This window comes from Danio rerio, chromosome 5 (assembly GCF_049306965.1).
Source record: "Danio rerio strain Tuebingen ecotype United States chromosome 5, GRCz12tu, whole genome shotgun sequence".
Taxonomy (NCBI): Eukaryota; Metazoa; Chordata; class Actinopteri; order Cypriniformes; family Danionidae; genus Danio; species Danio rerio.
In genome coordinates, this window is record NC_133180.1 from 16,634,808 (window position 1) to 16,706,896 (window position 72,089).

At 34.6% G+C, this 72,089-nt stretch overlaps 1 protein-coding gene and 1 long non-coding RNA gene across 2 annotated transcripts; one reads left to right on the top strand and one right to left on the bottom strand.

The window, feature by feature from the left end:
- The first annotated feature begins 4,079 nt into the window (after nucleotides 1–4,079).
- On the top strand, nucleotides 4,080–42,633 carry LOC141385780 (uncharacterized). The gene is made up of 3 exons (XR_012406757.1): nucleotides 4,080–4,382; nucleotides 4,533–4,623; nucleotides 41,285–42,633. It is a non-coding gene; the product is annotated as an uncharacterized lncRNA (long non-coding RNA).
- A 4,390-nt stretch (nucleotides 42,634–47,023) lies between these two features.
- Nucleotides 47,024–51,468, bottom strand: xbp1 (X-box binding protein 1). The gene is given in 5 exon segments (NM_131874.1): nucleotides 47,024–47,969; nucleotides 48,768–48,934; nucleotides 49,041–49,157; nucleotides 49,304–49,400; nucleotides 51,133–51,468. Coding segments are annotated over 5 exon segments (792 nt in total). The 5' UTR covers nucleotides 51,357–51,468; the 3' UTR covers nucleotides 47,024–47,782.
- Between the last annotated feature and the right edge of the window lie 20,621 nt (nucleotides 51,469–72,089).

Consider the following 72,089-nt stretch of genomic DNA (forward strand, 5'->3'; position numbering starts at 1 on the left):
CACTGGAATAACCTAATGTTAACCGCTTTGCTCAAGGGCACGACTGTGTTCTAGTACTTAAACTGCCTGTTCCAGAGTTTGAAGCTGCGATCTTAAAATGACTAGCCCAGAGCAGTTCCTACTAGGCCACCAGTGGTTTTAGAGGACTTTTGTGTGTCAGGACATTCCCCATGAACATCATAAACAGCTTTACATCATAACTATACATCATCGCAGAATCGGTTTTTATAAATCTTACAGCAATTCTTAACTTTTTAGATTTAGCGGTAATTTTGTATGAATTTGCATGATCTCATACTAGTATGATTTGCTCATCTACTAATGTTGATTTTAAGGGTGGGGTTTGAGAGCACGCCTTCTTTTAAAAAAATGCTTTTTTGTATGGATTAAATTGTATGAATAGGAATACATTGTCCATTTTTTAAGACAATAGTTGGCTTGTGAGATCAGCCTGTTTTTATTGGTTTAGTCATTTTTATGTTGCTTTTGAGAAAACATTGCTCATAAAGTGTCATAAAGTCTTTTTTATGATACTAGAGAGCATTTGATGGTCATGATTTTATGAGAAACTGAATTATGAGGTGTTTGAATAAAACCGTTGATCCATTTAGGCAGAAGTGACAAACATTACGTGTTTATATCTGTTTTTTTTTCTTTTTTTTTCTAAACACCAATTTTGTCACTGTTTTAGGGCAAATTAGCTTATAGATATCCTAAAAATAACAATACTGATACCAACATCTAAAATACTTTGTTTTAATCATTTGTTTAAGGAAACTAAATCAAAAACCAAGACCATTTCTGCCATGGTAAAATAATTACCAAAAAATGTAACTGCTTTTTTTCTGCTTTATTCTCTCAACTCTGAGATTAAAAAAAAAAAAAAAAACTCTGAATTTCAAGATGTAAACTCACATTTATGAGTATACATTTCATAATTTGACTTTTGTCTCAGAATTCGGTGCTTAGCTGTAGTTCTCATTCATTCATTTTTTTTCTGCTTAGTCCCTTTATAAATCAGGGGTCGCCACAGCGAATGAACCACCAACTTATCCAGCATATGTTTTAAGCAGCGGATGCCCTTCCAGCTACAACCCATCACTGGGAAACACCCATAAATTCTCATTCACACACATACACTATGGCCAATTTAGCATGTCTAACTACACCTACCTTGTGAAGGAATTCGGAGCACCCGGTGGAAACTCAGGTGAACATGGGGAGAACATGCAAACTCCCAGTCGAGGCTCGAACCAGCGACCATTTTGCTGTGAGGTGATCGTGCTACCCACTGCGCCACACTGATGCCCAAAATGTAGCTCTTACTTTTGTTATTTAATTATATTATATTTAATTATAATCTTTATGTATTTGTGCATTTATTTGCTTGTTGGTTTGTTTTTTATTTTTTATTTTTTGTTTTATGATTGTGTCTTAAAATTCTTTTCACTATTTTATTTATTCACTAATAAATTGTGAATTTACCCAGCAGGCACACAACATTATAACACGTCATTATTAGGTTAGATTTAGGTTGTGATGTCAAATAAATAAATTCAATCTATGTTATTTTGATGTCTAATAACAGTTGATATTTGATGTTGGCTCGACGTTAGATCTTGGTCACTTAAGTTAAAGTCATATTGATGTAAAATACTGAAATTTATATGTCAGGTATGGCAACCACAATCCATATTAGACACCATAGTATTAACACCCACACAACGTCAAGCAGTAACATCATTAAATGTCGATATTTGGTTGTTTTTAGGTTGTATTGGAAATTGGTCAAAATGCTAATGCTATCTATGTGAAGTTGGACTCTGAAGTTGGGTTAAGTTGGGTTCCGACGTCAACCCGATTTGCATTTCCATCCAAAATACAACGTCCCACAATGTTGGGGTACGTCAATCTGATGTCATGTTGACGTTCTGTGCCTGTTGGGTATAACTTCGAGGGAAGAAAATCAGAATTGCTAGTTGTAAATTAAGAGCGGCAAATTAAGAAATGTGAGATTGAAAAGTCACAATTGACCCTTTTGAAATTAATACATTTATTCAGCCTCAATACTCAATAATTGTTCAAAAATGACTACAAAGACTTAAAATGTTACAAAACAATCATATTTTAGAAAAACTAACATAAAAAAAAATCGTATCGACCCCAAAACATTGGAAGTGTTGTGGCATTCATACAGAATAGTGCAATTGCAGTAATACGATTTTGAAAACTATTATTCCACTTTTTTTTGTGTGTTTCGCTCATTAGCTTTGTGTGCCTGAACACTTTTCATGTATTTCAGCAAGCATAAACCTCTTTCTGCTCTGCATGCTGGTTCAGTTTAATTGATTTCGTGTGCATGTAGTGATTGCGAGCCCGTCTGTTCATGCATAAAATTGAGTTTAATACTAGAGAATTGTAACATGAAGGTGCATCGTTGTTAAAGTGATGCTGAAGCTGAAGGTTTAGCCAGCAGGTCTCTGTAGTGTGTGTGTGTGTGTGTGTGTGTGTGTGTGTGTGTGTGTGTGTGTGTGTGTGTGTGTGTGTGTGTGTGTGTGTGTGTGTGTGTGTGTGTGTGTGTGTGTGTGTGTGTGTGTGTGTGGAGACTGTGTGGACTGACCCACACTAATACAGGGAAGCAGACTGTGTGCCCTGAAGTCCTGACCTGATTTGATTTTTACCGTTTTCTTTTGTACCTTCATATTTAAAATTTTAGTTGATATTTGAGGACACAAGCACTTGACCTAGCCTGATATTTTATTCATGCTGGAAAAATGGTTCAGGGCAAGACTGTAGCCATGTGTTTTACAATGTGGTATAAAGTAGACCCAGGCTCATTCATATTTCGTAACACTGTGTACATTTCTGGAGTACGTCCGGAAGAACGTCCCTGGGGCTACATTTTTTAGCAGTTTTTGTTTTCGCGAATCCACTAGTTGCTGCTGTGTATGCTTTTTCAGATCTCAAATTTCTCCTGCCAGTGCCATTCGTGCCTGCTGTTCTCATGTAAATCCACCAGAGGCCGCTGTTGACTCACTGCTTTACTGACTGACCAATCGACAGATCTCCCCACCCACCCTTTCCTAAGCCCAACCAATAGTTATTTAAAAAGCACTGATTGACCTGCTCACCCCCTTCCCTAAACCTAACCAAAGTTCTAAAAAGAAATCCAGTAAAAGAAAAGCCCTTGCCTGATTTTTACCACATTTTCAGATTTTACCACATTTTCACCCTGTTATTTACTTTTTTATTGTTAAGATTCTGTTTTTGTCTTACCCACTTTCTGGAACCGTTCTTTGCCAGACTCGAATCCCGTTGTCGTGGTCAACTTCGCTCTGCATCTCTAGTTCACCTACGTACATGCCAAGCTAACTGGAAAAACTGGTAACAGCAGGTAAGCCGTCCGAGGTAAGCGGTCAGCTGGTAAGTGCAATAAGAAATGACGTCAAACCACCCCATATCTTTCGTTTTAAAGACATAATGCACCCATAAGTACTTGGCGTTCTGGCTACATAATTTCTCCAGAAGCATAGGGCTACGCTTTCAGAATGAGCTTATGTTGAATGCATTTGCTATTTAAACTGCCTGACATAAAATGTGAAAATACAACATAGGCTTATAGGTAAATTATGTAGGCAGAGCTACGTATAGTTGCATTTCGTTTTAAAACGAACAAGGTGGTGTGACGTTGTTCTTTTTCTCATAGCTCCTGGGAAGTATTTTGCTCTCCAGAAATGTAAATAAGGCTACATAATCAGAATGAGCTTGGGTTGTGAAAATGTTACCTGAGCCAGTCTGAAAATAGCAAAAAAAAAAAACTTGGGTTGCACCTGTCACCTGTTAGGGTTAAAAGTTTGTTCACAATCGCTCAGCTCAGCTATGATCTGTATTATCAGAGATATTGGCCTTAGCAATCACAACTAACGCAATCTTACAGGAACTGGAACAACAAACTGAAACAAGCATCAGCGTTAATTGACAAATGATGAAACTGTCGAATTTAGCTGGTGTTAAATAGAGAGATACAGAGGAGAGAGATCGAGGCCGAGCAGAGAACAACATTTAATCCTTCATCTCCCGGAGCTACAGGTTGGTTTCTGTGATGGACGGAGCGAGGGAACCCAAGACAAATGGAAAAAGAGGGAGAGAGATTGTAAGAAGCGTCTCCCAGAAGAGCCTGGAGGGGCTTCTACCATCCCAGAATCCAATTTCCAATAAAGTGAAGCTTTATGGGAAAACGGTACAGCACGGCAGAGAGCAGATATTACAAAAAAATAATGAAACTTTATCAGCCGCCGTTAAGACCTAAGCCAAGAGGAGAGGGAGTTGAGATGTGTGCGCTTGTTTTGCGCCGTCCTTCTATTTCATTCCTTCCTCTCAAGGTGACATGTGGTTTTGATAATATTCTGGGTTTGGCGAGTACATTATGGAGAGATCACGCGAATAATTAATATGTCAAGAAGTTCTGTATGTCGCTTTATCTGTCTCTGTCCTTCGCTCTCTCTTTCTCTCTCTCTCTCTGTATCTTTTAGGGATTCTGGAAGGAGCAGAAGCACGATAAAGGGGCTGAATAAGGAAAAGGCAACAGAGGCCAAATGGGAGCAGTTTATCGCCCTGCTAAAGGTTTGCTCTTCCAAAACGTCTTTTCACACTGGAATGTGTGTGTTGCTCTATGCTGGGTTGTGTTCTTTTCCAAGCGCACCAGTGGGGTTAAGATAAGTGTGCAAAATTAGATGTTTTCTGGAAAACATGGTAAAGCAAAGGGCTAATTAAACCATCTAAAGGAAACAGATATTTGAGTGAGTACGTTTACGTGGACACCAATAATCCGTGGACGCCAACCATGTAAACAGTGATTTTTGATTAATTTATTCTGATTAAGGTCATGATCGAACTAAACAGAAATCGGATTAAAACATGAAGAGAATTTCGATTTTAGTCACATTTTTGAAGTGCAGCACAGACATGTAAACACCTCAATCAAACTATTACCGTCATGTAGGATTTTGCCGCATTTCGCAACAATATAGTCTATACACACGGCTGTTTAACACTATTCTCTGAACCTACCGAGTCAGTGAAGGACCGGAGTGTTTGTCACGGAGGGCATGCGTTAAATGTTCCTGAATGAAAGTGAAAGTGCCAAACTGCGGTTAAAGTCGACAAATTAAAAGGAAAACACCCAAAATTATATGCAATTCCAACACAATCTTACAACCTTTTTGATATAGTGGCTAATTTGTATGGATTTATACAATCTAATTTTTACAATTTAGTACAATTTGTTCATCACCCAATGACGGCTGGGTTTAGGGGCGAGGTTGGGTGCCACACCTCCTTTTTTTTTTTAAATGGTAGGAATTAGCCACTAAACTGGCAAAATGTATAATACTTATGCTTCTTGTGAGCTCAAGCTAGAAACTCCAGAGGAAAGGTTGACAGCGTGGTGATACAATGACGTTAATCGAATAATGTGCTCTACTATGTAAAACAGGATCATAAAAGTAAGATTCAGAAAGCAACTCATGTAAACACCTTAATCATATTATTGCCGTACTCAAATTAAGGCAAATATTTTGATTACTGATCTCCATGTAAACGGAGTCAATGTCTGTCTACACGTCAAGTCAATTCAAGCTTAATTGTCATTTTTCTGCATGTGTGGACATACAGTGGAACGAATTGTCATACCTTGCTGGACCATGGTGCTACATAAATAAACATAATCATATGAACACATCACTGGACGTAAGAGCTATTTAAACCTATACATAACTGAAATACCGGAGCGGTAATCTAAATGACCTGACTACTAGATATATATAAATACTTGCACGTTGCACGGTTATTTGCCTCCACTGTTATACAATGATTTGTCTAATTACCCCAACTTGCCTAATTAACCTAACCTAGTTAAGCCTTTAAATTGCACTTTAAGCTGAATACTAGTATCTCGAAAAATATCTAGTAAAATATTAATTTCTATCATCATGGAAGAGACCAAAGAAGTCAGTTATTAGAAATGAGTTATTAAAGGTGCCATATTGGTTTAAAAAGTTAAATTGTTATCTGATTTCTACATAGTAGGTTTATGGCTTCGGTACGTTCAAAAAATCGACAGAAATGGTTTTAGAAGCTCATTTATTACTCTATAAAATACTTCTAGACTCAGAAGGTCCATGATTGAACATATATGGTACGTGCCGTGAATATTATTGAGTGGTGCTCTGACGTGCTGCTCTTACAGACCAAAGAGCTTAGATTCAGCAGTCTACACGTTTGTTATAACATACGCATCAAATTTCACAATGAACACTATAAATTAACAAAAGATGTAACTAAACTTACCTTATTCCTCTTCAGAGTGTAGATGAATAAATGTGTAATCTGTAAATCTTGCATTTTGCGTCCTAAGGCAAGTTTGAACCATGTCTTGAGTTGCTGTTGCTCAGTAACACAGAGTAAACAATTTGGCGCTCAAGTTTTTAAAACTACATATGTTTTTTTTTAAATATACTTCAAATAACTAAAGGAGGAAAATTATTACTATTGTATCACTAAAAAAAATGTAGCTTACTAAATGCAGCCTGAGGCGTGAATAGTAATGATCTCAGAGCTTTTTTTATGATCTCAGAGCAGCTGCATATGAGTCATGTTTTCTTGATGACGTCAGCTGCTTGTCAGGTCTGCATAAATGACCTAAAGTATGTAGGCGTATATGCAAATGCGGAGGGCATGGCCCATGAATCTCATCACAGTTTGTTTTGTCTTCTGATTGGCCCATCGTCCACCAGGGTTTTACACTTGTGGAATAAACATGAGAACGAGGACACAATGGTGTCCGAGGCTCACTGTGTGCCCATCTCCATATACTGATCTTTTATTATTCAACAATGCATTGGTACATCCAAGATTTTCATTATAGGTGCCTAAGGTAAACTATTATGTTTAGAAATGTGTAAAAAGTGTCTCCGTTAGAATAAATTAGGGGAAAAATATAATTTAGGAGGGCTAATAATTCTGATTTCACCTGTATATGAATTGGATTTAGAAACAGATTTGCTCCATTCTGATTGGTTGTTTCCTTATGTCCATTGCACTAAATGTTCTTCAAGTCTTCTCCTCTCACTGTGGTTTTCTCCTCATCTGTGAACAGCCTGTTGACTTTGGCAGCAAACCTGTGCTGAGCCTGTTTATAGCAAAACCATCAACATTCATTCAGATCCTCCATCAGCAGAATGTAGGTCAGAACGGTCAACATTTAACTGCAGTCACGAGTGTCTGATTTGCACAAGCACTTCCTACATTTTGTCATGTTTAAGCCATTTTTAAGTCCTCCATTACCCTGCGCTCTGTAGTTAAGATGACAGAAAAAGACCATTCCTGTAGTGCTCATTAGTGTTAAAATGATTAAGTTTGCCAATCAAATTCAGGTAGGTCCAAAGCGTCAGTTCAAGGTTTAGAGAGCAGGTTGAAGTGAAGTAGGGAATATATTTAACTGTTTTACAATAGTAATATAAAATTAACAATTGTCGCATCCAGCAAAGCTTGACGGCAAAATTCGTCCTGTAAAACTGTAATTCTTTTTCAAATATTTTCCAAGTGCTGTTTAACGAAGAGATATTTTAACACATACGTTTTAATAACTTATTTGTAATAAGTCATTTCTTTTGTTTTTACCACAATTTTCACGGTTGGTTGCAAGAAAGTGGACCCAGTTGCAGCAATGAGCTATACAAAGGGGGTTTATCGACAGAATAAGGCACAAGTAGACAGACAAGGTCCAAACGGCAGGGGCAACAACACAGGGAAGTCAGTAGTAGAGACAAGATGGCCCTAAAATGAACAGCCAGCCAGGAGTAGTAACAACAGTGGTCAAAACCAGAGCTAGATCCTGGAGTAAGCCAAGTAAACTCCAGACTGGCAGGCCAGGGAGGTCAGCTGGAAAATAAGACACAAGACAGGAGAGCAATAATATACAATAAACTAAATCTGAAATATAAAAATGGTGAGGCAGTGGCGCAGTAGGTAGTGCTGTCGCCTCACAGCAAGAAGGTCGCTGGCTCGCTGGTTCGAACTTTGGCTCAGTTGGCGTTTCTGTGTGGAGTTTGCATGTTTTGCATGTTTCCTCCGGGTGCTTTGGTTTCCCCCACAGTCCAAAGACATGCGGTACAGGTGAATTGGGTAGGCTAAATTATCTGTAGTGTATGAGTGTGGGTGTGTGAATGTGTGTGTGGATGTTTCCCAGAAATGGGTTGCGGCTGTAAGGGCATCCATTTCTAAGCCAACAAGAAAATGAATGAATGAAATATCAAAATCCAATATAAACACTAGGATAACTAGACTGACTTGGGCAATCTGATAAAACAGAACCGAAATAAAAAGACTTCTAGAATCTTAAAAGAGAGTAATTAAACAAACAACTAATAATCAACTACTATTGAGACTGCGACTGACAGAAAAGTGGTTCAATGGATAAAAGCAGGACAAAAACAAAATATTACAATAGCTCAGTAAAGATACAAGGCTAGGATACAAGACAAGCTCACATGGAACAAACCAGCAAAGAAATGAGAACACACAGCACAATATATAGAAAAAGCATACGAGAGACAGGTGAAAACAATCAGGATTACGATAACAAGGTCTAAATAGGGCAAGGTAACTGAAAACAAGGAAAAAGACAAGAGGAGCACATGGCCAACACAGCTTAAGGTACAGCAATGTATATAGGGATAAACAAGCAAACATTAAACACTGACAGAACAGACAAGACTGTCAGGTAAGGACCATAACAATAATGACAGTACATAATATGTAATATCGAAAAAAAAATGACCTTAAATTATGTTAAAGAATAAAATAAAACTCATTTTATTCCAACCAAACAAAAAGAAATAACACCTTTTTCTTGTTGAAGAAACAAATATAGGAAGTACTGTGAAAATGTCCATGCTCTACTACACATCACTTGGGGGGTTTGGGGGATCATGATTCATACGAATAATGATTCATAGTTTCCACAAAGATATTAAGCAGCTGTTTCCAGCAATGATCTTAATAAAAATAGTTCTTGGTAATCAAAATAAATCTGCATATTACGAAGATTTCTGAAGGATTATGTGACACTAAAGACTATTAATGAAAGTAATGAAGTAATAATAAAAAATTGCCACTATTACAATTTTAATATATGTTTAGTCAAATAAATAGCTTATTGAGCATAACAGACTTCTAAATAAACCTCAAAATTATGCTTATTTACAGCTTACCTCATAGGTCACCAAAACACCAACACATGCACACATTTTTGCTTATTTCTTTTATAAACTGAAGGACGATTGTAGATTATATCCTGTGTGGGTTTACGGCCCGGCACAGCTGCTGTGATATTGATCCAGATGAACACACTCATTGCTGCACAGACCGAGTGACTTTCGGCAGTGTCTGGTTCTGGATGGGTGGAGCACAAAACGAGTGTTATCTGTTGCCCATCTCACTGCCAACTCAACTGTCACTTTCCTTGCGCGCACAGTTACATGTAGCACATTGTCATGGCAACAGTGCATGCCATCATCATCCTCATCCTGCACTTCAGCGCAGAAAGACAGAAAAAGAAAATCCATCAGGTTTGGATTTTGGGGTTGATAAAAACATTTTGTAAAATATTATTTTGGAAAAGGTTTGCTAGTGAAAAGCTTTCTCTCATCCGATTGGTCGAGCTACCTAATTGACGTTAAATAAGTTTGGAAAGTTTTGTTTATGCATATAACATGCGTATTACATTCATTCATTAATTTTTCTTCGGCTTAGTCTTTTTATTAATCAGGGGTCTTATCCAGCATATGTTTTACGAAGCAGATGCCCTTTCAGCTGCAACCCAGTACTGGAAAACATCTATACACACTTGTTTAAACACACACTACGGCTAGTTTAGTTCATTCAATTCACCTATAGCCAAGTAGGTATCGCTGCAGACCGAAGATCTCCAAGTGGGAGGGACTTAAACCAAAAGTAGGTTGGGTTTAGGTAGTGTAGGTGAAGCAGATATTAATAAAACACATCAGGTTACTCTAAATTTGGGTTTAGGGTTGGGGTAGGTGTAGGTGCAGACATTCATAAAGCACAATATTGGAATACATGTAATGTACAAGATGTTAAATAAATAAAAACTCCAGGTTTGTACAGTCCACTTGGAGCTCAAAGGCCAACCCACTTGGAGCTGGCCCGACCTCCGTTTATACCCTTCTCCTTATATCGCTTGTCTTTGGACTGTGGGAGAAAACGGAGCACCCGGAGGAAACCCACATGAATATGGGGAGAACATGCAAACTTCTCACAGAAATGCCAACTGACCCAGAAGGAACTCAAACTAGCGACCTTCTTGCTGTGAGGCAACAGTGCTAACCACTGAGCCACATGCTGCCGCATGCATATTACATAGTTGAAAATCTAAAGATGAGACCCCCACTCTGAGTCTCTGGGCATCATCGTTGAAAACCCGATCAACCTACCTACCATTTCACTGTTTATCCTCTTACTCTCCTTCCCCTTCATCCCACTGTCCCATTGTTACTATTCCTTTAATCCCTACATGTCTACAATAAAGTCATGCTCAAAGTGTGGCGTGCTCCATGCTGGTGAAAAATGAAATTAGATGTAATGTTATAAAATGGGGAAGGGAAGTTATTTTACTTCAAGGTTGAAGGCACTTAAAATATTAATGATGTGCACATATAAAGCATAAAACACAATGTCATAACAATCAAGTTCGCACCACATTATATTAGATGTTTTAATCACAAAGAATATCAAAAAATAGATTAAAAATACAAAAGACATCCTGGCACTCCCTTGTGGCCCACTAGGGGGCCCCAGACCCCAGTTTAATAACGCCTGGATTAAGTGGTAGGTGTAAGTCAACTATATTTATTACAGATGTATTTACATGTAGTTTTTAATATATATAATGTCATGCATAAAACTACACAATAGATAAAATATATCAAATGTTTAATTTAAATATCTTTATATAGTAGCTGATGACACTTAAAGGGATAGTACACCCAAAAATGTAAATTTTACTAATAAATTGCTCCCACTCTATTTGTTTTAGACCTGTTTAAGGTTCTTTCTTCCATATAAGAAGATATACTAAAGAAATGTTGGGGAAAATCAATCATTCTCCAACAGCATTTTTGTTCTAACTGTGGATGTCAATTTGTTTTGTTTGTTGGTTTGTTTTAGCATTTTTCAGACTACCTTGATGTGGAAAGACATATACTACTTGAGTAATTTTAATTTTTGGTTGAACTGTCCCTAATATAAAGTGGGTTTAAACTTTGAACTGGTCATTTTGATTACATGATTACTTTAAAAATCGAATTAAAGGGCTCCTATGATGAAAATCAACTTTCGTAAGCTGTTTGGACAGATCCGTGTGTGTTTATAGTGTGTCCACTGTCATATTGGAGTGATAGAAACACAATAAGTTTTGTTTTTTTTCCTGACGTTAAAATAGGACCCAAATCCCTGTAGTTTTGAGGCCCACCGCAACGTGACGTAGGAGTGGTTTTCCCCACCCACCGAATTGATTGACATGCACCATGTTTCATGTATACACACGTCCACAGAACTCTCTGTGATTTTTATAAGTTTTATAAGTTTAAAACATTTTTAAAATAGAGCATGTCTGTATTAAAGAGTAAAATCCGTATGTAATTCTTGGTGTCAGTAGACACTAATGTGTGTATAGGTGCGTCCCAAATCCCATACTTATGCTCTACTCTATGCCATTTTGTAGCATAAATATTTGAGTGCGTTCACACTGAAAACTCTAAAAAGAATAAGTGCACATTAATTACCCAGATGATGCACTAATTCAACTAAAATGAATTGTGAGATGTTGGACACTTCACGTTTCCCAGAGATGGGTTGCAGCTGGAAGGGCATCTGCTGTGTAAAACATATGCTGGATAAGTTGGCGGTTCATTCTGCTGTGGCGACCCCAGATTAATAAAAGAAAATGAATGAATAAATGGACACTTCACTCACTCAACAGCCACTGCACTGCTCACGTAGAGGAAAGGGCAGAGCTATTGGGCGCATGTTAGATTACTTTATTTATTTTGGATTGTGAGAGCAAAATTCTCCTACGTGAGGGATTATATCGCCTCCCAATGGTGTATGCGGTTATTCTCACGGCAGGTATTTTTTGGTAGTTTAGTAATTTATTTCACACACACACAAAAAAATAAAAAATAAATAAAAAAACGGAAGCGGTTTGAATTTCTGCTTAGTAAAATAACCTTAGTGTTCCTTTTGGGATGACACTACTTACATGGACTATGCTAACAGTGTATAAGTACATAGTGCATAAGTGCATCATAGTGTGCCATTTAGGGTCCAGCTTATGTGTGTACTGCAAACGTGTGACACTCATCATTTCAGAAAGGTTTGAATAAACTCCACCACAAATACATCAAATAAACTTACTTGGTATTTTTGAATAATGAGCTGTGTTTCTGTCTCTATCACTGACTGCTGTTTATCTGACGTAACGCATGACGAGAATCACACGCACATGGAAATGGTGGGCGGGGAGAAGCAGCTCATTTGCATTTAAAGCCACAGGCTACAAAAACAGCTACAATGTACTCAGACACCAAAATGGGCAGTTTCTGGAGGCTATAATAATTTATCTGCTGGAAATTTTGAGCTGAAACTTTGCAAACACATTCTGGAGACTCTTAAGGCTTATCTTACATCTTGTAAAAGTGGTAAAGTAGGTGCCATTTAAGCTGTTTATGAAATGCACATCTTTGATACAAATTTTTATTTTAAAAAAATTACCAAAAAAAAAAAAAAAATATGTCGTCACATTAGCTTTATGTTTCAAATAAATGCTTTTCTGAAAATGCAGAATATTAGACAGCACAACTAAGTTCAACATTGATGATAATAATAAGAAATTTTCCAGAATCTGTTTAACGTTAAATTATTTCCGAACGATCGTGTGACACCAACGACTTCGTAATGATGCTAAAATCATTTTTTTGTTATGCTGTTTCCAGTAATTATCCATTATTGTTTATTTTTAACATTAATGTATCTGCGCTTCAGACCCTATCTGCTCCTGTGTTTCTGGACTCATCCTGGGCCTAATGCACCCTACAGGTGTCCTGCATTATAGCCTGAAGATAATTAGCTAAAATTCTCCCAGACCCCACGGAGTAGATCAAAGAGAGGTATTGATTCCCGATGCAAGCTCGGGAGCTCGGCGATACTGCCTTTGTTTTCGCACAGTCATTACTGTTTACTTCATTCCATGTAAAAGGAATCAAAAGGCCTAATAAAGCCTCTTTCGGTCGTGCCAATTAATCGAGCGAGACTTAATCCAAAAGATTTGAGGGTAAAATCCTAGAGCTGGACTGTGAAGATATGCCTCTTTACTGGAGTTTTATTGTCAGCGGTTTAATTGGTTTTTGGATATAGAAAAAACCCTGCTGTATGAAAATGTATTTGCGAATAATCGTTGATGGGAAGAATCGGCGCGAACGCTCATTATTTATTATGTAAGCATACACAGACATGATTAATCTCCCAATTTAATAAGTCTATATATTATTAATAGATAATAAATCCGGATGACTGAAAATGACATCGTTATAGTTTGTATTTATGAGGCATGAAAGCAGCCAATTTATTCAAGAGTTATGTCTCTCTCCCAACAGCATCCCTGGTTTACTTGATGTAATGAAAACTTCATTTTTACTCAAGATTTATGTGTTTTGTCTCGGTTAATGAAGTGTTGTATTTGAGGTGGATGATATATTTATGGTGATAAATGTGTCTGAGTGGTTATTAGATGAATATGAGATCGAATGGTAATTTCTGTCATCTTGTGTTTACATACTAACGACGCGGGCGAAAGTTTAGTGTGTGGATTGTCCAGCAGGGGGCGCGCTAGGATCATTTACAAATTTTGGAAGGAAATCGCCTGTTTATGTATTTAAAACTCTTATGACTGCTGGAATATTGTTATGACTCTCATATTTGTGTTATAAATTGGGATTTATATGTGTTTCAGATCTACAGAGGGTTCTTGAAGAAGCTTAGCTCGGGTTTTGTTAAACCCCTCAGCTCTGCACCAGACAGGTGAATAGCATTAGCACAGGGAAAGTGGGTAAAACTTTATTTCACTGTGTATCTGTTAATAACCAGTATTGGGCGTAAAAACAATATATTACGATCCAAAGACACTTTCTTAAAGTAGCCCAACTAAATGTGTTAGGCTACATATAGCCTACTTTTTAAGCAATGTGATAGCATTTGAAACACATTTTTTAGGATAGACTTAAACATGTAGCCTACCCTTTTTTTACACAAAACTGATAAGAACTAATATTAGTAATCAGTGTTGGGGGTAACACATTACAATATTTCTTTCCAAAGTAACGCATTACTTTAAAAAAATCAAGTAACAATATTTGAGTTACTTTTTTAAAAATCTTACTCAAGTTACTTTTCAGATTAATTAATACACTTTTAAAATGTTATTTGCTAAATTAAAAATAGCGTAATCACGCTGAATCACACGCAGGGAAAGAATGAGCTTCCCGTGGGAAAAAACAGAAACCCAAGATGGCAGAGCCTTGCATTTCTGGAAGTATTCTCATTATTTTGAACACATGGAAGAAAAGAGGATTGTCTTAATGGACTTATTGGACTTGTTATTTTACTGAAATAATTAGACAAAAATACACAAACTTGTAAAACACACTGCTTTCAACTTTTTAATTAATCCATATACAGCATAGCGTCAGGAAGTTCTCAAAAGGCAACATTGTTCTAATATTTTCATAAATAAGTGTTTTTTTTAAGGTAAATGAAGGTGTAGGTTATACAGTGTGTTGTTAAGTCCAGAGCTCCTTTATTTAAAAAAAAAAAAAAAAAAACCCCTGCAATTTCTGAAAGAGATCAAGCCTCAGGTAGGTATAAAAAAAGTAACTCAAAAGTAATGTAAAGCATTTCTTTACATAAAAAGTAACTAAGTAACGCAGTTACTTTTTTAGGAAAATAACTCAATATTGTAATGCATTACTTTAAAAAGTAACTTTCCCCAACACTGTTAGTAATATGCAGCTATCCATGTATCATGTGTAATTATTACTCAGAATAAGAGAATTTGGTACGTGGGATTATTTTAATTGTTTAACCATTGTTTTACTACAGATGCCATTGTTAAAGTATTTAGCATGGGACAATAACCGTTTTCAAGGGATACCGCGGTTTAGAAAAGTCACGGCAAAATTTTCTGCAATGCTGTTCCAAAGGTATGAGTAAAAAAAATTTTTTTTTTCGTTTTTTTTTTTTGGACAATAGTATCTCCTGCAGAAAAGATATCCAAAGATGCCAATTTAAATTGTAAAAAAAAAAAATTATCTGTTTTTGAAACAAATGAAGACAGCAGAAGTCAATTATTAATTTAGCCTGACATGTTTACGGCTCAAAAATATTTTAGATGTTTCTCAAAATAAAATATATTGTGTTTAAACACACATTATTATTTGTGTGTTTTTTTACCCAGATATTTAAAATTAATATATATTTAGAGCAGTGATCACAATACCGCGAAACTGAAGTTTTTATCCAAGGTTATCATACCGTCAGAATCTTACACCGGCCCATTCTTAGTTTAGTGTATCAAAATCATTGTCGTTAATTTGTGGTAACCATTGTTTAACTACATACATTTATACTAAAACATTTACTAATTAAAAATACGTTTGAGTCTGGAAGCTCAGAAATCTATTAATCAAATGTGATACAGCAGGCTTAATATGATTAATTGCCCAATATGCATGCATAGTTATTGTGCAGGGTGATATTCCCAATATCTTTTTCCCAAACAAAATTTACCCATTCCAAAACTAATAAGGGTGGCTCAGTGGATAGCACTGTTGCCTCACAGCAAGAAGTTTGCTGGTTCTAGTCCCAGCTGGGTCAGTTGGCATTTCTGTGGAGTTTGCATGTTCTCCTTGTGTTCATGTGGGTTTCCTGTGGGTGCTCCGATTTCCCCCACAGTCCAAAGAGATGCGCTATAGGTGAATTGAACAAGCTAAATTTATTCTGTAGTTTGTGAGTGTGTGTGTGTGTGTGTGTGTGAATGAGTGTGTATGGATGTTTACCAGTACTGGGTTGCAGCTGGAAGGGCATTCGCTGTGTTAAACATATTCTAAGTAAGATGGCAGTTCATTACACTGTGGCGACCCCTGATAATAAAAAGAGACCAAACCAAAGGAAAATTAAATTAAATATTAATAACTACTATTCATTTAATATATAAACATTATTAAGTTATAAGAGAATTCCATACAGTAAGTTCAGATGAGCATAATTATTAAGCAGCTTTTCTTTTACTTTTACTGGTTAAATGACAATATTTAACTCTTGCTGAACATTCATATATATATATATATCTTTGTTCTATAACCACTTTACATTATTATTTGTTCAGTAGACATAATAATTGTGTTTAAATAGTTTACTTGTGAACTTTATTTTATTTCTTAATTAATGACCACAGTTCATTTGCTTAGTTTATTTGTATATGATCAGTTATCATCATTTTTGACCAGCATGTGAGAATGTGATGACCTCTGGTTGCTGTGATGTGTTTATCATGTGATGAATTGTCTCCTCTGTGATAAAGCCTGAAGTCAGTCAAAGTTCAGCCTGAAAGCGAGCAAAACACAGCCAGAGAGAATACAGAGACTCAGTGAGGCAAGAGGTGTGTTTGCTCTTCCCAGAATTCACGTTATTAATATCTAGGAACTACGAGCACATTTTGACCTTTCAAAAACATTGTTTTTTGATTTGTTTGTTTTTAAAAAGCAGGGAAACACGCAGGAAATTTCTCAAAAAAATTATTTACATTACATTTTTCAGTTTTTTTGTTTTAAATCATTTTTTTTGTTTTGACCACAGTTTTACTATGGATGCTAAACAAGATTGTAGTTGTTAAACAGTGGTTAGTGTAGCAAAATCATGGTTAATTTCTGGTTACCATTGTTTTCTCTAAAGACATTTTTTGCAATGAAACAATGGTTAATTTTCATATTAATTTCATATTATTATTATTATTATGGTCCGTTCACACTAGATATTATAACTAGGAAAACCGTTTAAATAATCATACTAATTCTGTATAGTGTACACAGTATAGTGAACACTGTTCCGAATGTGTTTTGTTTTGTATTTGCTTTGCTTGCAAAAAAACTGTATTTGTCAATTTGTGAAAAAATAATTATATTATATCAGGGATCACCAACCTTTTTGAAACTGCTACTTCTTGGGTATTGATTAATGTGAAGTGCTGCCAGTTTGATACACACTTCTCAAATTTGCTCAATTTACTTTAAATTATATGTTATTATTAACAATTAATGAAATTCATCCATGTGAAGACACTGATCATGTTAATAAATTCTTACAATAGTTGTCAACAATAATTTAACAAGGTAGGAAACAGATACGTATTAATATGCAAGACTTTATTTCTTTAAATCTCTGCAAATATTTACATTTTAAAATGACTTCTACACTATTTTCACTAGCCACTAACAATTTTTAACAAATCATGCACTACAGTGTACCATGTTTGTCAATAAACTGTGTAACATAAATCAACTTTCAGATTTGACTGAAATTATTAGCAAACCTTCTAATCATTGTTGGACGGGTTGGACATGGAAGAGAGTGGAGATTATATTCGTTCTAGTCTTTAAGAACAGTTCTTGTCTAAAAGTGCCTTTTTAGACAATTAAAAATTGTCTAAATTTTTCTAATCAAAAAATGCACAGCTCTAAATGAGGCTTCGGTTGCTTTTTGGTGGGGGTTCACCAGTCTCGTGGAAAAAGACTGTTTTCACAAACCATCCTTTAATTCTGGGAACTGGTCATGCCAAGTGTCTTCCATTTAAGGATTATGGAGACCAGTCTCTTTTTTTTATTTTTTTTCCAAACAGTGTTTTCAAGTGCCGCTCATGTAAGGGGATCATTATTACAGTATAATATTTGTATAATATTTTTTATAGGTATCTCTTATTTCACTAGTTCTCATGTTGGGCAAACCTTTGCATTTTCTAATCTCATCCACAATGACACCATGCTGGATGGGATGAATTTCTTTTTTGAAGAAAATGCAAGGGTTAACTCGTCGTTTATCGGATTCTCTGGACTTCTGCACCCAAGTGAGTTTGAGTTGTTTATTGATGTGTAGCCGAGTCAAGTCACCTTTTTATATATCACTTTATATTATGTTTAAAACAGATTCACCACAATAAGAGTTAAACTTTAACTTTATGTACAGTTAAAGTAAGAATTATTAGCCCTCCTTTGATTTTTTTTTCTCTTTTTTTAAATATTTCCCAAATGATGTTTAACAGAGAAAATAAATTTTCACAGTATGTCTAATAATATTTTTTCTTCTGGAAAAAGTCTTATTTGTTTTATTTCGGCTAGAACAAAAGCAGTTTTAAATTTTTTAAACCCCATTTTAAGGACTAAATTATTAGCCCCTTTAGGCAATTTTTTTTCCATAGTCTACAGAACAAACCATCATTAAACAATAACTTGCCTAATTACCCTAACCTGCCTAGTTAACCTAATTAACCTAGTTAAGCCTTTAAATGTCACTTTAAGCTGTATAGAAGTGTCTTGAAAAATATCTAGTCAAATATTTACTGTCACCATGGCACAGATAAAATAAGTCAGTTATTAGAAATGAGTTATTAAAACTGTTTAGAAATGTGTTGAAAAAAATCTTCTCTTCGTCAACCAGAAAGCGGGGAAAAAATAAACAGGGGCTATAAATTAAAGGGGGCTAATAAATCTGACTTGAACTTTCTCCAATTAACGATAAAACACACTTTTTCCAACTATTCAACTATAAAATGTAATGTAAGTACACAAAGTTAAATAATAAAGTCATGCATGTTACATAAAACATTTCTTTTTTAATTAAATTACATGTTTGCTGAAATAATTCTGTGCATTTTTGCTTGGTCGCCATAAAAACAGATCTCATTTACATTTATTTGAAACAGACAAAGCTCAATCATAAAAGTTGTACATATTACACATTTTTTTAAAGCAATACAATTGATTGTGTCACAATTCAGGGACTGTGGCAGTTATACGACTGTTTGTTTGTGTGTGTGTGTGTTCAGTGAACATTTAATAGTCTGCGTCATTTCCAGTCCTCTTGACAACACAGACGCGAAACCACTTTATGTCTTGTGTGTGTGTATGTGTGTGTGTGTGTGTGTGTGTGTGTGTGTGTGTGTGTGTGTGTGTGTGTGTGTGTGTGTGTGTGTGCATTCAGCAGTGCTGTTTACCATAACATTACACTATCAGTCTTTGTGTGTGTGTGCGTGTGTGTACTTGTTTATGGGGAAAAATGTGTATGGGTCATTATCCCTATAAAGTGCCTTTGAGACATCTGAATTTTCAAAAAAGAAAGTTTGAGATTTTTGATTTAACCACAGTTGTTGTATTAATTAGACCTTAGGCTTTAAGAAATTAATTTTAGTCAAGCTCCTGCACTTTTTATAAACAAACTGCAAGCAGAGAAACAGTAAACAAACCTTAAATTTTATCAACCCTGTCATGGACAAATTCAAAGTATAAGTATATTTTCATTACAATGTAATTATAAAATGTATATTTTCAGAAAGGTAATTTGTCCCTTTACCAACCCAACTTTTTAGATTATGGAAAAAGTCTATTTATATTAATGAAATAATAGACAAAACATTTATTTCCCAATAAAATATGCAATCCTTGCACATTCTTTTCAAAATAAAACCCAAGATCTAAAATACTCTGTCAAACTTTCAAGCATCATTTAATGCTCCTTATTGGTTAATTCAGAAAGTTTATAAATAATTAATTTTTTTATAATAGTATTCATGTATTTAATTTCAAACAATCAATGAGCTCCATTATAGGGACTTTTAAAGGATATCCGACCAATCACAGAGCTTGCGATACGCGCCGCTGCAACATATAGTTACATTTTTTGAGAGGTTCAACGATATGCAACCATGCTTATACGCTGCGCCAAAGCATATGTGTGCTTGATGCAGAAGTATAAATCAGCCTTAAATACTGCTGTCGATCAGCGCCACCTCCTGGACTGATTATTTAAAATATGTGACCTTATTGGATGGATAACAACTACTGCTGCTAGGCATTTTCCCCTCGTTGTCAGACGGCATCTTTTGCTGTTTAAATGGAGCCTCGTCATCGCTAAAGTCAGCATTTTCTTTCTTTCAATTATATAACCAGCACAAACAAATGTAATACACCAAAATGTTTGACATACACACGTAGCCTATTGTACTGTCCCACTGACACATCATTAAAAGAGTGGCACAAAATGAACACACGCATGGTAAATACTACACAATACAAACTAAATAATGAAACTGCTCCCGATTATAATTAACATGCAAATCAGCCAGCAGCGTATCAGTCACGTATTTTTATTGGTAATTTTTGGAAATTGTATGGGTTGCATACCAGATAGTTTCATGCCAGTAATATGGTGTGCTCTTTATAATGCAATGAGTTAGTGTGCGTGTGTTTGTGCTTTGAAGAGCTAAAGAGCTAGATAAATTTATAGCAGCTGACAGGTCAGCCTGATCTCACGAGGAAACGTAAGTATTTGGCTAAGTGGCTAATTCGCAGGAATTACGAGTTCAGTCATCCAAAAATGTACGATTTTAAAAAAGAGGTGTGGCACCTAACCCCACCCCTAACCCCAACCGTCATTGGGTGATGACCATATCTTACTAAATTGTATGAATTAGATAATACGAATTAGCCACTAAATCAAAAAGTTACGCCGTGAGATTGCGTTGGACAGGTCGGTAACATTGACGCTATGAGAACTTTTTTTCTCTCTTGCTTGAACTGCATCTGACAGAAGTACAACGGCTTTAACACACGTCTTTCTTTCAAAAAAAAAATTTTTTCTTTCAAGTAAAGTTTTCCGTAAGCCATTGAAAACAGTATTGACAACCGATGCTCTTTCTGATGACAATTCTTAACGGAAGTTCTAAGCACCCTACCGGAAGGCGCTGGTCACTGGCACCCTCCATGCAGCAACAAAGAAAAAGGTCTATATCAGGCAGTTAAATCACATTCGATCTCCTTTATGGTGAAACAAATAATAAGCTATCCGCAGTTCACTTGATGGCCACCGGTGTGACTAATAACAAGAGTTTCTGATTTATTTATTGGCCAGTTTTATTTCATCTCCTTTCAAAAAGTGCTTTTATTATTACAGTTTTAGATTTCAGGTGTCTTTGCTTCCCTAACTATTCATCTCCTTTAATTGTAGCTGCCAAAATGTTGGTGACCCTTTCAGATCCAGTCCAGACAGGATGCAGCTAACAACCAGCCATTAGCAGTGTATAATGACAGATTATCCAGTGTGTAATAAGCTATTGTCAGGAACTGGGAGGTTAGAGCTCTGGCGGCTGGTAATTATGGGAAGTGCTCTTTTATCTTGTGTGTGTGTGTGTGTGTGTGTGTGTGTGTGTGTGTGTGTGTGTGTGTGTGTGTGTGTGTGTGTGTGTGTGTGTGTGTGTGTGTGTGTGTGTGTGTGTGTGTGTGTGTGTTTCTCTTTCTCCTTCTCATTTGCAGTTAGTGAAACAGAATGTGGTCAAGATGCCTAAAGAGTCAAGTCATTGACCTTCAGGAGCGACACACATAACCTGTGATCCAGTGTGAAGCCTATTAGAAAATGTATATATTTACTATTTATTTCAAAGTTATGCTTTTGTGTTTTGTTCGTAACAATAGAAGAAACATGTTTTGGAAAATATCTTCCAATCAAGTCTTATATTGTAGTCAACTGATTGTATTGTAGTTAATTTATTTGTAGTTTCTACCCCATTTCCTGTGAGCTTTTTGTGTGGTGGATTTTTAATGCATAGTAAAATAAACCATATTATGTTATGAATTATATTTTTTATTTAATACATGTATTAATTAATTTATTTGTAATTGTCTCATCCACTTGTAGTCACTACTGTATTGGTCAAAATATTATATTATATTATATTATATTATATTATATTATATTATATTATATTATATTATATTATACACTGTAAAAAATTTCCAGGTTTTCACAACAAGTTACTGTAATTTTTCACAGTAAATTACATTAGTATCCCTTCACAGTATTTAACCGAAAAATTCACAGTAATATGTTGTATTCATAATTTTATTGTGAAATTACGGCAGGTAGCATGATTACAGCAAATTACTGTGAAAAGGGCTATATCTTTTGCACGTTAGTTATAGAAATTCAAACCTTTTTTAAACTCAACGTAGAAATTAATACAAATGAACTTTTAACAGATAATAACAGAATGTTATAGCCCCCAAAACGATTTGGTTACCAACATCTTTTTGATTGTACTGCACCTTTATTTAATTTTATACAGTTAACATAGAATAGGAAATAATATTTAATGAACATAACTGTGTGCTTAGCCAAAACATAATAAACTGGAATAAAAAGTAATTAATTAATGAAACCAAAGACTGTTAAACAGCCAACAATTATTTCAATGTCAGGGTAAATGTCTGCTTTAGACGGTTTCATGAGTATTGGGCACCTGTCATCGCCTGGAGGTCACTAATCTCAGAATTAAATATATATATATATATATAAATTATTATTTTTTTATCTATATAAATAAACCACAGATTAGAGTTTTAAACAACTACATTCTAGCATGAAAAACAGTTAAAACTTCATTTTCGGACGCATATAGAGCCATCGAAGACGGGGCAATTGTCCCAATGTCTAGCCTGAAGACAGGCGCCTCTCGGCGGATACATGAGTAAAGAGCGCCGTTACCGCCTGGAGGTCATATCTCCGCTAACGGCAAAACACACTTAAAATTACACACAATCTTTACTAACAGTCCACAGATTTTGGTTTTGAAGAACTACATTCTCGCATGAAAAAGTGTTAAAACTTTATTTCATTACATATTACAAGCAATATTTATAATATTATGTGCCTTCTCATCCACCATTACAGCTTGATGCAGCTTGGTGCGAAATGAATCCTGGGAGGAAAAAATAATAATTCTCAATACACTCCAAACGAACTTTATTCTTATTGTTAAAGTCAGAGATATGTAATATTTTGAATGGCTAAGAAAATAATTAACTTTTCAATCAATCATTTCAATCAATATATTACTCTTGCACTGCTTCGGTTCAGGACTCGTGTGACATTGAATCAGATTCAGATATTTTATCAGACGTGTTCATGAGCTCATCGTCATCAACAAGCAATTCGTGTACAAGCAGTACACGAACCAAGCAATATGATGAAATATTAATGAATTATATGTTTGCGTCTTACAATATTATACAAAACGGAATCGTTTTCAGGCGAATTCGACTCTTTACTGTTCACTTAAAGGAGCCGATTCATTGAACAGAACTGACTCGACTCGACCGCAAACAAGCGCCATCACCACAGACAACGCCGTCGTCTCTTCACCCAACGGATTCATCCTCGGTAAGTGTTAAAATATGACTTTTGTCCGTTAAATGATTGTTGTATGTGTATTTCTGTATAGTGCATGTCATTTAACAGGAATTTACCGAGTACTTTAGTTGTACTCGCACATACAGGGTTTAAGCGCGCCTTTTTTTAAAGCAAGAAATTAACGACGCCAGATGGTGATTGTAGTGTTTTCTGAGGTATTAGCATAACGTTAACGTTAGTTCCTGAAAAAAGAAAGGGAATTTTCTTTAATTAACTTCTTGTTAACTGCATTTTCTGTTTCAGTACAAGACTGAAGTAAAGGTGAAATGACTGTAACGTTAAGGTAAGCTCTGACCTTCACTTAAGTTAACGTTACGGTTAGTGACCATCATGTATGTTAATTTTGTTCACTGTAACGTTAACGTTAAGTTAGTTAAATAAACTAAACTCATTATGAAACAAGTCTTAACTGTTTTATTAAATGAGGCTTATAATACAATTCAGTTGTATTCTTTTAAACTAACACTAACACAGTACATATTGTATATTTCTCACTGGTGTTAATGCAGTGCTAACATTTACTAATGAGAACTAATTGTATATTGTCACTAACTGTAGATTTTATTTTTTGGTGTTCAGGTGTACCTGATAATAGCTAAAGTGTGAGGTGAGTAAATTCTGAGCACACAAATATAGCCTAAATTCATTATCACAATCTAAACCTATATATATATATATATATATATATATATATATATATATATATATATAGAGTGTGTGCGTGTGTTAGGTTGAGTCTTATTCTACTCTTAGTATATTCAAATTTTTTTACAGCCATTGATGTTGAAACACTGATGCTACCAATCAACCCTCGCTTGATTATTAAAGGTAATGTTGATGCCTTCCTCATTTTATTAGATTTTTAAATGTCAGGTTTTTCACAGATTTGTTGTGAGCAGTTTCTTGTACAAACTCTTTTTCTTCTTCCAGAAGTTCCACCAGTACCTCCAGTAGTAGTAAATATTACACAAAGATTTTTTTAAACTATAGTTTTTATTTTTATTAGCAATTTTACTGGGCATGTGTGTTTGTTTGCTTGGTTTTTAATAGGCAGAGCATGGAATGTCAACTTTGTTTCTACAAACAAATGTAATTATTCACAAACACCTCTAATTTAGTCCTTCTTTCCCCCTTTTAGTCTTATTCCTTGGAGGGTCGAGTGGTCATGGGACCTCACCTGGATTTCACAACTGACTTTGAATCTGGTCTGAAACTGAAGTATGCTGAAGATGCCTTTTGCACTCTGGAATTTAAGGTAATGTCTACAATAAATATTGTTACTGAGGGCTTGTTTTGGGGGGGGGGTTAAACAGGGAATGTATAGGAGCACAAGTCATGACTCCCCTTGTCCCCTTGTTATAAAGGGCCGTGTTGCAGACACAATTTGTTTGTCTGTGCTGGAGACCAGAGGGGAAGCTGTCTATAAAAGGATGGGGCTCTTATACCATATGTGAAGTTACCTATTCAGGTGAGTGGATTACATACAAGTCATTGCAAATGCATAAATAGTGGGAAATTTTTACTGGGCAGCACAAATTAAGTGAAACTCAAAAAACGTTGAAAAATATTTGGAATATTTGCAAAAAGCTTGATTGAAATGAATATAACACAAGTGCTGTATCACTTCAATCAAGTTTTTTTTTTTTGCAAAATTTTCCTAATATTTAAATAATAAAAAATTAGCTTAATGCAAGAAACATCCTGCTAGTATTCAAGAGCAAGTGCTGTGATGCATGTGTTCACTTTGCAATAAGTGTGAACCCAGCATTAGATTATAGTCTGTAAACAGAAGGTGTAAATCAAATCAACTGTTTTAAAATGCTCTGCCTAGGTCATTAAACCACTATTTGTTGTTGGACTGTTCTTGATTGTGTGTTTGTGATGGAAATGCTTTTCAGATGTTTTTGTTTAAATAATTGCAGTTTGACTGAGCTACAGTATTGTCAGCATGTTCAAACTGAGCTAACAGTAATTTTGCTCTGTAGTGCACCAGTAGTGTTCCAGTAGTGTTGTATGAAGCTAACTGTTTGTCTGCCCTTTTGCTTATAGGTGCTTTTTGGGCACCAGTTTGGAGATGGAAGACAGACGAAGTCAAAGAAGCAGAGAAGACGCATCAACCAGCAAGTGTGTAAAATTATCAGGAAAATGATTGACCTTGAATAGACGACTGCCTAATTTAGCAAGAAGTTTTGTCTCTCTCTCTCTCTCATGTGTATATATATATATATATATATATATATATATATATATATAATGAGAGACAGAGAGAGCGCACTCTGAAGCACTGCTTTTTATATGTAAGCTACATATGATGTCAGATTTTTTTATGAATATGTTCTTATAGTATTTTTTGAAAGTTTGAAAGTCACCTTTTGAAAGTTTTCTGAAATGTTTACACAGATGTCATTAAGCTGTTAAATAAATCTGTAAAATGTATGTGTGTTTGTTTTTATTTTGATTTTAGAGTCTTCTCAGATCACCCAAAAATGAAGATTCTGTCGTCATTTACGCATCCTCAGGTTGTTTGGACACAGAGAGGATTATTTGATATTTTTATTCCTGTGTTTAACAAAAAAACATTTTTAACAGAGCTGGAACAACCTGAGGGTGAGTAAATCAATATAGAATTTTCATTTTTGTGTGACCTAAAATTGCTTTGAAATTTTACAGCACTAAACTGTTAAATTACAGTAATCCGGGATATAATTGTAACTTTACAGTTAAATCAGGTATTTAAACTGCAACCTACTGCTAAATCACAGTAATCGTTTTGCAAATTCACAGTAAAATACAGTTAATTCTACAAGATAATACTGTGAAATCACAGTAACAGACTTTATTATCTACTGTAAAGTTACAATATATGGTTGTAATTTCACAATAATTTAATGTGACAAAACCACAGTAAATTACTGTGAACTACGTCACAATAATTTACTGTGAATTTACATACAGTAATTTACTGTGAAAGTAATGCAATTATTAGCCAGTAATTTACTGTGAATTTAAGGTCAATTTTTTTACAGTGTATTATATTATATTATATACAACAGTTCTGTCCGGTTCTTAAATCTGTTGGCTGATAGCCCTGTGATATTATGCAAATAACAGCACTTGTACCACCTCTTCACCCTTTAGCCTTGTGTATTACTCCGCCCTCAAACAGGGATGAGCAGAGGACACTCTACAAGTTGTCTCTACAAATATTGCAGCTGTTGGGTAGCATGATGTTCTTTTAGGCTTTTTTAGTTGAGAATGTAGTTGTTTATATTACAACTATTTACTTTTTGTATAAAGATAGTGCCTATTTTAAAATATTTACAATTTCTAAGTGTAGGATTCAATGCATCGGCCGGCATTAGCCTGAGCAAATCTAAGAATGTGATGGTTGATGTTCTGCCACAAGATGGCGGGAGAGACCCCTTAGTAAGTCCTAAGTGGAGAAAAACAACATGCACCCCTGAACAAATCATTGTAAATCAGTTAAATCTCTATTTTGTATTTTGTAGTGTTGTATTTGTACCACAGAAACTAGGGGTTTTGGGTTTACTTACTGTGAAATCCCGATTGCAACATATATATATATATATATATATATATATATATATATATATATATATATATATATATATATATATAATCATAATGTAAAAAAATTATATATATATATATATATATACAATTAAATAGATGAAAATTTGTTTAGTACAATTAAAAATAATGAAAATATCTAATAGGAATAATAGTAAAAATATTCCTTTTCTTATAGTTGAATATATGTATTTGCGTACACTTAAATAGATTTAAGAATTAAGAAATATATATTAAAAGTATATAAAATGTATATATTATAAGGAAAATTTATTTTACACTTAGCATTGTATTATTTTATGATTTATTAGACCAAATAAATTTTCACATACTAACTTATCATTCATTTATTTAGTTAGTTAATAAAAAATTAAAAGCGAAGCCTTCACATAACATTCATAACCAAACTTTGCATTTTCATTCATTTCTATCCATATCTTACACACAAAATATTCCTCATCGCGTCTCACAATATCTCATCGTTGTTTTCAGCTTTCATGTTCATGTTTCTGTTTGTTCTGAAGCACATTTGGCATTAAATTGTAAACTTTCTAATACTGAAATTGAATATCTTAAATTGAGTCATTCTAATATATATATATATATTATATATATATGTATATATATGTATGTAAATATATATATATTTTTTTTATTACCACCAAGTAAAACCTGTGAATCTATGGCAGATGTCCATGTGTTTCTGCTATCAGTCCATCAAAAGCACACTTGGCTTTTACAGCCAAACATTGAGAAAACTAGAAATATTTAAGAAAATGTAAAGTTTAGTTATAAAATGTAAAGTTGTCAATTATTATAGTGTGAAAGACAGTATTTGACCAATAAACCATAAATATACATGCCTTTATTCAATTATACATTATGAATGTGCAGGATTCTGTTATTTGTTCATCACAGCACCAAATGTATGAAGAATTAATAGACTATTAATTTTTTAAACATAATTAATGCCAGTTAATCTTCCCTACAACATGCTTGAGATATTAATAAAACAAATTCTGATTATTTAAGGGCCTATTGTTTGCCAGCATTTTCAGTAAGGCTTAGTTTGTTAATTAAAATAATCTGACTATGAAAACTACTTGTAAAGCATTTATTCATCTTATTAAATCTTTTATTGGATTTAATTATGTCATTAAAATAAAATGTTATAACTTGTTTAATGGAGCTAATAACTACTTTAATTTTAAACTAACATTAACACATTCTGAAAGAAACACAACTATTTCTGACTATTTTTGTTTGCTTTGTGTTCATTTGTATTTATTGTTGTTGTGTTTATTATAAAAAGGGGTTTTCTTTATTATACCTTTTAAAGTTTTTAATTTGCATTTTTGTGGCGTAAATCAGGATATAAAATTCAGCAATTAATTATATATAATTTTGATGCTGTCCTTTCCCCACTGATAACCTTTAACCGTTTGTTAAATTATGTAGATTTGCTGTTACAAATCTGCAGAACTTCAAGAGTAACAGTAGGATTTGTTATCCAGCATGATAAGCTGATCTGTTTTACTTGCAGTAGTAGAAAGTCTAGGGGTTGAAGGTCATCTGGTGGGGCCATGAGTGAGGTCTGTTTTCAGACATTTCTAGAATACCTCAGCGTCTGCATCCAGGGCAAATCTGCACCTCTTTTAGACCTTTTTTTCTGGGAGCTGTAATATATTGACACACAGTGCACTGCATAGGCCAAATGATTGATTACTCTTAAGAGTTATTTTATCACTTGATAATTCAGATATTCAAATACTGCAACAAACAGAAAAATAAATTCATTTTACGTTTTTTTGTTTAACAGATTATTTATAATCAGGGAAAATTATGTATGCATGAAAAACCTGTAGAAATGGCAATAAAGCTGTAAAATGAATGCATTACAATTGACTGACACAAATTGACATTATACTGAAGATAATGTAATATAAAAGAGATGTAATAATCGAGAGGCCTGATAGTAGACAGAACACTGCTTGTTTGAAGGATTATTTATTTTGTGTGTTTTGAAATGAACCCGGTTAAGCAAGAGAGTGTGAGTGGTTGTGTGTTTTTGTGAGTGTGCCAACAAATGAAGCCTGATCTTGTGCCTCACCACATTTTCTTTCAAAGGAAAATTCAATATTTACTTTTCAATTACCGGCAGCCCCCTCAGTGGACTCCAGATGGAAAACTTACAACATTCTCTTTAGTCACATGACATAATGAACTTTAAATCTTAAACTTGGTTTAATTTTTTTTAACAAATTGGCAGTAGATATTTCTATAAAGCTTAAAGTGACATTTAAAGGCTTAATTAGGTTAACTAGACAGGTTAGGGTAATTAGGCAAGTTATTGTATAATAATGTTTTTTCTGCAGACTATCGAAAAAATATGTAAAGGGGCTAATAATTTTGACCTTAAAATAGTTTTTAAAATAATTATTAATATAATTAATTCTAGCCGAAATAATACAAATAAGACTTTCTCCAGAAGAAAAAATATTATCGGACATACTGTAAAAATTTCCTTGCTCTGTTCAACATCATTTGGGAAATATTTAAAAAAGAAAAAAGATTCAAAGGGGGGCTAATAATTCTGTACCTATTAACACATTGAAATCATCAAGAGTCCAATTCAAAAGATAACCGGTTTGATGGAATTCATATACGTTATAGGAAGTCCCAACAGGCTGCATTCCTACACACAGTCATTCAAAGACAGTGAGTGTTTTTCTGTTCACTGTGATCACCCTGACCTTTCGGATGCTTTACTTTGATCATTTAAATGTGACATCACTGTGACCTCATGACCTCTTACTCAAACACAAACCATTATTTATGGAATAAAGAGTCTGAAATCGATACTTGTTTGACTTTCTTCTGTTGAACACAAAAGAAGATGTTTTGAAGAATGCTGGAAGACTGTAATGAATTAGTCATTACTGTTGAATTTAAGTTACATTGAATCTACATGCCAGGAAATGTTTACTTTTGGGTGAACTATTCTCATTCATTCATTCATTCATTCATTTCCATTCAGCTTAGTCACTTTATTCATCAGGGGTCACCACAGAGGAATGAATCGCCAACTTTATCATGTTTTACGCAGCGGATGCCATTCTAGCTGCAACCCAGTATTGGGAAATACCCATACACTCTTACATTCTCACACATTCACCTATAGCGCATTTCTTTGGACTGTGGGGGAAACCGGAGCACCCGGAGGAAACCCTCGCCAACACGTGGAGAAACTATAAAACAAACTCCACACAGAAATGTCAGCTGACCCAGCCGGGACTCGAACCAGCAACCTTCTTGCTGTGAGGTGACAGTGTAAACCACTGAGCCACCGTGACGCCTATGAGCTATTCTTTAAATGGAATAAGTGACTGCATATGGTCATACATTAACATCTTTTTTATTGGTGATTTACAGCCATCAGGTGCCATAATATGACTTCAGCGTGCATCTCGTCAAGTTCAGCAACTATGAATAAAACCACACAGTAACCACAGCGAGTACTAAAATCAAGAGCACAGGAAGCTTAATCTCACAATTGGCTTTTTTTTGTCTTTCTGTGGAAGTAAAACAAAATACGTGTTGGTTTCTGTCTGAATGTTGGTGGTTTTGTGAGGGTCAGTGATGACCATTTATGTTTCCATGCCTTTGAGTGACATACAGTTGAAGTCAAAATTATTAGCCCTTCTGCTTTTTAAAATATTTCCCAAATGATGTTTAACAGAGGGAGAAATTTTTCACAATATGTCCTATAATATGTTTTCTTCTGGAAAAAGTTATATTTATTTTATTTCAGCTAGAATAAAATCAGTTTATATATTTTTTCAAACCATTTTGAGGTCATTATTATTATTTTGATGGTCTACAGAACAAACCATCATTATAATGTGTAATGATTTGCCTAATTACCCTAACCTGCCCAGTTAACCTAGTTATGCCATTAAATGTCACTTTAGCTGAATACTAGTGTCTTGAAAAATAACTAGTCAAATGTTATGCGCTGTCATCATGGAAAATATCAAATAAATCAGTTATTAGAAATGAGTTATTAAAACTATTATGTTTAGAAATGTGTTAAAAAAAACTCTGTTAAACAGAAATTGTGGAAAAAATGTACAGGGAGGCTAATAATTTAGGCTTCAACTGTGTATGACTGTGTTTAAAGCTGTAAAGCAATCTTGTGAAATTTAGGAAGATTTTAATTAACATTTTTTTTTATATTTATCTATTTTACATATGGAAAAGTTCCCCACAGTTTGAGTTCCTGCTTGATTTCAGGACATTCTTGTGCTGCAACTAGAAAACCTGGTTTATGACTTTTACAGGAAAAGATTGTTGTGCAATAATTCTTTTTACTTCCTTTAATTTTCGTTTCCAGTGCTGCAAACTGCAGTCAGAAGTAGAGAGGGGTGTAAAGTAACAAACTACATATACTAAATTACTGTAATTGAGTTTTTTTTTTTTTTTTCAGGAATTACACTTTACTAAGTAGTTCTAAAGATGTGTACGTTTACTTTCCCTTGAGTACATTTTTAGTGCTGTATCTGTACTTTTACACCACTACTTTCCTTCAACCTGCAGTCACTACTTTATTTTTTTCTTTTCTATGGGGATTGTGATTCCTGTCCAGTCAAATTCTCACACAGAAGGTAAATCACATCATAATGAACTAACTCACTCATGACATGGGTGATTTCTAAATGCAGCAAACTGTTTACAAGCAATAAAAGTGTCCAAGTAGATTTTCAAAATCTTTACACGCATTGACCGAGACTGTTTAGATGCATGTCACTGATGAGAAGATGACAACAGATGTTTACTGTATGATGACTGAAATGGACTTAAAACCAGCAGGCAAAAGACGTCAACATGACATCAGATTGGCGTGATATACCAACGTCATGGGCACGTGCAATTTGTTTGGAAATGACAATCGGGTTGACGTCAAAACTCAAGTCAGGCTGATGTCATGTCCAACATCTAACCTAAAACCAACCAAATATTAATGTTACAGCGTGACATTGTGTGGACGTTACCACTATGACATCTATCAGATGTTGGGTTTTGTTTGCCATGCCTGACGAAAAAATGTCTGTTTTTGACGTCAGCATGACGATGGTTTAAGATGTTGGCTCGACGTTGTTCACTTCCTAACACAACCTAAAATCAACTAAATATCAAAGTCATTTGATGTTGTTAATGGACATCCAAAAAACATTGCCCTTAGACGCTGCCTATAGACATTGAATAGACATTTGGTCACCTGATGTCACGACCTAAATCTAACCTAATAGCGTCTTATGATGTTGTGTGCCTGCTGGGCAATAACTTAACGCACTACAGAATGTTACGTTTACACACATCCACAAATTAAATGTTAATGCATCAGCTTTTTACAGCATAATGCTCACTACTCTTAAGTACTTAAGTAAAGGTCTATTTACCCATACTTTGAGTAATTTTACAACAGATACGTTTAGTCTATCTGCCACAGCCATGTCACCCTGCAGCCCAAGACCGGTTACTCGCTGAAGCTAAGCAGGGCTGAAGAGACCCCCCTCATGATTGTAAAGCGCTTTGGGTGTATGGCCATACACAATAAATGCGCTATATAAATACACTTTACATTACATTACATTACATTACACTACATTTTTTTCATTTTTGGACAAGTATAGTACTTTTACCTAAGTATGATTTTTCACTACTTTTTTCACCACTGACTGGAAGTAGATGAATGTGATTGGTAAATTTGATTTACTTTCTGTAAGGTGAATAAATATATCATTATGCTGTGTATAGTTCACACAAAGGACTATGTATTCACCTTCCACATGTGAAGTAGTTATTTTCTTGCACTGAACACAAATGAAGACCTTTGGAAAAATGTTGGTTGCCAAATAGTTGAAGCTAAACTTGATTTGACTATTTTTTTATCGTCTTTTCTGTGTAAATTCTCATGTAAATAATGTAAGCAGTGGCTTTAATATTTTCTTTAAAAGGCAAACATTAAGTCAATACCATTTTCTACAATACAGATATATATTTTTTTAATTTGTGTTTTATTTATAAACCTTTTTTGACTTATAATCAATATATATATATACTTTTGTAGATATGTGACAATAGGTCATAAACACACACATATATACATATATATATATATATATATATATATATATATATATATATATATATATATATATATATATATATATATATATATATAAAACCTACTGCATCTATCTATCTATCTATCTATCTATCTATCTATAGATAGCTGTATGTAGTAGTGTTCAATTTTGCTAAATTTAAATATACATGTTTTATATTTAGCTATTTTTTTATTACTATATAATATTCAGTCAGTGTGTATGGATGTTTACCAGAGATTGGTTGCAGCTTGAAGGGCATTCGCTGCATAAAAACATGTGCTGGATAAGTTGGCAGTTTATTTCGTTGTGGCAACCACAGATTAATAAAGGGACTAAACCGAAAAGAAAATAAATTCTAAAATAAAAGTATGAAAATAAAATAATTTCATGGCCTATTTTTGTTCACATTTGTTTTGTTTCAGCATTTATTTATTTTATTTATTTAATTATTCATTCATTTTCTTGTCGGCTTAGTCCCTTTATTAATCCGGGGTCGCCACAGTGGAATGAACCGCCAACTATTTATTTGTTTTAAAATGCTATTTTATTCCAAATCTGGTCGGAATGTTTGCTTTCATTGAAAATCATCAACTTGCTGGCCTAATTTAAGTTTGAAAATCACGGACATGGCAACCCCGTCCTGCTTTTCCGTTTTCCACGTGAATGAATTTTGGCTGGTGAGTTTTACAGCTGGTTTATATCAACTTTGACCTTTCCTAAAGACTTTTAATAATGTATTACAAACAGTTTAGTCAAGATAAGTCGCGTATTCGATATCCTTCGGGTCAACATCATAAATACTTGGATATAAATATTGATTTAAACTGCTACACTGTCGTCTAGGAGGAATATGTTGCTTTTTTTTTTGCTCTGTCAGATGTTCAGGAAATGGAAGAGTGAAACAGCAAAGTGGTTTCTGAATCATGAAGAAGGTTAAATTGTTAAAGGTTTAGCGGCTACAGGTTAGCAGTTGTGTTGTTTGTGCTACAGCTTCTCCAACAGCAGATTGTGTCTACTTCGACCACTTTTGCCCTCGAGTCACGGTGGATTAAAGTGTCTTGAAGACTTGTGAATATAAAATGTAAATGCTTTTATCCCACAGAGACTGTCCTGGCTGCTTGTACACCAATGAAAGCATTTTTGTGTTGACAGTCAGGCGGAATTTGTAGCAAACAAACACGGAAGACACTGAGGAAACATGCCGTCATGTGTACACTCGTGTGAATTCAGTGGTGTAGTAATTTTAGCATAAGCTCTGTGTGGTTGGCTTTATTAGTTATGCAGATAGTCTGCTATAACTGCTTTAAGTACACGTCTGAAAAAACTGTATTCTGAACTAGGGTATAAGCCTAGTTGTGTATTGAAATACTTATACATATAAAGACATTAAATATATCTTATTTAAGTTGATTCCCAAGACCATATTTCACATTTTTATTCAGCTTTACTTTGTGACGAAATAACTAAACAAAGAAATCTTATGAATGTAAACTACGTCAATATATTTAAAAAAAAGATAAACAACTTTAACTAAAAGTAAAAAAAATAAAACCAATAATGTAAAAAAAATACATTTATTTATTTAGTATTTCATAATTTTTTATTAAGTATTTTTCTTCACAGCACAAAACCTAATAACATAAAATACATTTTATTAAATGTTTCACTTTACTGTGTCTTTGTCTTCACTGACATAACAATTATGTAACATTTGGTGCAGGTTGATTGTTATTGGTTATTTATCTAAACATTTAAATCCTTTTCATTATTTTCATTTAAAAAAACTCTGTTTAAAATATTTTAATGATTTTAATGTTTTTATCTATCAAGGACATTTTTCACAGCATTTTCCAGGCCCGTAGCCAGGGGGTGGGGGGTGGGAGGTTTAAAAGACCCATCACTCGCAGACAAAGATCCAGATTTGATCCCATACAAAAGCCCACTTGTCTTATTTTGACTGCTATTCCATCATAAATGGTAAAAAAAATAACCCATCAAAAAGGCTTTAGAACCAAGCGGTATCCTCTGTTGGATGTTGCCACGGTCTGACTTCAGCTAATCAGTTTTGCCCAATGCTAACAAATATTTTTCACGAGTCCAACATTAAGCTGTGCAAAAAAAAAACACACAATCTGCCATAAGTGACGCTATTTTTCGCTACTGTATTGTTTTTAAAAAAAGAAAACATTTTACAAGTAACTTTTACTCTAAATCTTGCACCTTATTTTTGAAACAAAAAATGATCAATGAAAAGGTGTGAAGCACCAAAAGCAGCCCATATTAAAATTCAGTTGAATACTATTTTGGCTATTGTTGTAATCCATTCATTTATTTATTAGTTAATTCATTCATTCATTCATTTTCTTTTCGGCTTAGTCCCTTTATTAATCCAGAGTCGCCACAACAGAATAAACTGCCAACTTATTCAGCATGTGTTTTACGCAGCGGATGCCCTTCCAGCTGCAACCCATCTCTAGGAATGTTCTAATCCATGAATTTTCAAATGTGTTTTTTTATAAGAATGGCTAGAAAGTTGTGAAGCTCTGCATTATTATTATTATTATTATTATTATTATTATTATTATTACTTTACCAGATTCCGATTTTGTTTTAATGATATATGACGTAATAAATTAGAATTTTATCTCTTTAGGGATAAAATCTTTAGGGAATATTTTTTGGTACATCAAAAAGTGTGGTTATGATGACAATCTAACAAGCTAATCCCACTAAAAATAGTAATATTTAATATTTAAATATCATAATTAAATAGAAAACGAGGTGAATAAAAGGTCCACTTTTGGAGTTATTAAAACTATAATGTTTAAAAATGCTGAAAAATTAAACCGCACTTAGGAAATATTTGAAACAAAATAAAAATTTAACAGGAGGGCTAATAATTTTGTCTTCAATGGGTTAAATAAAAATAACTCAGACATATTGCCCAATGGTCTCAAACTCAATGTGCTATATGCTCACAGACTTTTAATTTTTAGTCAGGCAGCTCAAGGGCTTCTGGTGAACTGTCTTTGCATTACAAAATTATCACGTTTAAAATTAGATTTCTTTAAAACCACAATCTTCACTGCCTGTTAGATATGCGATATGAAGTGGGTCTCAGATCGGACAAGAAGCACTGAATTCAATTCAATTTTCCCCCACCATGTATTTTGAATACGACAGTTTGTATTACCTCAGTGTTTTCAATGGAGTTTCTGCACTCGCCTGCTGATCCTGACGGCGCTAGCAGTTACACAGCCTTTGATCACGCTTTACGCTAGAACAACTTAATGGACGCTGAAGTCTATTTCACTGATCATATTTTAATTACATTACAACATTGTACAACATTACAATGTTGTAAAAGGAACCTTGTGAAATCAACGAATAGTCGCATTAAGCTTTCACTGTAAGTTAATCATTGGCTTTAAAACTAGCTGTGCATATACCTCATTCCTGGAGGGCCGCAGCTCTGTGTAGTTTAGCTCCAACCACCTCCAACTCTCACCTGCTTAATAGTCTCTCGAAGTCTTGAACACCTTGAGTAGTTGGATTAGCTGTTTTTGATTAGGGTTGGAGCAAAACTGTGCAGAGCTGCGGCCCTCCAGGAATCCAGTTTGAGACCTATGATATAGCCTAAATGCATTATATTTGATATTTGACCACTTTTCGGATATAGCTCCTAAAAGGTGAAAATAAATCATTCCAGAACTAAGTGCACATAAAGGCACGATGACAGCATTTACAGTATGTGCAAATAAAGCAGCTCCCTTTAACATGAAGATAAATGTAACAGATTGCTTTTAACTGGTATTTAATTTGAACCATTGAGCTTCACCAAAACATTTTTATGTAGGTGTCTCCTAAAAAAGCAACCAGCAGTTAGTTAAATAGCAGGGATACATTTTATGATTGCAGTGTTGCATAACTGTACTGAGCAGACAGCTTCGTTTTTTTTTCCTGAGCTCACAGAAATTATGAGAGTTAAGAAAAAGAGGAAGCGCATGTGGTCTTCCAGTGAATGGAGAGCAACACAAAGTCTCGTCTCAGTTGTTCTTCCTGTTTTAGTCATCTGGTTAGAAGTGCAAACATCGTGAACCATGTTTGACAGCCTTCCCCCTACACTCACACACACTCACACACATACTATATTTACACCAAGACACAGCCACTTGTGGGCTTTGTATAAGGGCAGTATAACCAGCATAGCTATAGGGGGATTTTAAGAAGCTATATTTATATGGGTGACTCTAGAATTTCGGGTATATGTGTCAGTGTGTCCTAAATAAACCTCAAATTGAAAGCAAAAACATTAATGAAACTATTTTGAATGTTTGCATAAAATATAAAAAGCTATCTCTAAAAAATGTTATGTTTGTATTAGTGGTGGGCCGTTATCAAGACGATAAAAAAAAATATTGCCATTAATCTGTTCTCAAAGTTGGGTTGGGAGCTGGGTCTATTCTACGCAAGCTAAGATGACTTTCACCTTGATATTTTAGGGCGGATGCATACCTGGCTGAATTGCACTGTTGGTGGCGAGAACGAGTCTCCGTACCTTTGTGCATTCCTACTGGAAAATTACCACATCAAACTTGACGTGCTAACATGGATGCAGTTTACTAGAGTGAATCTGATTAATGTTAGCTCCACATCTAACTATCAGACACCTGTAGAGTTTATGCGTTCGAGTAAAACATATACAAATAAAATGGAGCGGGGGCTTTTTAAAAGGAATGACAGCGAATGAATGAAAGTCAAACCAGTCGTCTGACAAAAAGTGCCCTTCTGAATCAAATCAGCAGGATGACCTACTAGATTTTTCACTTACTTTGAAGACGCTACTGACTTATTTACATGGACATCTGAAATCTAGTTATTTGCTTTAATAGACAATAATATAACTGAGGTGTTTACGTGAAGTGCTTCCATGTAAGAATTTTCTGTAAGTTTGGTTGACTTTAACTGCAGTTCGGCAGTTTCATTTTAACTCACGAACATTTCATTCATGCCCCATGACAAACTGGGGTATTAGATGCAAATAAGGAGTAAGGACTGGTGTAAGACTGCCATAGAATTTAATAATGCACGCCAAATGAAGAAAAAAAAACTTCTGCATTCCACGGTGTGTGTGTGTGCAGTCCTTTACTGACAGCCGGATGTGTGGATCTTGTCGGAAAATATGGCTAAAAGTCCTACATGGCGCTGTAATAGTTTGATCTTTACTTTAATAATGCCACTAACATATGCATACTCCACATCTTAATTCCATTTCTGTTTAGTTCACTTCTGACTTTAGTCGGATTAAGGTAATCAAAAATCGCTGTTTGGAGCTTATGTAGGCCTACAGTTTAAAACTCATGTTTAACTGAATGAACAGTTAGTAAACACAAGTACATCTTATCCAGCATTTATTTCATCACCGATTATCATAGTGGAACAGTTTCTCATGAGGTTTGTGATGCATTTTGAAAACAGGAGATGCGCCACTGGTCTAATGCGCCACCTGGCTTGAGAAACCTGTTCTCAAAGACTTGCTTTTAGTCGTTGTTTGGGTAGCACACATATTCTGAATGCCTTCGGCAGAATTCAAATGAGCCATTTTAATCTCGATTAATTCAAAGATGGCAGTGAGATTAATCTAGATTTAAAAAAATGAATCTATGCCCACCTATAGTTTGTATATTTTTATTGACATTTTATCTTGAAAATATTAGCTTGAATATTTTTTCACTATTAGTCTCTGTCTCTGGAATCATACATTCAGCTTCAATTATAATTAAGCCAAATATTCATCTAGTTTGTGTTTAACATGTTAAACATTTGCATAAAACATACATTTTGTGTATTATTTGTCATTTCAGTTATATATATTTTTTTTTTTCAGTACACTCTCATAAATAAAGGTACGGAAACTGTCACCGGGGCGGGATCTTTTCAAAAGATACATATTTGTATCCAAAGAGTCCACAGTGGTAGCTCAAAGGTATGTACCCAACTGTACCTAAAAAGTACCTTTGAGGTACCATTATGGACCCTTTGGTACTACAAATTGGTACATTTTGAAAAGGTACTGCCTCAGTGATAGTTCATGTACCTTTATTTCTGAGAGTATACCTACATTCTGGTCAACTCTGTTACACCAGTTATGAAAGTAATATCTTATAACACTACTAGAAATAGCATGTGACTTGCTTCATTGTGATGGTAAACTCTGGAAAGCGCTAAGACATTTTTCTTTTTTCAATAATTTGTACAATGTGTTTAGGATACACTCATAATAGCAGATGAATTATTTGTCAACTCTGTTACTTTGATATTTCAGTGAAATTTTCATTCACTTAAAAAAAAAATATTATGAAGGCTATACATAACATTCTGTTTTAGAAGTTTGCATCTTAAGCTAAAGCAAAAAAAATGTGAAATATTTAAACTCTGTTATTGTCAAGTCAAATTAAATAATCATAAGTAACAGAATCAAATGTTCTCTTTCACATATCAGTATTTAGCATTATTTCACATTAATAATGGATTCGGTGAATCATTTGCTCAACCCCTAATGAAAGGTAGGTTTAAGGATGGAGTTTGGGGCCATGCCTCCCTTAAAAATCAATTCTATAAGTTGTACAAATTAGTCACTTTCTGACAAATTTGTCAAATAATGACTGCTCGTGAAATCTGGCTGGTTTCAGTTAGCTGTATCCGACAGTGTTTTCTTCTGCTGCTGTAGCTCATCTGCTTCAAGGTTTGATGTGTTGGGTGATCAGATATAGGCTCTTCTCCAGAATTCAGTTGTAATGAGTGGTTAATTGAGTTACTGTTGCCTTTCTGTCAGCAGAACCAGTTTATTCATCCTCTGACATCAACAATGCATTTTCACCTACATATTAACCGCCAGTCTTTCCTGTACAGGTGTGTTGTCTAAGGTTGCCTAGACTAGAAAAACAAGCTTACAATGGAATAATAATAATAATAATAATAATACATTTTCAATAAACTATTTAATCAGTTAGCCTAGAGTGTTGACTTTCCTTTTAAGAAGTGGTCAATAGAATATTTATTATATTTTACATTCCCACCTCTATATGGTCCTTTTGAACTCCACAGGTAATTTTACCTTGTATTAATGGTATGTGAAAACTGCAATGTGCATGGATGCACCTAAATGTTCATGGTTGAATTATCTAAAACTGGTTTCTTAAACAGTACAGTAGCTTTGTTTCCATCCACTTTTTTGTATTTGCACTTAAGAATATTGCATAAAAATGCTTAACGGAAAGGCCAATATGCACATACATTTTCTATGCTCATGAGCTTTGGGTCATGACTGAAAGAACAAGATCTCAGATACAAGTGGCAAAAATTAGTTTCCTTCGCAGGGTGCACCCTTATAGATGGGGTGAGAAGCTCTGTCACCCGGGAGGAGTGATTCAATTCAATTCAATTTAGCTTTATTTGTATAGCGCTTTTACAATGTAGATTGTGTCAAAGCAGCTTCACATAAATGGTCATAGTAACTGGAACAGTGTGGTTCAGTAACTGGAACAGTGTGGTTCAGGTTTTAGTGTTTAAGTGATAGAGTAGAGCTGCAACGACTCTACATCGAGAGACTCCTGCCAACACTCCGGTTTTTCTCAGGATCCTCCAGTATTTCAGACCCATCTCCTGCGACCTTCCTGTTTTCCGTAATTTCCGATATTGCGCTTTTTGGTACAATCTGAAACACCTCTGGGTCTCCAACTTTAATTTTCGATCACAGCAGCCACCCAAAACCCGATCCATAGTAAAGTTACTAACACCACAGTACTGTTACTAACCCAGTTCTCAACTGTGTTATTCAGACAAACATCCCCCAACCCCACTCCCCATTCTCCCAGAATTTTAGATACAAATGTTGGCAGGTATGACATCAGCTGAGGTAGCTCTGGCATCTGTTTCGGATGCCTCCTGGACGCCTACCTAGTGAGGTATCCCAGGCATGTCCCACCAGGAGGAGACCTGGAGGAAGACCCAGGACACGCTGGAGGAACTATGTCATTTGGCTGGCCTGGGAGCCCCTCAGAATCCCCCGGAGGAGCTGGAGGAAGTGTCTGGGAAGAGGGAATCTGGGGTTCTCTCCTGAGACTGCTGCCCCTGCGTCCCGGCCCCGGACAAGCAGAAGAAAATGAATGAATAAAGAAAAATTGATAAAGAAAAATGTGCACCTTATAAATTCCAGCAAGCTCATTAAAAAAGTCATTTTTGGCTATAACAGATCATGTGATTAAAAAAAAATGGTTTCTATGGGATGACTTTAATGAAAAATCCAGCAAACCGGCCACATTGCAAAATATCTAATATGTTGTTTTGGTCTTTGTAAAATCCTTTGGCTAAAGTCTGTCATTAAGGTGCTTCAGCATTTTTGCCTACCAGAACTGTCCTGAGTGTCTGCTTCCCCAAACAGCGGTCTCGAGCCTCCAAAGGCCACTGCCCATTTATTTCATTTGGTCTTAGTCTTATGAGGATCAAAATTTATTATATAAGAAAACATTTAGTCATTATATATGTCACATTGGCTTCTCCTACCACAGCAAAGTCTATTTTTCTTTTTTCGTGACTCTTTGGGTGGAAGTGGTGCTTTGTTTGCCAGTTTTTTTATACAATATTCCAGTTTCACTAAACTTAAATGCTCTTCATAGTCACCAGACCTCAGTCCAGTAGAGAGAATTCTTTGTGTTGGAACTGGAGATTCACATTAATGATTTGCATCTGACAAATCTAAAGCAGCCATGTAATTCATTGATAACAAAACTCCTAAGGCAAAAACCTCCCTCCTAAAGTGACCATTGAGGGACTGGTGAGCCATGCATGAAAATCCTCCCAAACTCAAAATGTTCTTCAAAGACTTGAGAGGTTAATCTCTGTAGAAAATGTTGTGCTACTTGACCTTCTGCATCACATGTCTGATCTCATCCCTCGAGCTGAAGAATTCTTCTGCCTGACCACTTCTATTAGCAGACTCCGATCCATAAAACATTCCAGCATGATGTCTCCTGACCTGATGCCTGTTACTGTCCCAGTACATTTTAATTCCTAGCCAAGTCAAGATGATCATTACATCATCATATTTCATGGCTTTGTGTTATATTTCATGTTATTTTATTCTTGTTTTCCTCATCTATGTTAAGCTGCTTTGACTCAATCTACATTGTAAAAAGCACTATGTTATTAAATGTGAATAGAATTACTTTTTCAGTTGTCTTTCTTTCAATTTTCTTCGGTTAGACAATAGAAATGGGGATTTGGGTTGAGCTCTTTTGACCTGAGGCTATATCCAACACCCCCCATCCACCCCCCACATGGTCAGATGGTGGGCAGCCCCTGAAACTGACACGGCTGGGGTATTTGTGGGTATTTCCGAGTGACCACCAGCTGCTGGACTCCTGTGACTGTAAGATGAGAATTACTGTAGGATTTATCTCAATCACTCAAGGTGATGATTGGGACATTTTAGGAGCTCCAATAACATTCTAATTTAAGCTTGAGTTTTTTTATATAGCAAAGTACGGTAGGCCTATAAGTATTACTGATGATGACCAGTGTTTTTGACTATGCATCAGCATAAAAGCCTAGCCTGTGTTTTGTCTTGCTTCTACCATATCTCTTTTAGATCACACAAAACCCACACTCTGCTGTCGCAAAAGTAACTATGCAATGTCAAACTGCATTAGTTTCTTACCTCAGCAAAACTCAGGAAACCTGATGTGTGTTGACAGGATGAGACAAGATGAACCACAATGTGGTATTACAAAGAAGTGTTTGAAGGCAGATTTCAACTTCAGACGGATGAGTGGTGAAATGTTTTTCTGTAAGAAAAACCATGAAAATCTTTAAAATTGTCATATTTCATTCCAGTACAATTTAAGCAAAGAGTCATAAAAGTTTCCATTCTGTTGGCAAGGCTTCAACTTATTATTTAAAATATATATATTTCGGTACTTTTTTGAGACGGTGCTCGCTGCAGAGCCATTTAAACAGAGCTGAGCTCCAGCGAGGGGGAGCATGAGCTCTCGCTCATCCTCCTATGAGCTGTTTTAATGCGTACACCAACCCCACCCCTAACCCTACCCCCAGTGACATCACTCGTAGAAGAAGTGCAAGAAAGGAGGAGCTCAAGCTCCCCCTCGCTGGAGCTCAGCTCTGCCCAAATGGCTCTGCAGTGAGCACCACTTGACTTTTTTCAGGTTTAGCCAGAGTCATTTTTTTTTTCAGAGGTTTTTTTTTTTTTTTTGCCCCCCCCTGTTTATTTGTTTTCTCCAATTTCTGTGTAACAGAGATAAGATTTTTTTTTTTTCAACACACTTCTAAGCATAATAGTTTTAATAAGTCAGGTTAAGGTAATTAGGCAAGTTATTGTATACTGATGGTTTGTTCTGTAGACAGTCAAAAATATATATAACTTTAAAGGGGCTAATATTTTTGACTCTAAAATGGTTTTAAAAAATTAAAAACTGCTTTTATTCCAGCCGAAATAAAACCATTAAGACTTTCTTCAGTAGAAAAAATATTATCAGATATACAGTGAAAATTTCCTTGATCTGTTAAACATCATTTGGAAAATATTTAAAAAAGAAAAAAAAATCTAAAGGGGGGCTAATAATTCTGACTTCAACTGTGTATATATAATACTTTTATAATGTTGCATACAGTTTTGCCCTTCATGGACTAATTTCTAACCTATTTGGACATATCAGTTTACTTAAGCACAATTAAATCAAAATTTACAGCCCTCAAAATAGGGCTGGGCGATTTATCAAAAAATAATCGAAATCGACATTCAGAACCTATAATCGATCAAATTTTTTTTTTGGTCGATTTTTTTTTCATCTAATTATTGAATTTCAATTTCTGTTAGGCTGAGGCTGGTTTTTTTTACTTTCGTGGCCACTTTGCAGCCACATCTGATCTCTGGTCAAGCAGGACAATAGACTCATTCTTGAGCCTTTTACTTTGCACTACATTCACACTGATTGTAAGCTGAGCTGAGATGCCTTGATATGGCACATTTTTCATTACATTAAAATATTTGTTTACAGAAGATGCAGTGAATGCACTGTTTAAAATATTATTTACATGATATCCAAGAGATATTTATTTAGAAGAGATATTGCTTATTTTATACTTTAATATAAAAATCATTTATTTTGTTTCCAAAAGTTCAAGTTATTCATTTTTGCTTTTTTTATAAGAAAAGTTTGTTTTAGGTAGTGTGTGTTTTTAACCAGTTATTCAGCGTTGATGTTCAGTAAATAAACATAGATAGTAGATAGCATGTTTCCTTCAATTGTTTTAAAACCAAGTAATGCACCCTTTAAACAAAAATCTCTCACATATATAAGCATATTTACTGTACAAAACTTGTCAGTGAACTATGAGGGCAAAAAAATGAAATAAATAAATAAATAAAATAATCGTTCATTAATTGAGTTAAAATGTTCAATTAATCGAGATTTTGATTTCAGACCAATTTGCTCAGCACTACCTCAAAATGCTGTTGAAAATGACTGCTGGGAAACACCAACAATATCATTGTTCCTCTTACAAAAGCAGCAAATCTGGTATTCAAAACTTGCGATGTGGCATGGCCTGGAATGTAAGCCCCTAAGGGGTTTTGGAGGTCTGTTCTCTTCCTCCGTCTCCACCCTGCACTAGGGTGCTTGGGGCTAGCTTGGGGATAAAAAGGTGTAAACCATCCTACACCATCCCATAATCACAATACACTACATTCCACCCTGGCTGGCCTACTTTTAACTTGAAACAGAAACTCAAGAAGCAACAGGTCCGTTTAGAAACTTTCTGTAAAAAGAAACAGAATCTTCATTGCCAGATTATAAGAAACTCTGGAGAAAGATCAGATAAAACGGCTGTTTTGACGACGTCATTGAGTAATCGTTTACTTTTAAAGCCTATCTTATCGCCTCTAGTTTTAGAAAAGTACAGAAAGCAGATGGCAAAGTCCCAAGGGCAACTTGACATGGTAGTGGAACTAAAAATACAAGAGAATTTGATTCTAGCCGTTTGCAGTACTACGTGTAGAGCAGACAGATAATATTTAAGCTAAAGAGCATGATTTGTCGGTCTTATTTGGCAACACTTTATGTTTTCTCTACTGAATGAATCGGTTCTACATTTTGCCAGCTTTTAAAATGAAGCTATTTTTTTGTTCCAAACATTTGACTTTCTGTTATGTATTAAAATATTTCAGTTTAACGGGATAGTTCAGCCAAAAAATTGTCATTTGTCACAAACCTGTTTGAGATTTACTGGAAAAAAATTCAGACTTCAGTATCTTATGTTGTGTTCAACAGAAGACAGAAATCCATAAAAGGTTGGAACCACTTAAGTGCGAGTAAATGGAGATGATTTTTTCGACTTTTTAAGTGAACTATTCCTTTAAATACATTGAAAGTATATGACCTACCATTTTGTTTTCAGCTATATAAACAAATAAAGGTGTAAACATCTAGAAGACAAAACATGTTTGGAATGTTGGAAAATGTTTGGGTTTTGTCTGAACTCTCCCTTAACGCAAAAGCACACACTATTTACTCACCCTCAGATGACCTTTATAAAATGTCACAAAGGATAATTTGAACACAAAGGATAATTTGAAGAAAGCTGAAAACTTGTAAACATTGACTTTCATTGCAGGAAAACAAATAAAATAGAAGTCAGGTTACTAGTTACAGGTTTCCAGCCTTTTTCAAAAATACATATTGTGTTCAACAGAATAAAGAAACTTGAGAAATTGGTTTCTTTCGTGTCAGAGGGGGTATCAGACATGTTAAAAAGTCTGATAAATGTTTACTGGAAATGCAAATAGTTTCAAATGATTCAGTTCAATTTGGTGAACTGGTTCAAATAGAAGATCCGGTTATAAAGAATGTTTCATTCCTGATCAGGATCACAAATTTGTTAAATTATACTTTTAAGTGTCTGCTCAGGTTGTATTTGTTGCTGTCACTGTGCTGCTGTCATGTCCAGTAGATTTTTTTTGTGGCAGGAGCAACAAGGACTGACTGGAGGAGGATCGGCTTGATCTAGCCAATGGCAGCAGGATTAAAGACTCATATGTGCCATACGGTTCAAACACATGGCATCGAAGTAAATCGATTTATGTATTAAATACGTTTACAAAGATGAAAACAAAGAACTTTCTGCTATAATTTTAAATAGTTTTGTATGCACAATATAGGTTTCTGTGAGTTCTATTTTTTTTTTTTTTTTTAATTAGTTTTTATTTCAGTTAACAAATGTTTTCGTTTATTTTCATTCACTATAATAATCTAGGTTCAGATTCAGCAGCCTGATCTCAAGGAAACGTATAACTATTTTACATTGTCAGTTTAGTGGCTAATTCTAACGAAAATGTATGATTTAAAAAAAAAAAAAAAAAAAAAAAAAAAAGGTGTGGCACCCAACCCCACCCCTAAACCCAATCGTCATTTAGGGAGACGCAAACCGTACAAAATTATACCAATGAGATCGTACAAATTCAAATCGATTTAGTCTCTAAATCAAAACGTTATGAATTGCGGTGAGAGGTGTTGGATTCAGTCAGAAATCAAACCACGTTCTGCAATGCAAATTTTTTTAATGCATTATGATTGAGGAGAGCATTTACAATAAAATTAAAGTTATACAATAAGCATCTTAGATTACATTACAGAAAACTCTGGAGAGGTACAAATAAATAGGTCTACTTTTAAAACGATTATCCCCAAACCCCTTCCCCCGACAAAAATACTGGGTCACGTTTGAACTGTACATAAAGTTGCAAACAAAGTCTTGCGCACAAACAGACTCACAATTTATCAACAGAAAGCCTTTGGTCTAAAAATGGCAGGATTATATGCTGCGGCTTCTGCCAGATTATCACTATGTTGCACGTGGCAATCACGTACAATAAAGGAGCAAAGGCAAGCGGTATTCGCAATCGTATGCAAACTTTCAGACGCTAATCAGTTGGGGGAAGAGTTCGGATGCAAACATGTCATCCCACGAGCCCTCGGAGCAAAGAGGGGATGAAATGTTGCTGAAAGGGGAAGGAGACCTCTCATATCCAGAGTCACTATATGCATCCGTCAGATACGAAGCCTTCTCGTAGCCGCCGAAAGAGGTGTCAGACAGGAAGTCGTCAGCCGCGTCTGGAGTTTGATTCTCCGCAGGGATGACCACTTCCTCCGGTTCGTCCTTGACAGAAACCGTTTGATCCTCCACCTGGATTTCTTCCTCGGTTTCAGAGAAGGCGACGGAATCCTCAGCTTTAACTTCGCAAATGCTCTCCTCGCTCACCAGCACCTCTGCGGGTTTGGTGTAGATGTGGTCGAAGTGGATCAGTTCATTAAGGGCTTCCAGCTTAACTGGTGCGGGCCCCAAAGCTGCAGGTGCGGAGGAAGGTACTTGCTCTCCTGCACCCCCCACCAGCACGAGCTCCTGCTGAGGCTCCTGTGCTTCAGGAAGGTCTGTCTTGAGGAAGAGCTCGGGGTCAAGGATGTCCAGAATACCAAGCAGGAGATCAGACTGCAGGCGAAGAGGAAAAAGATATTGTTCGTGAGGTAATGATATTTTAATAAATGCATGTTTAGAGAAGATTTGGTCGTGATTAATGAGATTTGCTTGCAGTGTAAATGGTCAACGGTTCATAGAGAATAAGCATGCTAGCATCCAAACATCTGAAATTTGAAGCTAAATAAATTGAGCGCCCCCTGTTGACTGGCTGCAGTATGTCATAAACCGCACCCTTTTTGAAGTAAATAAAAGCAAATTTAGAATTATTTTACTCCATTTTTTTTTTCAAAATTATGGTTTCTGGCATTTTAGGGAGTTCTCATGATCTATACTTCAAACATTTGTTATTTGAATAAAGGTGCTTTCAGTTAGCATTTTGTGTTATAAAAACAGATGTAGCGTCACAGTTGTGTGGATGTAATTGTTGTGCATTTGATCTCGATGACTGCTACACGGTCTCTGGCTCCAAATGACATCGTCAGCACAAGACGACAGCAACGTTTTTACGTTATAGTGGAAATAACAGATTAGCCTTTTTATGGTTTTCTTTTAATATAATAGTCCACGCCAATGTATAATACTACTGTTTATTGTAGGTATGCTGATGTTGTGTCTTATTTTGCATGCTCAAGCAAGATGAATTGTGATTGGCTGGCCATTTTTTCATCATCTCAATATTGTTTTCCTATGCCATTGTCATTTTAGTTGTTATGGACTTGTTACAATTTTTTAAACAGTTTTTTTTTCCTTTTAGTTAATGGTTTTAAATGAACCTCCAAAATCCAAAAACTTAGAGCAAGAGATATTTACCTCAGAGTCTGCAGGGCCAGGGCTGTGAGTATCCATGGTGAAGTCTTCAGATTTGGGGACTGCTGGGCCTGCACCTGCTGCGGAGGCACACGTAGCCTGAGTGCTGCGGACTCAGAAGACCCGGTCACCAAACCTAAATCGCTCACTGCGGACTCCAGTACCTGAACCTAAACGACAATGAAAAGCTTTAGTAGGAAATCAAATAATAATTATAATATTAAACAGCTCCTCTGTGAAGTGTGAGTTTTGCTGAGAGCAGTCCAAATCGTTTACCTGCTCCTTTGTTTCCAAGGTATCCAACCCCAGTCTCTGTCTCAGCTCCTCATTCTCACTGAGCAGATCACTCGTCTTGTCTCGCAACAGCCTGTTCTCAACGTGAAGTTTCTGATTCTGTGGAAAACAGCAAAATTATATTTTCATAAATTATCTAAACATTATTATTATTTTATTTCATCATTTATAATTACATTTGTCTTCTGAACTACAAAGATCCTTGTACATCAAATAGAAAAAAAGCAAAACAATGGTCAAAGTACCTCCAGCTCCAACTCCAGCACTTGCTGTTCCAACTCCCCCATTTTTGCCTTTTTTCTGTCTCTTGCTGTCTGTGCAGCAACTCTGTTCTTTAATTTCCTAAAAAACAAAACAAAAAAAAACATGATTATTATGATTATTATTTATTTTTTACATTTATAGCTAGAAAATAAATACATTTTTATCTGGGACATGATACAGTGACTATACAATTTCAGTTTATTCATTTTCTACATTGTTATTTGAACCAGGTTTATTATTATGCAATCCATTTTGGCAGGGCTGAAAGAGTGTTGAGGAAATGGCGCATGCGCGGTCTCGCTCCTGCCACGCAGGCAGATGTGAGTATATTGATTCAGAGGGGGAGGGACTGACCGGCAAAACCCACTGATCTTGGCAGGGATTCAAAGTCTTCCATATGGAAGGGTCAAACTGGTTCGTTTAAAGCGTTAGCATTCCTGAAACGTACAAATTCGACAGTCTATATATAAAAGTAACGTTAAACATTCGCGCACTGATAAAGATATCTCGTTTTGAACGAAGCACGCTAGAAGACTTAACAGTGGCGTAGCGCAAAATGCGGAGGCCCCCCTGCAGGGATCACCGATGGGGCCCCCAGTTTTCAAGGGGGTCGGGGGGGTTTGGGGGCGGCAGAGCCAGAGATATACACATATATCTATGATCGGGAGTTTTCCTGGATGTTAGTATTTTTATTTTTTTTCAATTATGAAAATTATAATTTTACATCACTTTTCTACATTGATGGATCACTTATCGCACGGGCATTCCTGACAAAAAGCTTGTGTTTGTGTGTACAGAAATGTACTATTCACCCTCCCTGTTAAATTTGATCTAATCATGTGCTGAAACACAGCTCCTCTCCTGCTTTCACTGCTCATACTGACGGGGGGAGCGATTCGTTTGTGATTGAATCTCCGTTATGAACGACTCGTTCACTAGCTGACAATAATACAAGTTTCTGGCAGCGCAGCATCTCGTTGTCATATTTCTTTTTCATTGTTTGCTGATTTTATTCAACAATACTAGCATAAGCCGAGTGTTTAGTGCGAATTGGAGCTACTTTGCCTTATGCTGAATGCAGTAAGTGACTATTATCATCAATAACGTTACCTGATTAGCACAAATTTCAGAACATACAAAAACGTAAAAAACTTTATCCTACCTATTGAATGTTCTGCCTTTGTGCTTTGTTTTCTTTGTTTGCTCGTTACTACACTCGTAGACAGCGCTACAGTCCCGCATCTTCACGTAATAACACTTGTCTAGTGCGGTTGAATGACATTTGTCCTGGGAGCACTGTACCAATGTGGCGGCGCTATTGACGCATGCTCAGGGTCCCTATGCGATATCTAGTGTATATATCTATGTCACAAATTGAGGTGCGGGAAAAGGAGGCGGAGTGGAGCGACAACGCGGGGAATCCTACACAAACTGAGGAGCGATCACAAACCGAAAGCGGCGAGAGCGTAAAAGTAGCCAGAAGTCATTCATTTTTTAACGAGAACCGGTGTCGAGAAACAGCGGCGCGTCTTCATTGGCTATGACGCGGTTCGGCGGCAAGCAATCAGAATGAAGTAGTCCACCGCTTGAGAGGTGTTCAGAGAAAACAGACCTGTGAACTTTGGTTCCGTCTACACTTGTTCCCAAGAGTTTGATTATTGCGGTTCCTGGATTTTAAATTATTGAAAACCGCGACGACGTGGGGCCCCCTAATCACGCGGGGCCCCCCCGCGGTGCGTGCCCTGCGGGCCCGTCCGCTACGCCACTGAGACTTAACACATTTGTCAAAATAAATCCGAGCTCGCCTCACCTTCGAAGTGCTTTTTCCTCTGGGCTCAGATGTGTGAGTCTCTGTCGTTTTCTCAGTGGTGGTCCAGAGGTGGTGGAGTCTGAATCTGAAGAGGCTTGATTCGGTATCATGACAGATATTGAGCGGCTGTACCCGCCCTGTGTCGCGCCGGTCGAAGCGCTCTGTTTTCCCGATATCAGGAGGACTTTGTGGGCTCCTCCGGTCCCTGCTGTAACTACGACCATTTTTGTGTGGTTGTCTGGATTAGGATCTGTGTTGAGACCCCTTCTGTTTTGATTAGGGGTGGGAAATTTCCGAAAAAAATCGCCTTAATTCCTTGTATTATCTTCCCCTTAGATCTCTGAAAACTGAAGGAAAGAAACGCGAGCGTTCTTTTTCTACCGTCGTGGTGCGCGGTGATTGGCTGCCGTACCGCTGACGTATGTGGACGTCAGTCTTTCCTTGGGTTAAAGTAGCTGATGTAAGTTTCATGTTTATGCCGTGGGCTTTCATGCTCATCACATTATTCACATTAAATTTATTATAGACATGTTGAAATATTTTTATTTACATAATTTGAAACAATTGTTTGTGAATTCCACAAGCATATGCAAAAACCTCTAAATGCCATCTGTGTAGGTTCAGTAATTTCAGTTTTTCAGCAAAAGATAAGATCTTTACATGGTCTTTAAAGTGAAAAAACACAACATAAACAAAGGAGGCTGAGAAAAATTAGTGATAGGAATTTCACAGGGCACTTAGAGTTTTTTGCATCTAAACTCTTTATATGTGAACAAATATATCAGGGCTGTAACCAGCGGGGGTTTGGGTGGTTCGAAAGATTGACCCCCCCACTGAAAAGGTCCAGAATTTGGCCTTTAAATCCTGATTTGTCCCATTTTTGACTGCTATGACATCATAAATTGTGAAATTTACAGCCAGAAGAAGGTTTTAAGACTAATTAAATGTTTAATTATTCAAGTGGTCAAATTGAATGAAATATGAAATGAAAGTGCAAATCATGACCTTTTTGAACAATAGTATTGACAAGATTAACGCACCAAAGAAGTTTAAAAAAACTTTTTAGTTTAAAACAAGTTTTACCAGTTTCCTTTTTTTCTTAAATAATAGATGATAAAAAAATGTATTTAAAAATAAGTGTTTTTTTCATATTTCTTTTTTTATTACTATGGTTTTATTTAAAGTGCTAATCTTGTAACATTATATCTAAAACTGTAATAATTTACAGTTTAAATGCAAATTTGTGAATAAATACTTCATAATAAAATATGGTGAGCACATCATTTTGTACAATAAAAAGTGTGGTTATGATTACCACCCGACAAGCTGATCCAGCAAAAATCTGTGCTTGAAATGCTACTAAAACGCAGTATTTAAACCTTGCACAAGGTGAATAACTGCACAAAGCTCCACCTTTTCAAAAAAAAAGAACACCCCTTTCAATAGGCTGGCTACAGGCTTGTATATAGTAACAATGATCTTTAAATAATCTGAATTATTTTAGTTATTTTACTGAATCTTAATGTTTGACCTCCTACTACATTTATTTATTTTTTTGTACGTTTGTATTTCTGTTTTGCTCATTGACAGGCCAATTCAGCTGATGAATTTTAATACACTCCCAGAAAAAAAGGTTTGAGAGCTGTCACTGGGGTGGTACCTTTTCAAAATGAAAAATTTGTACCTTAAAGGTCCATATTAATACCTCAACAGTATATTAGTCCTAACATTTTTAGGTACTAATATATACGTTTGAGGTACCAATAGGTACAAATGTTTACCTTTTGAAAAGGTACTACCCCAGTGACAGATCGCATACCTTTATTTCTGAGAGTGTAGGCTTTCTCTGAAACTAGATCTATATGATTTTGTAAGGGCTCCATGTTTTAATCTTTTCAATTTCCTGGAAAATCATATTAAAAGACCCACTAAACCTTCTTTCCAAGGTCCATGCTTCACCTTTTTTATTATTACTGTAAGAAAAATACATGTTGTTGCATTCACGACTGCATGTGATTGCATCAGAACGTCTATTTTGTTTTAATCCTCTCAGTTCATTACAAAACGAGATCAAGGTTAAGAGCCCATTCAGCTTTGTTGCAAATGCTTGAGCATTTTGATCCAATTTGAAGGAGTTGCAACTGTAACAGGCTTATTACAGTAGCGACCGTTTGCTAGAGTAAAGATTCAGTCAAAGAAACAGCTAACCTTCCTTCATTTCCTTGAAAATAATCCTTTTGGGAATATGAATGTAGGCAAAAGGGGTTTCCCTATTTGTACAGCATCTATTTGCATGCGGCTATATTTAAACAACAAAAAAAAAACTTTACATAAAATCTACATGTGATTCTGATAACGAAACTCTAGTAATCGTTTCAGAAACTCTGTCATCCAATAACACCATTGACTTTATCCGTCTGTTTATGCCAATGCAAGGTTTGATCATGCAATTTTGGAACTTTTATCATTTGAAAGGCCCCAGTGAGTTAGTAAAGGCCTGTATATTGTATAATCTAGAGGTGGTTCTTCCTCAGGATCCTGTAACAGTGCAGGAATTGTGTATTGAAGGTGTAACTGTGAGCGTTGAATGAGAAGTCTGTCACCTCAAACCTCTCTGTAGGTTTGTGTGGAGAACAAACAACGGCTGTTTGCTTTACTCACTTCTAGACATTCGGTCAACATCGTAAATCTAAACGTAAAATATACAAAATGCAGTAGAGCATATATTTGATAAATATTCTCATTGATGCTGTTCAGCCATTTTGTTTCAACATAAAGAAATAGTTCACCTAAAAATGGGAATTTAATCAACCTTGAGTGGTTTTTATGAGTTTCTTTTTTTTCTGTTGAACACAAAAGAAGATATTTCGAAGAAAGCTGAAATCCTTTCATGGTAGGAATAACACATACTGTGCAAGTCAATGGTTACAGGTTTCCAGCTTACCTCAAAATATCTATATTTTTGTTCAACTGAAGAAAGACAAATGATTACTGATGAAAATTTGTAATTTTAGACAGCAATACAAGTTAAGATTTCTATTTTTTTTATTAAGTAATGCATTCTGACTACTTTTAGATTACTTTTTGGATTACAAGTTTTCATTAGACTGATAGAGTTACTTTCTTTGTTATCAACATCATGAAATGTGTTAAATCTATCATGTAAATATGTTTATATTACCTTTAATATTCTGAGCTTGTTGGATGCCCATGTGGTGAAACAAAAAACCTTGAGTAGTTTAAAGTTTTATTAGTTTCTTTTTTCTGTTGAACACAAAAGACAATATTTTGAAAAAAGCTGAAAACCTTTCATGGTAGGAACAACAAATATTATGGAATTTATTACATTTTTTTGGATAACATAACTTTTTTTTTATATTATCCCAACTTACTGCAAAATATCTTCTTTTGTGTTCAACAGAAGAAAGAAAGACAAATGAAAGAACAGTTTTTTTTCTTTTTGTGGTAACTATCCCTTAAATTTGAAAGTTACCATTTACTGACAGTCATGCTGTTCTTTCTTTTTTATTTAGATAATATATAATGGAAGTGCTGGTTGATTACTTCTATTACTGATTACAAATTGTACATTTATTCAGCAATGCAATTTTAGATTACACAATTTTATTAATTAATTTATTCTGACTACTTTTGGATTACTTATGGATTACTTTTTGACTTGTTTGTAACACAGATTTTCAGTTGACTGCTACTTTAAGTCATCAACATCAGGAAATGTGTTTTATTGTAGGAACAACAAATACCAACTTCCCAGCTTAAAAATTCTTCTTTTATGTTTACAGAAGAAAGTAGGACAAATGATGACAGAATTAATATTTATTTATTTATTTATTTATTTATTTATTTATTTATTTTTTATTTTTTATTTTTTTGTGGGAACTATTCCTTAAATGTGACAGTAACCATGACAATCATGCTGTTCTTTCTTTTTTATTTACATTATATACAGTGTAATGGAAGTGCTGGTTGATTACTTCCGTTACTGATAACGAATTAATTTTAGACAGCAATGCAATTTTAAATTACTCATTTTTATTAAGTAATGTATTCTGACTACTTTTGGATTACTTTTGGATTACTTTTTTACTTGTTTGTAACATATTTTTATTTGACTGTTGCAAAAGTGTATGGGTGTTTGCCACTAAATTATGGCTGGAAGGGCATCCGCTACATGAAACATATGCTGGAATAGTTGGTGGTTCATTCCGCTGTGGCGATCTCTGATAAATAAGCAACTAAGTCGAAGGAAAATGAATGAGTGAATGAATTATGAAATGTGACTAATTTATTATGGGGTTTTCAAAAATGGAGTAAAAGAAGGAACTGCGAGGTTTACAAGTATGAACAGTGTACTGTTGGAACAGTGTACCATGGATGTTTCCTTTTTTTAACGATTCATTGGTGTTCTTTGTTTTTGTATAGTTGTGAAATGAAATGTTGGACTATGCTCTTACAACGTTTGAATGTAAAAGGTTTAACAAATGGATTTTAGTCATTATTTGGACTTTCCTTTGCTGATCTATTTCAAAATCAATTATTTATTCTACAGTATTTTTCAAAGTGATACAAATGTTAAAAAGAATATCACTTTGTAAAACTTATAACATCAAAAATTTATCAAAATACGATAATGTGATTAAATATCCTATAAATACTTGTGAATAATGAGCTGTGGAGCTGTTTATTTCTAACAGTTAATATTTATGCTTTAGAGAGATTTGAGGTTGAATAAATGATGATAGGAATTTTAGTTTTGACTAATCTACTTTTATTTGTCCAAAAATGCCCCTCAAACATTTTGATTTCTCATTGTTTCTCTGTTTTTGTGAACAGAGTGGGAATCTCCTATTCTGCTTTAGTGTTTAGTTTATGATGCAACATGGCTGTAATCTCTATTTGTAGAGTAGTGGACTGTTGAGAGGAACTGAAACCTCAACTTTTGGACTTGCTACTTGTCATTTAGCAGATGTTTCCCCCTGTAAGCTGCTTATAGTACACTTATCGAAGGGACAGTCCCCCCTGATAGAGGACGGGGGCTTAGTGCACTTCTCAAGGACACTAATGCTGATAGGACAAAACTCTGTGATACTATGTACTATTCTGAGCTGGTTGGAGACCCATGTGGTGAAATAAAACATAAATATATCTTTCAAAATGTACACAAATGTCCAAAAAATATAATTTCTATAATTAAATTTAATTATTTGTTGATTATTTATTTAATGAGTTATTTTAAAATACATTTTCTAAGAATTATATTAGAGGTAATATTTAAAATTTATATTTAGCCTAATTAATAAAATAAAAAATAAAAAACTAGTTTATAATAAAACTACGTGGTTGCATGGTGGGTCAGAGGTTAGCACTGTTGTCTCACAGCAAGAAGGTCGCTGGTTCGAGTCCTGGCTGGGTCACTTGGCATTTCTGTGCAGAGTTTGTATGTCTTCCCTGTGTTGGTGTGGGTTTCATCCGGGTGCTCCGGTTTCCCCTACAAGTCAAAAGACATGCGCTGTTAGTTGGATGAACTAAATTGACAATTACGTGTGTGTGTGCATGCGTGCGTGCGTGTGTGTGAATGAGCGTGTATCTATGTTTCCCAGAACAGGGTTGCAGCTAAAAAGGCATCCACTAAAACATGTGCTGGAATAGTTTGCAGTTCATTACATTGTGGTGACCCCTGATAAATAAGGGACTAAGCAAAAGGAAATTTAATGAATGAATGAATGAATAAAAATACATGTAACATTTGAGAAAAGAATATTTAGTTTGTCTAAAATGTCTTTGGCAAGGATTATTCCCTTAAATTGAAAAAAAAAAGACCAAAACATATCTATATGTGCACACTTTATTGTTGTTAATTTAAATGTATATTTATTTTACTATAAACTATTTTAGAATGTCATGGTTATTAATCATTTTATGTTATATAAAAAATAGAATGAACGTTTAATTATTTAATTTATTTTTGTGTTTTATATATACATTTTTTTATATAACGGTTGAAGTCTGAGTTATCAGCCCCCCTGTTTATTTTTTTCCCTGATTTCTGTTTAACAGTGGACAGATTTTTTCAACACATTTCTAAAAATAATAGTTTTAATAACTCATTTCTAATAACTGATTTATTTTATCTTTTCCATGATGACAGTAAATAATATTTTACTAGATATTTTTCAAGACAATTTTATACAGCTTAAAGTGTCATTTAAAGGCTTATAGGTTAATTAGGTTAACTAGACAGGTAAGGGTAATTAGGCAAGTTATAACAATGGTTTGTTCTGTAGACAATCGAAAAAATATTGCTTAGAGGGGCTAATAATATTGACCTTAAAATGTTTTTTTTTTTTTTTTTATTAAAAACTGCTTTTATTCTAGCCAAAATAAAACAAATAAGACTTTCTCCAGAAGAAAAAAACATTATCAGACATGCTGTGAAAATGTCCTTGTTCTGTTAAACATTATTTGGGAAATATTTAAAAAAATAAAATAAAATTCAAAGTGGGGCTAATAATTCTGACTTCAACTGTATATATTTGAGCTGCACAATATAATGTTTCAGCATTGATATCACAATGTGTATATCTACAATAGTGGCATCGCAGGATCTGCAATGTCGTGTCTGGATTATAGATGAGCAGGTCTTAAAAGCACACCTGACTGTGGTGTAATTGCAACAGTTAAACATAAAGTTAACAAAAAAGGTATCATTTGCATTTAAAGGCCTGTAACTGTACACATTTTAAAGTTTAACAATCCAGTTTGAAGTTTAATAACTTAAAGAAAGATTATTACAGTATACCTCCAATGACAATTATAGTCTTATTTATTTTGCATTTAATTATTCATTTTGTGTACCTGAATACTTTTAGATTCTCATAAAAGCCATAAACCATTTATTTCATGTGTAACTTTATTTGACTGTACTTATCATTGCCTGTGGCTACAAAATCATCCTATTTTTATTCAAGTTTATCCTGGAAATATTCTTTAATCTGTTAAATATGAAATATCATTATATATAAATGTATTATTATTATTATTATTATTATTATTATTATTATTATTATTATTGAATTAATGAAATATATTTTGGTATTTGAAGTTCAAAAATATATTTTATTGAGCCTCACAATTACAAAATAAATTAGGCATATTCATTCATTCATTTTCCTTGTCGGCTTAGTCCCTTTATTAATCTGGGGTTGCCACAGCGGAATGAACCGCCAACTTATCCACCATAGGTTTTTTGCAGCGGATGTCCTTTCAGCTGCAACCGATCTCTGGGAAACATTTATACACACTCATTCACACTCATACACTATGGACAATTGAGCCTATACCCAATTCACCTATACCACGTCTTTGGACTTGTAGGGGGAAACCGGAGAACCCGGAGGAAACCCACGCCCACACGGGGAGAAAATGCAAACTCCAAATTAGGCATATATTTAAATATTTAGAAACAGTGTTGCCAGATTGGGCAGTTTCCATTTGAATTGGATTGTGCAGACAAAAAATGGCATTGGGGGTTTGACTAAATTTGCCTGGTTTTAAAATGTAAAGTTTATATGCAACGAGTTTTACAAAACATAACTGTGTGCTCTTACTCCATTAAATTAGTAGTGACCAGTGCATATTGCAAACCGCGTGGACCAATTCGCAAGAGCAGGTAAAGAAAAGTTGTATTAAAATCAGACTCCCCTGTCAAATCTGACTCCCCTCGTGTGCATGCGCATCACACAGCGGCTGCAGTTAAACTTACACCAGTTGATTATGACGCTTCTATTGATAATTTTTTTCCAGAATTAACACCAAGAACAAACATAGAAGCGTTTTTCCGGTTGACAAGCAGCACCTAGTTATGTTCAAAAGAATTAACAATGCCAAATGAGACTAATTTATACCCCATTTTGAAAGGAAAACATACTCTAATAGGTAGTGTAATATACACAACAATACAGTGCTGTAAGTGCAGTGTGTGGGTGAGAGGGGCGCAGTGTTTTGATGTGATCCGGTTATATTGTGGTGCTGTGACTGCTGGTGTTGGTTGCTGTATGGTTAAAAATATGATAGTTAACGTCACCAGGTTAATTTAATTAAAATACAATTAAATATAATATTAATCTAATATTTTGGCCTCTTTTTGTGCATTTGGGTGGGTTTTGGACAGCTTTTGAGCTGGAGAAAGTCAGCTGTATCTGGCAACACTAGAAACAAACCTACAGTATGGTTCAGCTGTAAGATTAAACATGAGAGATGTTTTCTGTTCGTTTAGCTGTTGTTTTACTTACACCTTTTCTCATCCTTTTAAAAAACCAGTAAGATAAAGCACAACAACCTCCAATAAAGTCATTTTCTCCCTTCATTTCGGTTGAAAAAAACCTTGATGGGAGTCCCCGAAGTGCATTAGTTTTTTCACCAAGCAAATCCATTGTAAGCAATTAGTTTGGTTTACGCACAGGCCGTGTTTAAGCACGTTTTTGGATGAAGAAATAAAGTATGCGAGTGGGCAAGTTAACCGCATCAGAGATGATGAAACTCTCCAGCAATTCCTGTTAATAGTGACTCTTGACAAAGTTGTTGTGACATTCTGCTAAACAGTTTGCCAATAGTTTGTAGGTTAAACTGACTTTTAAAGTAGACAGTGGGTTAAAGTTTCCGTTACAAAAGTGCAATGTAGTGTCATTGCTGTGTGAATGTAATTTGCATTCATTTGCATTACAATTGATTCAGAGAGGCTGTGTTTACTTGGCTGAAAATACAAGAGCACACAGATTCGTGAGAAAACAAAAGTGTTTTGTGATTTCACATGAATTTGTATGTCTTTCGTACATTTCCAAAAAATAAACTCATTGTTTTTATTCACACTACCTTTTAGGACTTTTCAATGACTGTTTACTATAGCACCAGGCACATTTAAAGTCAAAATTATTAGCCCCCCTTTGAATTTTTTGTTTCTTATTTAAATATTTCTCAAATGATGTTTAACAGACCAAAGATATTTTCGCAGTATGTCTGATAATATTTTTTTTCTTCTGGAGAAAGTCTTATTTGTTTTATTTTGACTAGAATAAAAACAGTTTTTAATTTTTTAAAAAACACTTTAAGGTCAAAATTATCAGCCCCTTTAAGCAAGACTTATTTTCTACAGAACAAACCATCGTTATACTATGACTTGCCTAATTACTCTAACCTGCCTAGTTAAGCTAATTAACCTAGTTAAGCCTTTAAATGTCACTTTAAGGCACAGGTGTCAAACTCAGTTCCAAAAGGGCTGCAGCTCTGCACAGTTTAGTTCCAACCCTAATTAAACACACCTGATCAAACTAATTGAGTCCTTCAGGCTTGTTTGAAACCTACACTCTTGGAGCAGGGCTGGAACTAAACTGTGCAGGGCTTCGGCCCTCCAGGAATTGAGTTTGACACCCCTGCTTTAAGCTGTATAGAAGTGTCTTGAAAAAATATCTAGTAAAAAATAGTTTACTGTCATCACGGCAAAGATAAAAGAAATCAGTCATTAGAAATGAGTTATTAAAACTATTATGCTTAGATTGGCAGTATTAATGTTAAGTAAATACTGAACTAGCACTGTTCTGCGTCTATTTATACAGTTCAATGAATAGAGCCATTGAAATATAGTACAATAGATCTCACTGCGTCAGGACTGACAATTCTTCAATTATTCTCAAGCTTTTGTGCAGCAAATAGTAAAGCGATTCAAAAAGAAATGCAGTTGCTTTTGTGCGATGTTGCACTGTGCTAGATTTCATGTTCATTGTAAGAGATTATTGAACATCATCTGCTTAATGTAAAGACTTCATATCTCACGTTGTCCTGCATGAGCACTTGTTGACTACAGAATCAACACTGGTTAGGGTGGGAACGTCTGTGGCATTTTACCTGTTGTTGTGTGTGTTAGGACTGATGGGGCGTTAAAGGGTCACACCCGTACACACACACACACACACACACACACACACACACAGCTGGTTCACTCCCAAAGTTTAAACGATGTTTGCCCAATCCTGGGCCATACTTCCATGTGTGTGTTTGCATGTGCATGTGTTTTCGCACCACCTGCAGCTTTCCCAGCCATTTCAGTTAAATTCAAGCAAACCTGATTTAATACTCTGCATATTGGTGCTTGGTTCTTTAAACATGCAAGGGCTTTTTTGCTTTTGTATATTACCATGTGTTGGGTTTGTTTTTATTATTTTTTCATCTTAGCAGGAAATGTCTGTCATACTTTTTATCTTGATTTAAAATACTCAGTAAAATGTCATTCAGTGTTACAAGTTTATTTATCTGAAAATCTTGTCAGGCATATTTAGAGCAAGAATCATTTGATGACGTATTAAAAGACTAGTAGTACTAAGAGAAGCTCTGGAATTAACAAGTTGTTTTAAATCTATACAGTGCATCTGGAATACAGCGCTTCACTTTTTCCACATTTTTTATGTTTTAGCCTTATTCCAAAATGGATTAAACTCATTTATAAACTCAAAATTCTATACACACAATAGCCCATAATGACAATGTGGAAAAAAAATATTTTCTGAAATTGTTGCAAATTTATTAAAAATAAAAAACTTGAAAAATCACATCAGTATTCACAGCCTTTGCTCAAAACTGTTGATGCACCTTTGGCAGCAATTACAGCCTCAAGTCTTTTTGAATATGATGCTTGGCAATGTTTGCCTTTGGTAATTTTGCCCAGTGAGTGAGTGAGTGATTTGTTGTTGTTGTTGTTTTTATAAGGTTTTATACACCCAAAAAATATTCATTTCACTCAAGAACTCATTTTTTACTACTGTTAAATTATTTTACTAAATCAAAATGACTTTTTTTCATTACATTTTATGGCATGTAAAGATTGTTTGAAGATTTGTTGAAGGTACTTGATGAAACCATCAGTTTTTAAATATAATGTTTACATGTAATAGTAGAGCTGAATGAAATTGTTATCTCAATTGCTGCATTTGTTTGGTTAAGAAAAATCATGATTATGTTTTTTTGAGACATTCTTTATAAATACATTATTAAAGACATTATTTTTCATAACGCAAGCATTACAAACTCATTTTGGCGTTCTTGCACGTTTCCCATCTCACTGAAGCAACAGTTGTGTAAGAGATTGTGAAACCTCAAAGGTGACACTGCCATGGAAATAATCAGAGATCAAACCGTCCGAAGTAATGTCCGCCGTTTAATGTTTTATCAAGGCACACGATTATCAGCATTTGCATGTGCTTTAAATACTAGAAATAGATGAATCTCCTAGACGAACGTTAACTGAAAAGTACCAACCATGATCTCAAGTATGGCTTAAAATTAGTTAAACTGCAAATTAAATAATTAAAAAAGTTTGCAATCTAAAGGCATAGCATATTACTCTCTGCTTGGGAGGCCTTTAAGTAACACTCTTAATTCTTTAAGGGATTTTTTTCTCCCCTGTAGGTAAACACTTGAGTTTTACCATTTTTGAATCCTTTCAGCCCAACTCCAGGTCTGTCGTGAGCAATTTTAGCATAGCTTAGCATAAATCATTGAATCTGATTAGACCATTAGCATCTTTTTTTTCATTCATTAATTCGTTTTCTTTTCGGCTAAGTCTCTTTGTTAATCAGGGATTGCTACAACTAAATATACTGCCAACTTATATATATATATATATATATATATATATATATATATATATATATATATATATATATATATATATATTGGTATTGGTATTGGTATTTTTTCCTCTTTAAAGCTTGACTATTCTGCACTTACAACATGTTCTAAGACTGATGCAAATTGAAATGTTGCTATTTAAGGTCCAGATGTCAGGATTTTTGAAAACAGCAAACCATAGCTCAGCCTTTACATGAACAATGAAAACGTCTTTGTTTGAAGCATATCAGGGCCTTTATAGTTTACCTGAAAAATATAATTCTAAAAATGAGATATTTTGAGGAATGTTGGAAACTGGTAGACATTGTTTTGGAACCAACTGAGGTTAAATAACAAATTTTTTTTTTGTGATCTACCCTTTTTTTCTATTAACCAAAATCACTTTCAAAGGAATGTCTGTTCACTGCATGTGTTTTCGATGTCTCCATGCAGTTATCTAAAGCATGCAAGACAAAGTCCTTTCAACTGACAATTAAATGACATAGTTCACATGCAAAGCAACACAATCTGACGTCAACTGTCAACAACTGTTTTCAACTTTCTTATTTTCAACTAGGGTTAAAAAGGCTATTATTGTATTAGTCTCAGAACACACTGACTGTTTTAATGGCCAAAACAGCTGCTGCAGGGTGCAATTACTTTGCTAGTTCAAGATTGGTAGAGCCTGAATCTGCAGAATTTTATCATTTTTTAATTTATTTGTATTTATTTATTTTTGCTATTTCTGCATAACATTTTATGCAAAATCTGCTGATTGATGCAAAAAAAATTTGAGAACATAGTAATGTAAAATTGAACACGAAAAAAAACTTTTAAACTTTTTTATGGTTTACAATACAAATTAGAACCCTTTCTTTGGTCTCATATAACACATCTACTAAAAGACAGAAAATATTACTTTAAAAACTGTTTACACATAAACCATATAAACATTATTCAGTAATATTCCTGAAATTAATATAAATGCTGAATGTATATAGATTCACAGCCATCTTAATAAATAAACAAATGGATTGAATGATGGCCTTAAAAAATGCAGATTCCATTTGGTAATTGACTATATTTAAATTAGAAGGTGGGGCTTTCACTATATTGTACATTGAACTTTCTCCAATGGTGTAATGCACACAGTCTTTTAATCTTCAGTCAGCCAGCCCCAGGGCCTTTCCATTACACTATTGCCAAGTTTAAAATCTGATTTCTTTAAAAATCAGCGATCTTCACTGCCTGGTAGATATACGATATGTAGTGGGTCTCAGATCGGATAAGAAGCATTACATTAAATTCCAATTTTACTCGCCATGTATTTAAAATATGACAGTTTATTTTACCCCAGTATTTTCAATGTGCACTAGCTTTGGACGGCGCTAGTGGTCTTTCATCTCGTTTTACACTTGAACAACTAAATGAATGCTGAAGTCTATTTAACTGAATGTATTGTAATGACATTACAACAGTGGTTCACAAACTGTGGTACGTGTACCACTAGTGGTACGCAGGCTTCCTTCTGGTGGTACACAGAGGAATCGCTGAATAATTAATCTAAAAAAATTAACCCACTTTTAACCCTTTAGCACGTATGATAACACCGATGTGATCTGTAAATTGATTTTAGTATGCTAAACCTTTTATTTTATTTTCAATTTTCTAATGTTTGTTATGTGTTCTATCATTTGAAGCTAATCTCCTTTTCATATTTTTTTACTTCTCTAGCATGCAGTAAGCAGATCTAATCTTTAATTTAAATATGTAAATCCAATTCATTTATCTAAAAAAACAACGTAAATGTTAAGATTTTAAAGATATACAAATAAATCATATACATTATGCATGCATCATATTTCAACATTTATCAAAAAGAGTTGTAATATAAAAATATATATACATATATATATATATATATATATATATATATATATATATATATATATATATATATATATATTACAACTCTTTTGTATGTATATGTGTATATATATATATATATATATATATATATATATATATATATATATATATATATATATATATATAGAAATAAATAAATTGAAAGTTAATTAAAATAGTCACATTAAGCTTTCAAACAAAGTTTATCATTAGCTGAAAACCACTACCTGTTCGTATACCCTATTCAAAATAATTGAATTTCTTGTTTTTCTCTTAAAAAACAATGGCACATGCAATAATAGGCAAGGAAGGCAAGGCAAAAAAGAATGACTTAAAGAAAGAATGACATACTGTATGCAATAATAGACACAAAAAGCTCTTTAAAATGCCATTTTATTAAAATATTAGACAAACACAAACCAAAGTTAAAATAAATTAGGATGAAAGTGTTATTTTTATATATTGTATTTTGGATTAAATTTGTTGGATGAAATTTGCTGAAGGGTTTTAGATTTAGCGGACTTTTAAAACACTCACTATAATTTGTACACATGGCTTCAATTAGTGTGAAATGATAAAGAGTAAATATAATTTGTTTTACCACATTTTACAGTTTACATGGTAATTAAGTAAGTAAAATGACCTTCTCTTGCTTTAATATAAATCAATGAGAAACTGTGACACTCTTGCTGAATACAAGATCACAAATTGTCAAATTAAAGTTATTTTTGCTCATTATCATGAGTGATCACTGCAAATAAAATCTTAGTTTTAACAAATTTAAGTGAATTGAACATAAAAACGGGTTGCACTGTGATGAAGTGGGCAGCAACAAAAATGTTACTTTTACTCTCTGATAGTCAAACCAAGTTCAAAAAATATGCATGTGTTATTAATGCATTAAAAAACAGTCAGGAAAAGGTGTTTTATGTAAATTGGGACACAAGTCCACATATACATACATAATTTTTCTCTAAAAGTACATTATATCAAAAGATGATACATAGGTTTTATTCTAATTTGGTTGTAATAAGCCCAAATAGCAAAGAGAAATAAAAAAAATGCATGTAAAAAAACACATTGGGCCTTAAGAGGTTAAATAAGCATTTTGAACAAACAGCAAATGTAATTTTTGGAGCGCAGTATATAAATATCCACTGGCTAAAATTTGTGCAAAAAATTACTCATTCATACAAAGTAAGCAATTATTAATATAATATGAATTGCAAGAATATACCAGCATGTAACTGATTATGATCTTCGAAATCAAAGGTGAATCTTGATCCACATAATTTATAGTGCTGAAGCTATATTTCAGAAGTACGATGGTAATGGTGCTGCAATGGTGGTCTTGACTCTCGTTAAGCTGTGTTTTGTTTGTGGAATATGCTGACCGTGCGAGGTCTTTGTTGTTCATTCCCCCGCCAACCCTCCATTCAACTCTACTTCAGTCCCTCCGCCTGTAAAAACAACAACAAACAACAACAACAACATGGACCCTAACTATACAGCTCTCACTTTCCCTCACAGGTCTTGAGCTGAGAGATGACAAACATGATTATGTCTCCTCAAACACATTGTTCTTAAAAAGTGTAAAAGTTTTTTTTTTTTTTTTTTATAGATTACTTGAGTAGTTTACATCTCACAATTCCTTTTTGATTTTGATTGCATTTTGGGTTTACATTTCAAAATACAAATCAGATTTTTATTTATTTATTTATTGCATATTTCTTATTTTAGACCTCTTAAATTTAGCAATGTGAGTTTACAGTATGTCTCACAATTCGTTTATTTTGTTGATCTTTTTTTGCCCTTCAGAAGTCCATGTTTGCATCTTGTAATTTTAATTGGAATTCACAGTTCAGATTTTCTATTTTATTTTATTTTTAAAAAATCTGTCAGTTTTGATTTTTTTTTAATTGGGAGTTTGCAAATACTGGCAAACATTCATTCATTTATTCATTCATTCATTCTTCTTCAGCTTAGTCTCTATTTTAGAGGTCGTCTCTGTGGAATGAACTGCCAACTATTGCAGCATTTTTTTTTAAACAGCGTATGCCTTTCCATTTGCTATGCAGTTCTGGAAAACACCCATATACTCAGTGGCGGATTTTGGCATGGGCAATATGGGTGATCACCCAGGGTGGCATCTTGCTAGAGGCAACATGGAGGCATAGAGACACCATTATATTATAAATTATTATAAATTTACAAGAGCACATTGCAATTCAACATTGTTTTCCCTATCATTTTAAAGTTTACAATATTTCTATTATAATTTTGAGTTTACATGTTACAGTTTTTTTTCTTCTTCCGGAATTCTCAGTATATTTGCGTTTTTTACATTTCTAAGTTTGGATTTTTTTTTACAGCTTTTTTATATCTCACAATTCTAACATTTTTATGGCCAGTTTCCACTGACTAGTACAGTATGGTACGACTTGCGTTTCCACTGCCAAAAGGGTACCAATGGTGGGTGTGGTGTAAGTACAACAGAAATTTTCAGTCAACATCATTCTTGCCTAAGGAAATGTCAAAGTAAAGCTTACGGGTCGTTCACATTTCAGACGAGAAGCCCTTCTCACAAAACAGAGGCTTTAAACACGCAAGTACTTGTGTATAAATGTTCATTATAACCTTTCTATAAACAGAATTTGATTATAACTGCAGACCAATGATCAAGTGCTTGTAACTGTAACGTCTGCAATTATATAAAATAAATAAATGAATGCAACATATATGAACACATACTGACCTTTAAAGTCTCCGATATGCTATCAGTTACAGAACAACTACACACAGCATACATGTAGTCCTTATTTGGGTTAAGTAAAAAAAAAAGCAATATATAGCCCACAGTCAGTGCAAACCTCTCAGCTGTATCCTAATCTTCAACAGCACATGTAACCTCTTGTTATAAAGTAATTCCATCATTCCGAGTTCATAATAGTCCAAAAGGTGATGATAATAGTTAAACACAGCAGTTTGTTCATGTTTTAAGTTGCTGAAAGAATCATTTACTAAGGAGACATGTAAATACGTGACTGTCAATTAATTTAGTGGGCGGTGAAAACCATACTTTTACATCATGCTGTGGTGGGCCTCAATATCACTAGGGATTTGGATTCTATTTAGGAAATAAAAAAAAGAGACTTGTTGGGTTTATATCACTCCAATATGACTGTGGACAGACAGTTCTGTCCAAACAGCTTATAAAAAATGATTTTCTTCATAGGTGCCCTTTAAAATTTCTGAATGAAAAAACACTGCATTAATGACCTCTGTCTCTAACATATACGAGTTTATATCGCACAGTTTCAACCTTTACTCTCAGATCTGCTATGGAGTTTATATAGGTTTATTTCTGTGGTGACTTTATTATTTTTTGTCATATTTCTTTTTTGTGAGTGTGTGCTAGAAATAGAGCTAAAAAATAATCTTCCCTCATTAAGCAAAAACAACTACTTAATTGAAGTGGAAAACAAATGAATCCATCTGGTAACTGAATCAGTCCAGGCTGTGGTGAATCCCACAGATGAATATTAATTCTCCAGGCTGCAAGCACTCCGAATGTCACCATGGTTGCATGTTCCACGTCTGTTATCTGAATATGAATTTGTTTTGATGGTCATTTGAGAGCTCGACCTGAAAGAATGGATGTGCTTTTGTGTCGTGAAATTACCCGCCACATGCTGGAGCTCTTAACTGTCTTTGCTTTTTGCTCAAGGTGAAGTGTTTGTTCACTGAGTGTCAGTATTTTTCCACTGAAGCACATCCAGGTAGAAAATAACAGATCACAGAGTCAGAGGCGACAACATCAACACCCGAGCCTGTGATTTGAACGCTGTATGATAATATTAGTCTGGACAAAAATCTGAATAAAATAAAAAAAAGTTTTAAAAAAAATGAATTCAATAAAAAATTCATACATAAAAATGTAACTAAATATAAAATAAAAAAATAAATAAAAAATTTATTTTTTTCATAAATATTTTACAAATAAAATATAAAATATATATCAAATAAAATTAAATATAAAACTTTATATAAAATACAATAAAACACAATTAAAAAAATAAATTAATAAACAAAATGATGAATTGTGATTAATTGCATAATAGTAATTGAAGAGTTCAGATGCAAAAACCTCTAATGCCATGTGAAATGTTCTCTTATAATGAACTTGTTTCTCAGCCTCCTATGTTTATGCTCAGTTATTTTGCTTTAAAGACAATGAAAAGAACGTATTTGTCACTATAAAAGTTCAATTACTGAGCATACACTCAGTACTCGAAGAAAAATGCTAATTTTAGAAGAAAATATCAACTGGCTTTTAGAGGTTTTTGCATCTGAACTCTTCAATAATAAGAATTTGATATGTTGAGATAAGATATATGTGTGTCCAAATATTTATTAGGTATATGTAGTACAAACTCATACGTAAAATCAAAACTATACTGAACGTTCTTTGTAAAGATATTTAAGTTTATAATTAATGTGTATCGTGCATATTTTATATCTAAATATAAAGGAACATTTTCTCTAATATATGCATATATGTGTGTATTTATATATAGCTGATAAATATTCACAGTATACACACATAAAAATTGAGTCAAAACAAACTTTTTTGTCAAGCACTAAACATTATTTCAACCTGACCTAACTAAATAAATACATTAAAATAATGTATTAATTTGTAAATTAAAATAATAAATAACCTGAAATATAATTTAATGAATAATGTACTTGTAACTTGCATGGAAACAAATTTACCCTCAAATGGAACAACTTATTTGGTAAATCATGACAAAAAAAACGTAGAAATTATGACATAAAATAATTATAATGTAAATGGTCAAGAAGTAAAAAAAATCATAAAGATCACAACTTATTATTATAGCTATGATTAGGATTTTTATCTTCTTTTATCGTCTTTTTATCTGATAAATGAAACCTTTTATCTATAATTGGTATTTGTGTATTCTGAATTTTGTCAAAACTAATACTTTTTCTTCTAATAATGTCATTTTATTTCATAATGATTGTTGAAAAATGAAATGTCATGTATTTGTAGTTTGTGCCAGACAGTCCAGTTATCAACTGTTTGAAAATGGGGTTGTGTGTTTCCACAATTATAGATATGATTATTATTGTCGACACACACACACACATATATGTATTAAATGATTCTCTTTCAATACTTCTCGGTTCAGCCAAATGATCGGATATTACAAGAGACAGTTATATGATTTAATATGGTCAACATGAGCTGAAGTTTCCATAGTATGGATTAAGATTAAAGACGGGGAAAATAACACTACTGCCATCTGGTGCAGAATGTAGGAAGCGCACATTTGGTAAAGCTTACATCTGTTAAAAAGAAAAACAGAAGAATGAATGACATTGGGAAAAAATTACATATAATAAAGAAATCAGGGGGCACGGTGGCTCAGTGGTTTGCACTGTTGTCGCCTCACAGCAAGAAGGTTGCTGGTTGTAGTCCCAGACCAGATGGCATTTCTGTGTGGAGTTTGCATGTTCTCTTTGGTTTTCACTAGCCCCATTTCCATTGGGTGCTCCGCTTTCCTCTACAGTCCAAAGACATTCGCTATAGGTGAATTGAATTAACTAAATTGGCCATAGTGTATGAGTGTGTGTGTGTGTGTGTGTGTGTGTGTGTGTGTGTGTGTGTGTGTGTGTGTGTGTGTGTGTGTGTGTGTGTGTGTGTGTGCGCGTGTGGGTGTATGTGTGTGTGTGAATGAGAGATTGTGTTTCCTGGTGCTTGGTTGCAGCTGGAAGGGCATGCTCTGTGTAAAACATATGCTGGAATAGTTGGCAGTTCATTCCACTGTGGCAACCTCTGGTAAATCAGAGAATAAGCCCAAGCAAAATACGGAATAAAAAAAATGTACTCACGCTACATGATTAATTCAACACTATAGAAGAAGTAGGGATATGATGAAGTTATGAAAGCAATAAATATTTATGAGACATGCGTTTAAAAATACTTTTTTGTACACGAAAGCCAAAATTGTAATGTAAAAATAATCTTTATATAATAATATTATAATAATAATATACTTGATCTGCACGGGGGCACAGTGGATAGGACATTCGCCTCACAGCAAGAAGGTCACTTGTTCGAGCCTCGAGGTGCTCCGGTTTCTCCCACAAGTCGGAAGACTGTAGGTAGGCTATAGGTGAATTGGGTAGACTAAATTGTCTGTAATGTATGTGTGTAAATAGGTGTGTATGGATGTTTCCCAGTGATGGGTTGCAGCTGGAAGGGCATCTGCTGCGTAATCCATATGCTGAATGAGTTGGCGGTCCATTCTGCTGTGGTGACCCCAAAATAATAAAGGGACTAAGCCAAAAAGAAAATGAATGCATGAATAATATAATTTAGCAGTTTATTTATTTAAATTTGTTAAAATTCCAAAGGAATTAAACTGTATAAAGCCATGCTTTATTCATCTTTATTTCTATGCTTTACAGTTAGAGTACTTTTGAAATATAAAATTTTTTTTTGATAGTACTACTTAATACATTATACTAATAAATAAGTTTTAATATCCTATGAATTTCTTTCGAAGGCAAAATTAACAAAAAAATCTGTCGTCATTTATTCACTGATTTCAAACCTGTTTAAGCCTTTTTTTATATCAGTGGCTGCTTTTTTACAGCATTCTTCAGAATATATTGTTTTGTATTCAACAGAAGAAATACATTTATATAAACATTTGAACGTGATTAAATGTTGAGAACATTTTCATTTTTGGTAGCACTCTTGCATCCGGATTTGCAGATAAGTCTGCACACCCTCATTACCTACATTGGTCTACTAATACTAGTCCACTTGAATGAGTAAAACGAGTGAGTGAATTCAAGCACTTTGCAATGCACCGGAAGGGATGCTGTTTTGTTTGTGTTTTGTTGTTATCCCTAAGCCAGATTAGATTTTAAACTTTTTGGTCAGACCCTGTGATATTTATTATAGCCTGACCAGCTAAGACCAGGCTGGAAATGGCTGGCAGCCAGCCTGGGAATGGCCAAAACCCCTCTAAAACCAGCCTGGTCGACCAGCTAAAACCACCCAACCATCCTAGGCTGGTTTGAACTGGATTTTTTAGCATTTTAAAATACATTTTTTGTACACGAAAGCCAAAATTGTTATGTAAAAATAATGATTATATAATAATAATATTATAATAATAATATAATTCAGCTGCACGGGGGCACAGTGGGTAGCACATTCGCCTCATCTTGTATGATTCATCTTGTATGATTCTGCTTTTTGGCCGCCATCTTGTGGTCAAATGCGATAATTCATTACGCGCGAAACCTCTCACAGAGCATTTTGGGGGTTT